Below are 68,884 nucleotides of genomic sequence, written 5' to 3' on the forward strand. Positions count from 1 at the left end.
CATTTCCTAGCCACAAGCCTGTTGTGACCTCCCCTGGGGACTAACAGACAGTGGGAGAAGCTGCTTTCCTCCACAGCAGTGCTCTGGGATGGTTCCACTGTCCCCCACCTCCAGAAATGAACTTCGCTGGGGGTCTTGCTAGAACCCGAGGAGTCCCACTTACATAAGGGGAAACAGCTTCATGGCTATCAGTCCACAAGCATTCAAGGCATTGAAAGTTTGCTGCAGGCCTATCTCAGAGGCTGTAGTCACAAGACCCCCACCAGGCCTGGGAGCCCCGAGGGCACTCTGGAATGGCCTAAGCCACACAGGCGCTTCTGCTCATCTCTGTAACCTTGGATGAGTTGTCGGGAGCCTGAAAATCCCCCTCTGGAGAGCCTGGGGCCCTCACTCCTGATCCTCCCCCTGGGCAGCCTCCCCCACTTCCACACACGTTCACCATCTCCTCCCCAAATTTCCTTTTTCGTTCCTGACCACAGTCTGGGGAGCCAGGACTGAGATTACCTGCTGGCCAGCCCTGGCCTTGGCTGGCGCGTGACATTTGCGTTGCGGGCAGCAGAACTGACCTGCCCAGCTGCGATCTTTCTCCCTTCCCCTGTGGCACTCAGCCCTGGGACCCCTTGAACCCCCTCTCCCAGGAGTCCGGTCTACTTTCTGTTCCTGGTTTAAATAGGGTGGAGTCATTAGGAACTCAGGTCAGAAAACCGGAGTACAGGGGCGCCTGGGTGACTCAGTGGGTTAAGCTGCTGCCTTCAGCTCAGGTCATGATCTCAGGGTCCTGGGATCGAGTCCCACATCGGGCTCTCTGCTCAGTGGAGAGCCTGCTTCCCTTCCTCTCTCTCTGCCTGCCTCTCTTGTGATTTCTCTCTGTCAAATAAATAAATAAAAAAAAAAAGAAAACCGGAGTACACCTCTTGATTCCAAGGGGCCTTAGGAAATTTACTGAAATCTCTCTGGGCCTCAGTTCCTTCCTCTGTAAAATGGAAATAACAGGACCAGCTCCATAGCCTTGTGGAGGCTGACAGGAGACGCCCAGATGCAAAGTCTGGCACTTTGGAGGCCTCAAGCATGGGTCGCCCACCATCAGAGAAGCTTGCAAGAGTTTCCTAATTGGTGCTCAAGTCTTACTTCTCCAATCCGTCTCCACTGAGAGGTCAGACGGATCTCTCCTCCTCGGGGAGGAACCTTCACTGGCTCTGATGCCCGCCATTCACTTTGGCCACAGTGTGCTCTCATGTACTCCTGGCTTGCGTGTAACACACACACACACATAGGCACACGCACGTGCACTCAGGCATTTGAAGTGTGTTTAGGAAGCCTCTGGACTCCGTGACCCTGTGACATGCGGCCCTTCTCCCGACTAGGGTCAAAGGACTCTAGGCTTTTCTGCTGAGGGAAACTGTCCAGCCCAGGACCCCTGTTGACCAGGGTGGAAACAAAACACCCTTTCCAAACAGAAGTCCTAGGAGGTGGTGCCTTGCCAGATGGCTGAACAGACAGATGTCAGGACTCCGAGCGAGGGCCCTGCCTCTGTTGGAGCACCAGTCAGAGTCCTGGGTGCCCCTGCTGGCTGCTGGGAGCACCCCTAACTTTGCCTTCCCTTCCCCCAAGACCACTGTTTCAAGCCCCTTCTCCCACGGTCAGTGTCCTTGTGCCTGACACTCACAGTCTGCCCAGGGATCTCATGGGCAGGAGGGAGGTCACGGACCCCTTGCCTCATCTGGGCGGTAAGCACACAGAACGTTTATCCTTCCTGCTCCTGGAAGTGGGGGGGCAGCTGTTGCCCGCCTGCTGAGTGCTGGAGAGGGGCTCCCCCTGCTTAGTCCCACTGTTTGTGGTAAACCAGAGTGTTCTGAGGGGACCGTCCTCAATAACGCACCTCTTCCATCTCCCACTTACCCTCTCCAAGCTGTGGCAACTCCTGCACATTCCCTTTACGCCCCACTAGCATCTCAGAACTGGAGCCAAGTCGGCAACAACTCCTCCCTTTGGGCCCAGCCCTCGGGAGGGAAAGGGGCGTGTGTTCCTTTAAGGGGCTGGCCCGGCGGGAACGCGGGGGTTTGTCCGCAGCCGCTTCCTCTCAGGCTCTTCGGGATCCCCTAAATTCGACCGCTTCCTTGGACCCGGACATCCCTGGGCTGGGAGCGCTCCAGCCGTCCAAGAGCCGCCTGGGGACAGTAAGTAGCTGGGGGGGGGGTGGGGGGGTGGCCGGGCTGCTGGGTTCCTCTGCGGGCCGTGTCCACCCCCCGACCCTCGCTTTGGGTCTCCTGCGGGCCCCCACGTCTCCGGGGGCAGGGTAGGGGAAGCGCGCAGGAGGAGTGCCCTGGGCACCGCCGGGCTGTGATCGCCCCTGGGGCGCGCCCCGGGTGCCAGTTCAGGGGGAGCAGCGTCGGGGCGCGGGCGGACCTTCGCGGAACCCCGGGGCGCGCCACGAGGAGACACATCCCCAGCGAAACCCGATGCCTCCGAGACCACCGCCCGGTCCAGCCCCTTTGCCACCGGATCTCTGCCCGTCTCGTGCGGTCTGGGTCCTGCAGCCTCCCGCACCGTGCGCGGCGCGCCGGGCTCTGTTCCGGCATGTGTCGGGTGCTCCGGGGTCCGCGGGAGGCCGGGGGTGGGGTGAGGGGTTGGGGACAACCCGCGGGGGCGGCAGGCGGTAGACCTGCGCCCCTTGGCCTCTGCCGCCCCCTTGGCTGTCCCAGGGATGCGCGTCGGTTTCAGGCCGCGGTTCGCGGGGTTTCTGCCTTAGGGCAGCGAGACCAGAGACGAAGAAGGAGGGCGGCCAGTAGCGCCCTGGGTGGGAGATGGGGTCGCTCGGGGAGGCATTTAGGGCCGGAGGGCAGCCAGGAAGGAAGCAGCGCGAGCGCTTGGACCCGGCTCTGTCACCAACTCGCTGGGTGGCCCCAGCAGCCTGTGTGACCCAGCGTGGACCGTGGTGCCCAGCGCTGACCCCCCGGGTGCCTCTGCTCTCTGCAGCAGGGGAGGTGATTGAGAGGCGCCCTGGCCTCTCCCCCGCGGCCCTGCGTGAGCCAGCCGGCTGGGAATGCTGGTAGGAAACACCTCCGGCTTTCAGTTTCCGGGGGCCGCAGGTTTCAAAGGCGCCTGTGAAGCCTTGTCTAAACAGGGGGCACCGAAGTCAGATTCTTCCCCGGGAACCGGGGCCTGTGGAAACCTGGAGGACAACACTGCCGCCTGCTGTTGGATGGGGGAACGCTACCCTCCGCCACACAAATGAGAGCCTGGGGGCCCCATCTTCCTTCTGAGTAGGGTTTCCCCTTATTCCGCTGTGGGGATGGGTCCCGAGGCACGTGGTGCTGGGAAAAGCAAAGGATGGGCGGCCAGGAGACCTGAAATTTCTCTAACCTCTGCCTGTTTACCAAAGATAAAGCCTTGGATACTTCACTCGCCTCCATGTTCTTGGCCTCAGTTTCCCCAACTGTAAAGAGAAGACAATGGTGACTGCTTTCTCTCCTAGGCAGTGAGAGGGGAGAAGGATCCATTGAAATAAGGGGAGACTGCACCTTTAACCTAGTAATAACTGCTCGATTTTGTGACAGCTTTGCAGACTTTCTCTCCTTTAGTTTTCTAACCAGAGATGTTTTCTGGTTAGAAGTGTTGAGTCCTCCATCTGACAGATGAGGAAAGTGAAGTTCAGGGACTTGCCCTCTGATACACTGTTAGTAATTCGGGGGAGCCAGAACCGAATCCTGGTGGCCGGTCTGGTCCTAGAACCCGAAATCTGCCGCTACGTTCTTCTGCCTATACGAACATCTGTTGTGTGTTGGGGCTGGACACAATTCATTGTATATAATCCTCACCATGTCCTAGAGTGAGGTTCTAGATGAGGACGTGGAAGCACAGAGAGGTTGAGTAACTTGCTCAAGGTCACTCAGCAGGGTGGTGTGTCTTTGCCCAGGTAAAGCTCCAGCTGATTTGGGGAGCCTCCCAGGACTCCCACAGTAGCCAGGGTAGGGGAGCCCAGACTGTCCATTGCTTCCCTGAGTGGTAGTGGTTGACTTTCGCCTAACATTCAGGATGGTCGTTTGTCTTCAACTGCTGAGATTTCCCATTAATCTGCTCTGGAGACCAGGAACCTTCTGTTCAGAGAAGTCAAATCAGCCAGCCAGCAGGTGGCAAGTCTAACAGGACGCCTCAGGCTTCGTGTGCGCTGCCCTGGTGTCAGAGAGGCTGGGAGAGGAGGGCCAGCTTCCACCTGGGTCAGAGCCCCTGGACACTGGGCTGATCTTCAGAACTCACTGTTTTTCTTGGGACCCCTCCCCGCATTCTAAGGTTGCATGACAGCTGGGTTAGCATCCAGCAAAGAGCGGTGTCGACCAGATTACACCTCTCCTGTGGGAATGGTTTGTTGGTTTATTTATTTGTTTATTTTTTAGGTAGGCTCCACGCCCAACGTAGGGCTCCAGCTCACGACCCGAGATCAAGAGTCACACGTTCCACTGACTGAGCCAGCTAGGCACCCCTGAGGTTGTGTTAGTAAACTAGAGAGTGGGTATCCAGACTGGAGAGGGGACCGAAGTAATGAAGGAGAACAAGGGCTCTTTTGGGGCACCTGGGTGTCTCATTCAGCTAAGCATCTGCTCTCAGCTCAGGTCATGATCCTGGGATCGAGCCTCACATCAGCCTCCCTGCTGAGCGTAGGGTCTGCTTGTCCTTCTCTACCCAACCCCCCCACACCATGCACTTTCTCTAATAAATAAAATCTTTAAAAAAAAACAAAAAGCAAAATTTAGGGCTGTCTTTAGCTGGAAAGAAGGAGCCAGAAGGAGGACACGCCCTGCAGCTAAGGCAGGAAGAGAGCCAGAATGGTTCTTCTAGAATGTCAGTCATGTTCGTGGCCATCCTCCACTGAAAACCCTCCAGTGCCTTCCCTTCAGCGGGCTGCGTCTGGTCCTGTGCCTCTGCCGGGGTGGGGACATCACTTCCTGCCTCCCTCCCTCTTGTTCCGCCGCACTGGACTTCAAGCCCTTCCAGCCAAAGGCCTTTGCATTTGCTGTTCCCTCCCCGGAATGCTTTTCCCTAGGATTCTCAGAGCTCACACCTTCAGTTGGTCCCCTTCTCAGGGAGGCCGTCCTGACCCATCCTGTCTCCGGCAGCACCCCTCCCCTGCTCAGCCCCCTCTGCCAACTTGCCACACTTCGACAACACGGATGCCCCATATCCTATTTGCTGCCTGCTTCCCTCCCTGGAATGGGAGCTCTGGCAACTTCTGGTTTGTATCCCGCGGGCCTGAAACTGTGCCTGGCATGGGGCAGATGCAGGATAAGTACTTGCTGAATGAATGAGGTCCTGTTCCAGCTCCTTCATCCATCTCCTGATGAAGACCCTCACCTTAGCTATGCAACTTTGCATTTCTTTTCTGAACGATTTTATTTACTAATTTTTGAAGGGGGGGGTGCGCCTGCACACGTGCGTGAGTTGGGGGAGGGGCAGAGGGAGAGAATCTCAAGCAGACTCCTCATTGAGTGCGCAGAGCCAGACTTGGGGCTCGATCCCATGACTCCGAGATGACGACCTGAGCCAAAACCGAGGGTCGATGGCCCAGCCGACTGAGCCGCCCAGGTGCCCTGCAACTTAGCATTTCTGAACCTCTGTTTCCTTGTCTGTATAAGGGGGATAAAAATTCTGACATTGTGAAACCCACAGGCAATGACATCGGTGCAAATGCACTGACGAGCGGAAGGCGGTCCTCCTCAAGGACAGATCCTTATGGGGGCTGGCTGGAGAGTTTCCAGTAGATGGCCCGTGCCATCTTGGCCACCGGACCTTCGGACAGTTGCTTCATGTCCTTGTGCCTCTGTTTACCTGTGGAGGAACTGGGGAGAGTAAAATTCTGGCTGACTGGGGTGGGGGGTGGTCCTTGGCAGGGTCAAGGGTGCTGCTGGCCATGGAAGCCCTTTAAAACTAAGGGAGTGTAGGGGGTGGGGTCTCAGAGGCTGGGAAGGGGTGCCTAGAAGCCCCTTGGAGGCCCCAGACCGTGCTACAGTCTTTCCTGCCTCTGTGCGCGTTTCTGAACGATTAAGGACCTCATCCCCGACTGGGGAGAACAATGGGGGACTGAGGTCAGAGTGTCATGGAGCGGCGTTGGTCCAGGGTGATTTTTCTCAACATGCTGACATACTGGACCACTAAAACAGCATTTCCCACAAGCAAAGAGCAAACCTAAGCAAGCTATGGATTCCTTAAGACAAATGCTGACGCTCCTGCAGAAAAGCACGCATACGAAGGTCACTTCCCAGGCTCTTTGCTGTTCCGTGTTCAAAACTCAGGAATCAAGTAGACTTGGATAATGCAGCATCCCTTCCTACCCCACTGTCCCGCCTCTCGAGATCCAAACTCACACCATCTCAACTCAAGGATACCGGGGGTGGGGAAGGGGTGCCTGTACGCAGCTTCGTGCAAATTTTTCTGATAAGTGTAGGAATCCCATGGCAAAGTTGCAAAGCCATTTCCCTTGAGTTAAAAAAAAAAAAAAAATGATTGAAGAAGATGGCATCCTGGCTCAGATTCTTAATTTTGGCAAATCTGGTTTCTACTGGAATCCAAGGTCCCTGAAAACCCACATCGCAGAGGAGGAAGCCCTTGCCCCGGAGGTGAAGCCTGCAAAGGCTGATTGACGGGGCGCTGGGTGCCAAGGTCAGTGGAGAGAATTCACGGTGCCGGTGTTCTTTATTAGGACTGTATTAGGTCTTGTTAATGTCTGGTTACAAAGCTGCATATGTTTTGAGGAATCTGCCCCAGCCTTATTTTCCCCCTCATCTTGTTATTATTTAATGCAAGAATCTGTTTTTTTTTTAGGCACATCTGTATCACTTTGTGGCGGAAATACCTGCATTAGCTCGTTCCAGGGAAGCCCTTTCTCACTGGAGGACGTCTGGGCCTGATGAGCCGCTGTGAGGAGGAGGCCAGGGATGTGGCAGGCGGGAACCCGACCGGCCCCTTCCCTGGCACAGGCCGCGAGTGTCCAGGGACACGGCGGGGCCTGTGACATCCAGCTCAGTATCAACGGCCTCTCGGTCCTGGTTCCAGACGTTAAGGAAGGGAAAGGAAACTCCCCCAGGAGGGCTGCTGTGTGTGCTCTGCCCACATCACCTCTCTGAATTTGACTTGGTCATTCTGGGGCTTTGGAGCTGGTTGTGGGTTCAGATCCCAGCTCTGCCGTGTCCTCACTGGGTGACCTTGGGCCGAGGAGTTCATCTCTCTGTGCCCTTGGTCTTCCCAGCCGTACAGTGAGATACGGGAAGGTTCCACCTCCGAGGCCTGTGGTCCGGAGTAAATAGATAGTAAGTGCTCATTAAACTCAGTTGTCCGTATTTTTAGGCCAACGAGAGCGGTCCAAGTGAGGCTCAGCTGGGTTCACAAAGAGACTCAAATTGGGGGGACTTCAATATGCTAGGACTTTGTTTCTCTCATGACACCGTGCACTGGGCGCTGTCCAGGGCTGCTGGACCTGGCTTTGCCGTTCAACCCATGATTTACGTTTCTGAAACTCAAGTGGGACCTCTGGCTGCCAGCAGGTGGAGGGGAAAAAATGCCAGGGAACAGGGAATGCCCTGTTGTAATCCAAGAGCTGTGTGTGCTATGTGTTACTTCGCTCACTGCCCTTAACCAGCACGGAATCCCACGGCCCCTCTTTGTTGCGGAGGGAGGCTGAAATCACAGCTTCGTGCTGGCCGGTCACGCGCTTCTCTAGAACTAGGTTACTGTAGAGAGAAGTCGAGCACGTGGGTGAAACATAGCTCATGCTGAGTTTTAGGAGGTTCATTTCACACATGAGGAAACCTGCCTAGAATCACGCAGCGTGTAAGGAGCGGAGATGGGGTGTGAACCCAGATCCTTCCACCCCCGGACTTCTGTACTAGGTTGCGGATTGTGCTGCCTGGTGGGGCTGCTTTATGAGTGTCACCTGCGGGCTTCTCTTTGCCAAGAAGCAAGAGCTCAGAAGGGCCTCGTCCTACAGCCGTGCTCTGCACTGAGGGGGCTCTGGGGCTCAGATCTCCCCCAAGGGGCCTAGAAGAGTAGCAGATTCTACGTGTCAGCTTTCCCCGAATCTGCTTTTTCTCCAGCCAGGGCTCCTCACTGTCCTGGAAGCAAGATGGTTCCCTGATCAATCCCACCACCCTTCCTTACAGATTTCATGCTTTCCTCGCCTTTTTCTTTTTAAAGATTTTACTTAGAGTATGAGCTGGGGGAGAGTGAGAAGGACAAGCAGACCGCCCCCACCCCCCCCACCCCCGCCTAGCCGGAGCCTGATGCCGGGCTCCATCCCAGGACCCCAAGACCATGAACCGAGCCAAAGACAGAACGCTTAAGTGACTAAGCCACCCAGGTGCCCCATTTTTTTTCTTTTCTTTCCCCCTCCCCTCCCTTCTCCCCCACCTCCCCGCTCCGGTCTCTTTTTGCTGTTCTCCCGCATTCTGGTCTCCGCACAACAGGCATTCACCGTGCCGCAGCCTTACAATCATAGCAAAGGGGCAGTTCTCATGTTCTGCTTTGTCCATTTAAAATTATACCCTGAGCCTGCTTCCACATCGCCGCATGGTAATCATGGTCGTACTTCCCGATGCCCGCTGCGCCCTGGCCTTGCCACCCCACTGTCCGCCTTCAGCACAGGCCCCGGGGGATGCTTCTGACCTTGTGGCCCCTTTGCTTATGGCCGTCCCTGGCACCATAGGGCTTTGGGGACCAAGGAGAGAGGGAAAAGCCTGGTCTGGAGACCGAAGGGCATCTAGATGCTGGGCCCGCTGACCCCTCTCACCCCCTCTGCCCTGGATCAGCTGGGGTTTTGGCTGGAAGCGGAATTCACCCCGGTGGTTCCAAGAAAGAAGCTTTAATGAGGAAGAACCGGTTGACTTCTAGAGAAGGGGGTGGGGGCAACCCACGAGGGAGTGGAACACACAGAGACAAGCAAGTTCCCTACCCCCCAGGCCTAGGAGGGGCTGCGGGAAGGGGAGGAAACATGTTCCACACCCCAGGAGAGCAAGTGCTGGGGAGAGGAGCCCACAGCAGGGTGGTCACAAGGCAGCTTCTCCTTCCTCCTGCCCCTCTGCTGTGGCTGCCTCCTGTTGGCGGAATCCTGCTGGAAGCCAGAGGCCAGGACTCCGGAGAAGCTTCACAGGGACCAGGGCAGGGCAGAGGAAAGCACAAATGGAGAACTTAGAGCACATTCCCAGCCCCCCACGGGGTCTCTTTGACCTCTGGGCCTTTGCATTTGCCGGGTCCCTGCTGGGCACACCCCAGCGTCCTTTCCACCTAGCTAACTCCTGTGTCTTCAGTCTCTTTTCCTGCTTTTCTCTACCCACTTCTGTATTCCCCACACAGCATCCAGACTCCTGCCCGTGACTCTACCCCGTCTTGGCACTGAGTTCCCACAAGGCTGCTGGTCTTTTAAATCAAGGGCTCAGCAAATGGCAGCGAGGGGGCGGGGAAAATGAGGGGTTGGTCAGTGAGGCACTATTAGCCTTAGGTGCAAAATACACCAGGGGAGGAGGGTCTGTGTGCACCAAAAAACCTTGGTCATCAAGGTCTAATATTTAATGCAATATTTAAAAAACAACCCAACAAACAAAGTACAGCCCAAGGCCTAGTTGTGTGTTTTATTTGTGTGTCCACGGAAACTGGGATGGCCCCCAGAAGTGCTCTAGCTTTTTTTTTTTTGACCTTGACTCAGGATAAGAAATAAATCTGTGGGGTCCCCGTCAGCCCCCAGCAGCGTCTCAGGATGGAGACAAAAGCTGGACAATGCAGGACTCCCCTCACTAGCCATGAATTCACCTGAGATTTTCAGTCTGGTCTACTCTCTTCAGGGCTCACAACTTTCGGATTCAATCGTGCCGTCTGAACACTATTGATCCTGTCCTATAGTCCTGTGTAATTTTCTCCCCGGACTCTGTGCTTCCTCCCCACTCCTCCCTAGGCTTTTCTGGCTGGCTTCTGGCCCATCTGGCCTGGGGGTGCCATCCCCCAAGGGCAGGGACCTGGGCTCACTCCCTCTGTCTTCTTGGCTCTGAGGACAGGGTGTGATGATCCGTAATTACCAGCTGAGTGAGTGAACGAGTGGGTGCTGTGACCCAGGGTCCCCGGACCCCGGCAGCAGGCTTCTCTGATCGGCTTGTTTCTCTTCTCTTCCCAGCCTGCCCCGGACACGCTGGCGCCATGGGCCCACTGCTCCTGGTCCTGCTGTACCCGCTGTCTTACGTCTCCGGGCTGCCTTTCTACAACGGCTTCTACTACTCCAACAATCCCAGCTCCTGGAACGTGGGGAACAGCCACGGCGAAGGTGGGTGGCCTCCTGGCTCTGGCTCTATGCCATGCCCGGGTGACGGGGACCTCTCCTGGCTCCTGCGGGTATAAGGAGGCTCCAGTCTGGGACAGGGGACAGGGCGTGGAGCCTGCTGCCCCTTCCCTCTCTGGGTCCTGCAGTGGACCAGGCGCATTTCTAAGACGAGGCCAGGGATGGTCCAGTTACTCTGTGTTTGCTAGTCCCTCGGGCTTGGAGCGCATCGGAGCCGAGTGCACGTAAAGACAATCATCTGTGCGCTTCTGGACGCTCCCGAAGTCCTGCCGGTTTTCCGAGATCCAACTTAAGTGTGACCTCCCCCGGTGTCCCCAGGGGAAAGGGGGGTTTGAGATTAGACAGATGTGAGTCTGAATCCTAATTTTGCCACTTTGTAGCTACACGGCTTTGGGCAGTGACTTTTTTTAGGTGGGGGAGGGGCCGAGGGGAAGAGAGAGAATTATCAGCAGGCTCCATGCTCAGCAGAGCCCGACGCGGGGCTTGATCTCATAACCCTGAGATCATGATCTGAGCCGAAATCAAGAGTCAGATGCTCGACAGACTGAGCCCCCCAGGTGCCTCTGGGCAGGTGACGTTTTAGTTAGCAGCTGTGTACCTACTGTGCGCCAGGCACGCTTCTCGGTGCCGTTCGTACGCTGCCTCATACAGTCCTCAAAAAACCCTGGCATAGCGGCAAGTTTGATGACCAGCACCGTGAGGGCACCCGCCACCCCACGCTGATGGGCAGCCCCGAAAGCAGATATGGTGGATTATTTCATTTCCTAGAGGAGGAAACCGAAGCTCACAGGGTTGAGCCAGCCTCCCAGGGCACACGGATCCTAAGAATCCGCCCTGAGGTTTGTCTGTGGCAGAACGGGGGACCCAGCCCCCCGTCGTGCCGTGAGCCTCCCTTGGGCTCTCGGGAAACATGCGCTCCTCGCCTCTCCCTGTGCCCTGTGGCCGCTGATGGACCCGCACTTGTGTCTGTGTCGCTCCAATCTAAGCCTCCGGGGTCACATCTCCCTCGGCCCCCTTCTAAGAAGACACGTGTCACTACAATCCGTAATCAGGCCTCCTCTCTTTCCCGTAGAAGGCAGCTCCCTCAGGTGCCAGGAATCAGGACTCGGCTCTCACGGGTGTCATTGTTCGGTCTCCCACTCTCCTCGTCCCCCAGAGATTGTGAGACAATCGCAACTTTACTGAGATTCAAGGAAACTTAAAAACTTAAACTTTCTACCCATCGTTTCACTGCTTTCCCTGCACCGTTGCTAACATGTCCGGTGGGTCCCTCCCGCCTTTGAGAGGATCGAGAAAATTCTCTTTCTCCTCCTGCTCTGCGTGTGGCTTGGGAATCTCCCTGCCACTACATAGAATACAGTGTTTTTCCAAGGTCAAGGAGCGTTGGCTCTGTGCTTATTCATACCCAGGAGGCTGCTGGTACATATGTATAGGATTAGAGGTACCTCGTGTCCATCAGAAGTCCCGACCTCTTCTCACCTGCACTTCTAGGCGTTTGAGGAGCATCAGGGAGAACAGTTGGACAGAAAGTGAAGGGCAGGCTGTGTTCTCCCGCCGCCACTGTGGTGGCTCTCTCAGAGAGAGCTGCGTCCTCTCCTGCCGCCTGAGAAGGGGGTGCTCTGGTGCCTGCTACGTCAGGTCGCTTTTTATGCACAACAAACTGAACAGTTTAAGGCAACAGTCATTTTTAGTGGTTTTTTGTTTTTTTTTGTTTTTTTTTTTTTGGCTGTTGTTTTGGCTCGTGATTCCAAGGGTCAGCATCCTGGGCTGGCGTCCACGTCCTTGGTCCCGGCTGTGCTCACTTCGCTGACGGTGAATGCAGTCGGTAGGACAGGTCGGCTGGGAGCTGGTTGGCCTAGGATGGCCCCAGCTGTGAGGGCTTTTCTCTGCTCCCCGTGGGCTCTCCCTCTCCAGCAGGTGCACCCAGGTTCGTTGTCATGGGGGTTGGCAAGATTCCGGGAAAGAGTGGACCCAGGCTGAGAGCAGGCATAGGGGAATAGTCACTTGGGTCACGGTCACGTGGTCAGAGCAAGCGGCTCGGCCAGCAGGGATTTAAGGGGGAGGGGAAATAACGTCCCCTCCTGATAGGAGACGCAAAGACGCAGCGCCGAGCGCGTGGAGCGGGGAGGAGTGGAGCACTACGGCCATTCCCGCGAGGTGTAACTCCCGAGGCTGGGGCGGCCCTCGCAGGGGCACGGGTGGGCTGGAGCAGGCCCCATTGGCACCCCGCCTCTCTCCCAGGCATCTTCAATGGGGTGAAGCTGGTGGTGGAGACGCCGGAGGAGACCCTGTTCTCCCACCCCGGGGCCAACGTGACCCTGCCCTGCCGCTACCACTACGAGCCAGCCCCGCTGTCGCCGAGGCCCGTGCGCGTCAAGTGGTGGAAGCTGTCGGAGAACGGGGCCCCCGAGCTGGATGTGCTGGTGGCCATCAGGCTGAGGCACCGCGCCTTCGGGGACTACCGAGGCCGGGTGCGCCTGCGGGAGGATGGGGAGCGCGAGGCGTCGCTGCAGATCCGGGACGTGCGGCTGGAGGACTCCGGGCGCTACCGCTGTGAGGTCATCGACGGGCTGGAGGACGAGAGCGGCCTGGTGGAGCTGGAGCTGCGGGGTGAGGCCCCCGTGGGCGGGCAGGGGGGATCGTGGGGGCCCGGGCCACGGGGAGAGAGCCCCGAGAAGCCGTCTAGAACTCTGTGCCTTAGACAGCCATACAGTCCTCAAAACCACCCCACGGGGAAGCCACTGCTCTCATTGCCCCCATTTTACAGATGAGGAAACAGAGGCACAGGGAGGCCAGATCACTTCCCTAAGATCACACTGACCACAAATGGGAGCGTAGGAGTTTGACCCCCAGGCACCCGGGCTCCAGAACCCACCACTCCCTCTGGCTCATACCTTACTCAGAGGGCAACGGGAGCTGAGGCTCCAGCGGGGTGGGGGGGTGGGGGAGTTAAGCGGCACAAACCAAGGAGGCTGCCCGGCGTGAGTGGCAGGAGTGGTGGGCCCTGAGGCCACGCAGCTGAGCCCTCGTCCTGTCCCCTAGGAGGGCCCTCCCTACTCAGGCCCAGAAGCAGACCCCACACAGCCAGGTTTTCTGACTTGACAAGAGAAGCGTATACGTTTATGCGAAATCTCTGGATTTTTCTGTAAAATCTTCTAATGAAAAAAAAGCAAGAGTCACAATTCCGTTTTGTGCAAACCTTCTAGAGCTCGCACACCAGACCTTGTGTGTGGGCGCCCGGGGGCAATCTCTAGGGACAGTTACCCTCTCTGTCCTAGGACGGGCTGCGTGTCCCCATACCTCTCCTACCTGTGAGGGAGGCAGCTGGGAGGCACAGAGGACCATGTTCTGGCTCCACACCCGGCCCGCCCCAGCTGTGGCGCCCTGGGTAGCCGCCCCATCCCCTCGGAGCTCTGTCCCCTCCAGTGTGAAACGAGGGCCTCCTCCACCTCCTTGAGAGGAGATGAGGATAAAAGGCAAGTCAGGGAGCTTTCCCATCAGCATCCCGGTCTAGGCCAGACGGCGGCTAGCGGGGTCAGATTCTGCACCCCTGATGTAGGGTATGAAAGGGAGGGCAGGTCCGTGTGGTCAGGGGAGAGTCCCCTGCCAGCTCCCAGCCTGCTCACTGTGTCCTCACGTGATGGAAGGGGTGTGCGACCGCTGTGGGGTCTCTTATAGAGGGACACCGATCTCATTCACAAGAGCTCTACCCTCATGACCTCAGTGCCTCCTAGGCCCCGCCTCCAGAGACCATCCCATTAGACCTTGGGATTTCAACAGAAAGTAGGGGGACCCACCGAGGCCACGGCACTGGGGCTCTTGCCGCAGCCCTGCAAATTTGGGAGTATGTCCATTCTATAGGTGGGGACATTAATTGGCTGAGTCCTTTGTGACCTTCATGAGCGAGTCTGTGATTCCCGAGTACCGCCGTGTAGCGGCCCAGTCCTAGGAGGGCGGCGGGAAGCTTCGGACCCGGACGCGCAGTGGGGATACAGGAACAGGAGTCTCCAGCCCGCCGGGCCCCTGCGTACCCCTTCAGGTCCCTCTTTCCTCCCTCCCAGGTGTGGTCTTTCCCTACCAGCACCCCCGAGGGCGCTACCAGCTCAACTTCCACGAGGCCCAGCGGGCGTGCGAGGAGCAGGACGCGGTGGTGGCCTCCTTCGAGCAGTTGTTCCGGGCCTGGGAGGAGGGCCTGGACTGGTGCAATGCGGGCTGGCTGCAGGACGCCTCGGTGCAGTACCCCATCATGCGAGCCCGGCAGCCCTGCGGCGGCCTGGGCCTGGCCCCCGGCGTGCGCAGTTACGGCCCGCGTCACCACCGCCGGCACCGCTATGACGCGTTCTGCTTCGCTCCTGCCCTCAGGGGTGAGTGTGTGGGCCCGGGGTGGGGGTGGGAGGGCAGCCTCTGGGGTGCCTTGGGACCCTTCTGCCCGCACCTTACCTGGAGGTCTGGAGCGCCTGCAGGGCTGGAAGCCACGTCTGGCTGAGTTCGAGGGCTTTGCTGCTGCTTCACACCCATCACCGGTTTACTCGGTCATCGGACCTTTTTTGAGGGCCTCCTGCGTGCTGGGGCCACACTAGGGTCTGGGCATCCCAGACAAACAGAGCACGGTCTGTCCTCACGAAGGGGATCATTTCATGGCAAGATCGACAAATAAAACCGGAAATTGGTTTGTTGTCACATCCCAAGCATTCAGAGAAGTGTCCGGCACATAGGTACCCAGTAAGTGATTTTTTTAAAAGATTTGATTTTTAAGTCATCTCTACACCCAACACGGGGCTCGAACCCTCAACCCCAAGATCAAGAGTCGCACGCTCCACCCACCGAGCCAGGCAGGTGCCCCGGGGACTCAGTAAATGAATGGGTGAGCGAGAGACTCCGATTGGAGCAACTAGGTGTGGTGCCCGCTCAGGGTGCAGTTGGGAAGGGCGAGGTAGCTACGGACATGATGGGAGGGACCCTGGCGCTCTGGCAGGTGGGATGGAACCCTCAGGGAGGGGAGTCCGAATTGGGAAGGTACCTCCCCAAAGGACACACGGCCAGTGCCCGCAGCCTCGTGGTTCCCTGGGTTCATCATTGCCAGGTCTGAGGAGGTCTGACGGGCGGGCGTTTCTGCGGGCCCCACTGTCCTCTCGGGCTGCGCCCCCCACACTGCCCAGTGCTCACGCTCCACTTTCCCACAGGGCAGGTGTACTACCTGGAGCTCCCTGAGAAGCTGACCCTGGCAGAGGCAAAGGAGGCGTGCCGGGAAGACGGCGCCCGCATTGCCAAGGTGGGCCAGCTCTTTGCCGCCTGGAAGTTCCGCGGCCTGGACCGCTGTGATGCTGGCTGGCTGGCGGATGGCAGTGCCCGCTACCCCGTGGTTCACCCGCGTCCCAACTGCGGGCCCCTGGAGCCCGGTGTCCGAAGCTTCGGCTTCCCGGACCCGCAGCGCCGGGAGTACGGCGTGTATTGCTACCGTCGGCGCTAGTCCCTGGGTCGGGGGGTGCCCCGCTCTGCCCCCTCCCGTCTCATGCTGTATTTATTGAGTGGGTGATTTTCTCTCACAGGTTGGGGCAATTTTTGTATTGTTTTTATACTTCTCAAGTTAAATTTTTTTAATTACTTTTTTTTTTTTTTGCAAATCTAACATTGCAAATCCTCCCTTTGTTCGGGAGGATACCCCAAGGCTCCCCGCTTCCAGGGATCCCTGTGCCCCTCTCCTCCAGGCCGGTGGAGGTTCGTGGGCTCGCAACGGCTCTCCAGCGTCACCGAGCGCTGCCCAGAGCATACGATGACACGCGGTGGCTGCAGCGCCCCCCCACCTCAGCCTGGGGGAGGACGAGGGTGTCCAGGGGGCCCTGGAGCTGGGCATTGTGGTCTCCTGCCTCTTCCTCCCCCTCTGCAGAGCTGCCAGCCCAAGTCAACATGGCTGAGGAGTTAGCCCTGGAAGTGGGTCCCCAGGCTTCTGCGTGAAGTCCCAGGAAAGGGAGAAATTTCTCTCTCCAAAAAGTCTGTATTTTGTTCCCCTCTCCCCCTGCTCAGGGAGTGGTCCTCAGGGGCATGTGCTCTCTTTGGACAGTAAATGGTGCTGTGACCCCCTTCCCTGTGTCTGGCTCTCTGCCTCATTCAGTCCTGGCGCCCTGCTCCTTTTCCGGGGAGAGTGGGGGGCAGCACTATTTCAGGGAGCTCTGTAGGCTGCACCATCTGGCCCTGGGGTTCTGGTTTGCGTGCCCCGGGCGCTGGCCCAGCTGCTGGAGCTCCGGCCTGCTTTTCCACCGTCTCCACTCCTGGGCTGCGTGTCAGTGGGGGCCCAGAAGAGAAGGACGTGCCTCTCAGGACACAGAGGAGGCTGTGCTCCCCGCCACCCCCCCCCCCCAAGAGGATCTTGGAGACCAGCCCTCTCTGTGTCTCACCCTCTTCCCCCGGCCCCCAACCCAGCTTCAGGAAAGCAAGCCTGCCTCTGCCCAGGCACCCATCTGCCACTCTCATTTGGTTGTGGAGTCTGTTCTGCACGTGGGCCCGTGCTTCTCAAAGTGTGGCCAGGCAGCACCCCTGGGGAATTATTAGAACTGCCAGTTTCTGGGCCCCACCCCAGACTGGCCGCAGGAGAAACTGTGTGTTATCGCAGACGCTCTTGATTCTGATCCAGGTTTGAAAACCACAGATGTTGTTCTACCCCCAACTGATCAGTTAGTCAATTACTTACCCAATTACCGAGCCCCTTCTATGTGACCATCATTTACTTCTGTCCACTCGTTTCCAGACTCATGGGTAATCTGGACACGTGTATGTTCACCAACAAATACTCAACCACACGTACACACACACCCGAAAAGATACCAACAAACTCACAGCAGCATGCACTAACCAGCGCCCAGACTCCTTCCCAAACACCGACGCAGGGGCCCACTGAGCAACTGAACCGAGCGGGGAGCCCCCACCTGGCCTCCTAAGGAGCAGGCTCATGAGGGGACCGTCCCCTGCCTCCACTCAAGGTCTCCTGAGGGAACCCATAAGCCATCGTAATTGCTTTTGTTGATATCCTGTAGCGTCCTTGAGGGCAGGACGCCCAGACCTTTTGGCTAGTGCCCTGCGAACTAGCAAAGCACAGATACGTGTAGGCAAGATGCCCAGTTCCCAGGCTGTCTGTGGCTGCTTCTGTTCCCTCTTCTCAATCCTGATGGGCCTCTGCTCTTGACTCGCTCTACCAAGCATCTCCTAGGGGAGCAGTGTGCGATCAAAGAACCAAACTATGCAAAGTAACCAGATGTCGCATTTGAGTGGGCCTGTGACAATAAATGCGTGCGCGCGCGCACATACACCCACACCCACACCCACGGTCCATCAAAGGCACAGGTACCCTCACAATACTAGAGTGCAACAGGTCTGACTGTTCCAGGCTTCGTGAACAGACAACATTCACCCAATTTGGGATCCTTTGCTGGAAACACGTCCCAACTGCCCCCATTCCTAAGGGCCCCTTCGGTCGACCTCAGACCCTGGTTGCCTTCTCTTGAAATTTAAAAAAAGGGAAAAGAAAAGAAAGAGATCTCTTCCAATGTCTTTATTATTATAATTATCATAATCTTCAGTTCTCAAAAATATAAATAGGTGCAGGGAACTCTGGTGCCTGCACCGTCCCGGGGGTGTGGGGGGAGGGGAGGGGGCGGGGCGGCACTCCCGCTGGGAAGGACGTGCCCTCCCCACCCTGCCCTGCCGAGAGAGATGGACACCTGCTCCGGTAGGGGACCAGGGTGAGAGGATGCTGGAAGAGGGACCCTGGGAGGGAACCCGACCCCCACGCAGCGTTAGATCCCTCCGCGGCTCTCTCCTGCTCCCTCACCCTCAGCGGAGGCCGCCCCCTCTCCCAGGCTTCTTCCCCCACACAGGGTGCAGCCCTGCTTCCTCCGGTACATTCAGCTGCGCTCCGGTCCCAGCTCCTCGTGCCCCCTCCTCCCTCCTCCCTAGCTCTCCCGGGAGGTGAAAGAACCAACGATTGCACTGCTCTTGGATGAAGTCAGGAAACAAAAAATAATCTTCTTTATTTAACTTAACCCCTCCCCTTCTCCCCCTGTCCCTGCACTGGTCCCTGGAAAGGCACAACGGGAGATTGAAGAAACGTCTCTACACTCAGTCCACGGGTTACAATACGTTTGCTTGGCTTTGGCATTGGGGGGGAAAATCAGATGCAGTTTTGGCAATTGGGGGGGGCAGGGGGGCGGCTGCATACACAATGTGGGATTTGTTTTTCTCCTTCTTTAATGGAATTCCTTATATGACAGAAAGCGACAAGAAGGGGACACCATCCGTGTGGGACGTCAGCCTGGCGAGGCTCCTGGGCTCAGCATCCTGGGCGCGTCCTGGAGGCTCCCCTCAGTGGGCTGTGCTGGGGCGGCTCCTCCGTGGGGCGCGTGGGCTCCGCTTCTGTCGTCTGCGCTTGTATGTGGAGGCTGGGGTGGAAGGGAGACCAGAAACCTTGACCGCCTGCTCAACGGGGAGCTGGGGCAGCCCAGCCTCTCCCCATGGGTCCCTCCTCTTCCCCTTCCCCGCAGGAACCACGGGCTCAAGAAGGCAACCTGAGGCTTCGCCCGCTTTCTGGTTTTGATTTTTTCTTGGCACCAACTTGGGCTAAAGGCTTTTGAGCTGGTGTTGAAAAGGAAAGCAGGCCACCTGCTTTTTCCTTTGAGAGCGATCCCTCCCCGAGGGCAGAGGGAGTGAGCGTGAGGGAGTGAGCCCCCGGACAGTGCGGACAGCTGGTGCTCAGGCCCCCCCCCCCCCCCCCCGCAGAGGGCAGGAGGACCTGGTGGCGGGATCTAACACTGTGTCCAGACAGGGTGGGGGGGCGGTGCTCACGGTCTGTGCAGGTGACCCGAGGCTCCTCCCAGTGCCCGCTGGGCTGGCAGCGGATGGTGGGCACGTGGCGCTGGACAAAGCCCTCGGTGCACTGGTACCGCAGCAGCGAATTGATCTCATACCGGTCCTTCTTCTGCCCGAAGGTCCTGGCGTGTTCCACCACCGGGGGGTCTCCGCAGGCCACTGAGGGGCAAACACCTTTGAGAAAGGGCTCTCAGAGAGTCTCCCGTGATGGCCCATGCCCGTGATGAGCCGGTGCGGCCCCCTCTGGCTGTGAGGAGACAGCCCAGAGCCCAAGGAAGGGACACCTGGCCCTGAGCCCTGGCTGCTGGCAAAGGGCCGTTTTCATGCCGTGCTAAGCATCTGGGAACCACTGGTTCTAACATCTGGGCCCCTTTGTGATTTAGGGCAGCAGGGCAGGAATACAAGGAGGGTCTCGAGGGGACTAGGAAAGGACAACAGGGAGGGAGCCAGGCAGATGACCTGTGACTTCTCTATGAAAACAGTGGGACAGAAAGGAGGCCTGGGCAGGGCACAGGAACCAGAGAGCCATGTTCCACCAGCACCTCCGTGTCCACAGACTCTGAACAGAGGATTGGGACCTGACCACTGACAGCTCTGGGGACCCTGAAGAGTGCCGGGCTGCCCGCCCAGGGCAGTCCTTATGTGTGACTTTCTGTGCAGGTGCCCAGGGGGCTGTGTGTGTGGGAGCCGGTCTGTCCTCCAGCCTGGGACCCTCACCCTCCCTACGAATGGGCTTGCTCTTGCCACTGGCCCCGGGACGCTGGCACAGGGAGAGCCCTCCACCCAGCCCAGACCAGTGCCAGCCTGCCTGCTGGGTGGGTGAGGGCACAGCAGCACCCAGGAGGCCAGGACATGTGCCCCAGATCCCACAGGAGGGCCCCAGGGCCTGACCTCAGCCAGCCTGGGCCGCTCCAGGGTGGCCGCTCACCTGTGCCCTTTTTACACGTGAAGGGCAGGTGGTAATTGCAGGGCACGTCGTTCCACTCTCCCTTCTCATGCCAGATCATCACCACGCAGTCCTCTCCGCTGACGAAGAAGTTGTCTGGCTGGTTGGGGCGCCAGTTCTCAAATTGCTGGGGGGCGGGTGGGGGTTTGGCAGGGGTGAGGCTGAGGCCAGAGCTCCGCCTGACTCCCGCCTTCTTCTCTGTCCCTGATGAGCCCACACCACTCCTCCTCCATCGGACAAGCAGGGGTGGGCCTCACCGGCTGCCCTGCTTGGGCAGTGAAGACATGGCTCCCAAGTCCAGACTGTCTCCCTAGGCTTCTCCCTCAGGCCTGGCGCTCGGGCGGAGTCCGCTTCTCCCACCCTCCAACTCTGTTCCCATCCACCTCTTCCAGGAAGCCTTCCCTGACTTCCTCTGCTGAGCTGCAGCATTACTACACGTACTGTCCCTTGGCATATATGTCGCTTTCTGCGGGCCTGCTTCCTTGAGTCAACCAAATCCTCTGTGGGCAAGGAAGCCCTCAAAAGCCTCCGTGTCCCCCTTCTGTTGGTGTGCCTGAATTCTGTCACTGTCTGCATCATCCCTCCTTCATGCTAGCGTTCCCCGACCCGCCCTGGCAGAGAGGACTGAGATGCAGTCCCGGCCCCCAGGGCTCCCAGCCCAGCAGCGGCTCAGTGCGTGCCTCTATTCCCCTCCTCGGGGCCGCCAACTGTCCCTGGTGTCCCCGGCAGAACTCACCAAGGAGTGTCCATCTGACCAACGGAAGTCCCCTTCGATGGTCCTGTCATTCAGGCCGATCCACTGGTAGTCTTGGGCGTTGTCTAGAGAGAGGCGTGAGGGTTGGGCATGGCGCTGGACATCCTGAGGGTGTCTGAGGACTTGTGCGCACAGAGCCGGGGGGATGGGGGAGTGGCAGGAGGCAGGTGGGCTCCTAGGACCAGGCCACCTGCTTCTACGGCCCTGACAAGGGTCTCAGCATACGCACGTGCGGAGTGTGCTTCAGACCAGCCCCCGAGCTGGCACGGACTGGCGATACCCACTCCCTAAGGTTAGTCTGCGACTTCGGGGTGCAGCCCCGGCGGCAGAAACCCCCTTCCTTCCCTCCCCGCCCCCACCCCTGCAGGCCCCGAGACCCCCTCTCCCGACCCCGCACTCACTGTTGACAAACTCCTGCTCCTCGGGGGTGACAATGCTGCTCAGGTGTGACTGCTGGGCCCGACACCGGCTCTCGGCATCCACCCAGCTCTCGCGGTCCGGGAAGTAGCGGTAACAGTGACCCTGGAACTTGGTCCAGCCCTCCTCACACAGCTCCTGGTCTGCAACACAGGTCAGGGGCTTGAAGGGAGAGGCCCTGAGGCCGCCCGGGGATGTCTGGTGCGGCCAAGTCTGGTCGTATGCCAGCTGCCTCCATTCACCCCGCCTTCCAGGTCCGTCCCTGAGGGCAGGGCCCCTCGAGTTGAGGCTCGAGTTGGGGGCCAGGAAGGCCCGGTCCCGGAGCCCCAGAGCCTCTGGGTATGTTCCCACTTTCTTTCCCTAATGTGGGCCCCTCAAGCTTTTCTCCTGTCGGATCCCTGCTCTGCAGGGTGGAAAGTGGGAGGTGTCGAGGTTAAAGTGGGGAGGGAGGGAGTTGTGGGGAACGTGTGCAGGGACCAGCAGCAGCATTGCTGGGGCATGCAATGGCACTTTGGGTGGCAGAGAGGAGCAGAAATAAGTCCGGTCTGGGTCTAGAGAAGACTCAAGGCTCTCCATCTGTCGATCTGAGCTGGCCCTGGCTGGGCACAGGATACCGGCCTCTTGGAGGACGAGGAAGCCAACTGGGGGTCCATGACCCAGGGGCCTTGCCTGTTAATTTCTTGGTGACAGGTGAGAAGAGGGGGAGCTTCTCTCTTCACAAACCTACATGGGTAATGGGTTCTGAGTTCAGGAGGAGGACTGGTTTGGAGCTCTTGGGGCAGGCTGGAGGGACAGACAGAGTCATATGACTGCATCTTCCCATCTCTGCCTTCAGTAACATCACGTCAGGAGCTGTAAATTCCTCAGAGATCGGCAGATGCTACCCCTCTGGGCTGCCCCTTCCTCCTCAGGAGCTAGCTATTAACCATCAGCTGGTACCCCATGGGACAGAGGGAATTCCCAGACCCTCTCTTCCTCCTTCGCCTGGGGTCTCCCAGGGGAAGGGATGCTCCTTGGGCCTACGGGCCTGAGGGCAGGACTGGGAACGCCTCAGGCTGTATGGAGCCTCCCTTACTGGGTGCGACCCACAGTCTGGCTGACCCGGGAAGAGAGGACCAGAACCTGAGGTGGGGGAGGCTTAGGTGAAGGGGTGGATGCTAGGCAGAGAGATGCTCGGGGAGCCCAAGACAGAACGCGTGGAGGCCAGCAGCCCTTGGAGAAGAGGCTGAGCAGCAGGAGGGCTGAGGAGGAGGCCGCTGGTCCCCTGCAGCCCATGCCTCCTCCAAGAAGCAAGACAAAGGTCTGGAAAGAAGGTGGCAAGGTGTCTGAGGGAGCTAGGCACCTGAGCAGGTGAGAGATGGCATTCCAGGGCTGTTGGGGCAACGCGCCGGGCTGAGCAGACAAACCTGGGCAGGGGTGGGGCGGGGGTGGGGTGGGTCGGTAACAGCTCTAGGAGGGCCCAGGGCATGCAGGATGGAGGCTCTGGGGAAGCAGGAACAGAATTCCAGCAAGGCAGGAAGGTGCAGTGGGCCCGGAGCCAAGCCGCGAAGCACCCGGCAGACTGAAATGGGAGAAGAGATGGAGCCTTGCTTTGCTCAGTTGGGCGAAGCCGGCACCATCTCTGTGGCCCGCCAGAGCACGCAGCCCGGTGGGAGCCCTGCCTCCATGCTGGGCAGAGCACCTCCTTCCCTAGTCTGGCGTCCAAGAGCCGATGTGCCAGACACTCCTCCCCTGTGGCAAATATTCTGGCATCCTGGGAAGAGAATCCTATAACCCTCCATTCGTCCCCGCAGCCAAGACCCCATGCCTAATTTCTTGGTGTCTCGGGGTGGAGGTGGAGGGTGGGAGGCTGCAGGGAAGGAAGGGGGTCCAGGCCTTTTCTTCCAGAAACCTTAAGTTCCTCCACCAGTCTGTAATCTTGGCAGTGCCTGGAAGGAAGATGCAATCCCAAACTACCTCCCCAGACTGCTTAGGACCAAAGGGACACTTCCCAGGAGTTTCTTTTGCTTTCTGGCGGTTCCTGGGATATCCAACTTGAGCGATCACAGAAAATGGTCTGGAACCCCTGCATGCTTCTAGGTCTGTGTGAGTTATGCTCTTAGTAATCACAAACCCCATCTCCCGCTCTCTGAGTTGGGGTGACTCTGAGGACTAGGAGGATGGCAGGGGGAGACTAGAAGCACCAGAGTGAGGGAGTGGCGGGGGGCGGCGAGGGGGACGAGGCTCAGAGAAGTTCCTGGCACACGGCTTCCTTGGCCGAGCCTGGCCCATGTGCAGAAGTGAAGGAGCTGGCAAGGCCCGAGAGGGGAAACTCCCCGTCCCTTGTAGCGAGGCTCTGTTCTCTCTGGCCAGCCTTTTGACTTGCACAAGGGCAGGGAGAAGGAAGCACGGGCCAGGAGTGGCACCAACGCGGCCGCTGTCACTGGTGAAGGGAAGAAATTGACATGCCACAGCCCTGCCCCTGCATGTCATGCTGGCGACACAGAGCTCTCAGGCAGACAAAACAGAACGCTTGCCAGAGAAGAAAGAGGTAGCGTGGCCAATGTGGCCTGGTGGCTCCCCAGGCCATGGAGGGGCCACAAAAGTCCCACGGGCCATAGAGCAGGCCCACACATGCTCATGACCCATCGCTTCCTTCCAGACGAGTGCACGGGATCAGCTCTGTCCTCTTTGGTCTGAGGCAAGCACCGACCCCAAGGTGCTATCAGTGGTCTGGAAGCCCTGGAGAAGGTCAGTGTTTTAACAATCCCTGAGGACCCCACCTTCCAGAGCACAGACCGGCATGTCTCTCCCATGGTCAGATCAGCCAATGCCCCAGAGGAGGGTTTCCACAAGAAGAGCGGGAGTGAGTGAGGCAGACTTCTCAGTGGGGGCCCCCGAAATGGCTGTCCGGGTGGAGCGTGCGGGTCCCAGCCAGGGCCGAGAGCCTGTGGTTAGAAGGAAGGGTGATGGAGGAGGAGGGGTGCAGCAGTTAGTAACATTAGCTGAAGCCGAGACGGCCGTACCGATCTCACACAGGTCCCCTCGGTAGCTGGGAAGGCATAAGCATGTGAAAGAGTCGATGGCGTCCACGCAGGTGGCTCCATTCAGACAAGGACTTGAGAGGCATTCATCAATGTCTGCAAGAAACCAAGGGCCACCATTAGGACTCCGGCCGGCAGCTCCAGCTTGGCAAGCATTGCAGGTACCCTATGGGTGGCCAGCCCTGCTGCTCTCCAGAGCCCTGGGAGGGGTGGCTGGACTTCCTAAGAGCTGTTGCTGCTGCTGCTGCTGCCGCCATATTGGAACGCTGAGCCAAAGATCCAACCAGGGTTTTCTTGGATGTGTATGATTCCTGACTGGCAAGCCTGGAGCCCTGGAGCCAGGTTTCCCTGCGAGTGGAGAGATCTGGGGCTTCTGAAGGCGAACGCCCACTGGAAGACGGAGCACGCAGCTCCTCCGAGGTGCCTTCTCCTGTGAGTATTTCGAGAGGCTTTGTGTCTGAGCTGGCTTGCAACGTGATGCTGGTGAGCAAGGACACCAGAAACCAAGTGTCCGGAGCTTGTTAGAGCTTTTCTTTTCGGATCTTCCTCTGTAGTTATGAACTGAGGCAGGAGGGCAAGGCACAAACAAGCCAGAGGTGGTCTGGAGAGTACAGAACCATGAGAAAATGGCGGCAGGGGCTATCTGCTTGAGACTCGTTCCAGCTTTGGGCGTCGCAGACACCTCCGTCTTCAGTAAATCAGATTCCATTTTATAAAGGTGAAGCTGGCTGGCATCATTCTCCTGGGCAAAGGAAAAGAAACCAGCCCAGCATTTTCCCATGTTCCTTTCAGCTTAGGGCCCTAGAACGTGAACATCTCCAGTGAGTCCCAGTTTTCAGACAGGTTCCTTTCTAGCCAGCGGGAGACTAAGATTTGAAGCTGGTAAGCCACTTACTAAGTGGCCAGCCACCACCCTGGGGTATAGGCAGGTCTCCATCAACCTCTTCTTCCCAGGCAGACTCTTCCTCCCTTCTGTTCTTCTGGCCCAAAACGTCCTTTCTGATGCAACTTCTTTGTGGGGCTGGAATTGGTAAGCCTCTGGCCTCCATTTTTCATCCATCAGCCAAGGTGAGAAGCGAATCCCCTAATCTGGTCTTTCGGCCTCTTTCTGAGAAGCCAGGAACCTGGGGATCTCTTACTGTCTTCTTATTTCTACTACAAAGGCTCCTGCTGGTTTTCTCTGGGTACCTTCCTCTGGGAACATGATAGAAGGTATTGTGAAGCTCTTCTCCCCAGATCAGTAAGAATGAATGGGTGCCACTGGCCATTGGGGCATCATGATATTTAAGGCTAAGCCTTGGTGTACACAGCTGTGTTCACACAACCTTCAGGACCCAACATGTCCATGGGTGGTGTCCACAGGATCGGCATCCTAAACACCTTCCAGGATTAGTTCCTGCCTCTCAGGACAGCAGATTAGACCTTAAAGTCCATCCCCTCTTAAGAAGGCAAAAGCACGTTCCTGTGGATCCTTTTTGCTAGCTGGTTGTGCAGTAGACATCTTCTGGACCAGTTAGGTTTGGGCAGTGGGTGGCCTGAAATTCTCGGGTCCTCAGACATCTTTCTGTTCCCACGGACTTTGTAGCTTCATCTCAGGGAGTGTGCGCCACGGATTAGACACCAACAGTTCCAAGGTCAGAACTGTTCCAAGCAAAACCAAAATGCATGGAGGAACTGACAGGAGTCCCAGCATGCACTTGGAGTCCCAGCATGCACTTGGAGTCCCAGCAGCAGCAGTAGCAGCAATAGGTCAGGCCGGTGGGCCGGGCGGAAGCTGGGGGCTACTCAACGGGAGCCCCTGTTCTCGTGTCCATTAGCGTCATTATGGGATGTGGGAAGCACCGGGCGAGGGGGGCTTAAGCAAATGGAGGCGCTAAAGCAGTTGTAGAGAGCAGGGGACAGGAGTGGCCCGTGGGCGGAAGAGCTGGATGGCAACCCACCGTGGGGGAGGGGCGGGGAGACGGAGGCCCCAGGGAGGTCGGGCCAGGTGGCCTCCCTTTTCCCAGAAGCTTATTTCACATAACTTGCCCCCTGGTGGCCCAGAGACCAGGGCTGGGGACCGTGTTGTTTTCCTCCTGGCTTTGGCACCCGATCTGAGAAGGTTGCAGGGGAGAGACGGTCCCCGAAACTCAGGGAACCTGTCCTGAGTTCAGAAGCTGTTTTGTGCAGGGCCCAGGGTTCACAGATGAGAAGGGAAGGAGGGTCAGAATGCCTGTGGGTGCCCGCAGGGCAGTGGAGAGAGGCCTTCTGCTGCCGGAAGGGGGCCGGGTGTTCTGTGTGGGGCTTTCTCGTAAGCTGCTCATGTCTGCCAGGCCTCATCTCCTCTCCCTCCAGCCTTGCAGTGCCCATACCTCTTTCTGTGAAGGGTAAATGGGATGTTGCTCGTCTTCGGGAACCACGAGAGAAGGTGAGCTGGGCTGAGCACAAAGAGGGTAGGGACCCGGACAGGCTGCCAGCAGGTGGGGGGACAGGAAGGGCTTTGGGCAACGGGCAGACTGCATGAAGGAAGAGAGGGGAGAGAAGGAACCGATCTCTCTCACGAATCTTCTCTGAGCCAGACAGTATGGCTCCCACACACTTTACCCTTCCAACAGCCCCAGGGCTCAGAGGTCGTGTGTCCCAGAGTACAGGTAAGGAAACAAAGGACGTAGCCTGCCCATGCCGGTAAGCTGGGCAGACAGACCAGAAGAGACGGAGGCAAGAATCAGACACTCAGGCTGCAAGTTGAGCCTCTGTTCTCTGTGAAGGGAGAGGGTCACTGAAGTCTTGGATCTCAGTATCTCACTATCATTTCTGCTGCACCAGGCCAAGAGCTCCCCTGTTGTTTAACCAGGGACGCTGGGGAGGGTCAGAACTCTGAGTCCTCTTTCCACTACTATAACCAAAAGGGATGATTTTTTCCTGCACCAGGCCCTAACTTCGGGGAGACAAGAACTGAGAGCCCCCGGTAAAGGTGAGGGGAATAAGATACTTCCAAATAATCACTTTGGCATCTGAATTGAGGAGGAGCTCAGGCCTCCACCCTGAACAGGTCTTGACTTGCTTTTGCTTATGTCAGAGATAAGGACCTCCAAACAAGAGAGTTTATTTGGCTCATAGGAAAAGGCTGAATGAAGACAGCAGGTACTTTTTACTCAGAAGATACCCAACTAAAGGGGTTGCCAATCATAAAGAATATATGAGTGGTATTCAAGTTGTTCAGTGCACAACCAGTGCAGCTGTATGTGGTGACTCTGGACATAACTTTCTTGGACAAACATGGAAGAAAATCCCCTCAAGAAGCACAGAGATGGGGGCACCTGGTGGCTCAGTGGGTTAAACCTCTGCATTCAGCTCAGGTCATGTTCTCAGGGTCCTGGGATTGAGCCCCACATCGGGCTCTCTGCTCAGCGGGGAGCCTGCTTCCTCCTCTCTCTCTCTGCCTGTCTCTCTGCCTACTTGAGATCTCTGTCAAATAAATAAATAAAATCTTCAAAAAAAAAGAAGCACAGAGATGGGCGCCTGGGTGGTTCAGTTGTTGAGCTTCTGCCTTCGGCTCAGGTCATGATCCCAGCATCCTGGGATCGAGGCCCATATCGAGCTCCCTGCTTGGCGGGGAGCCTGCTTCTCCCTCTCCAGCTCCCCTGTGCTTGTGTTCCCTCTTTCGCTATCTCTATCATAAATAAATTAAAAAAAAAAAAAAAGAAGCACAGAGACAATTTCTTAACTCAGTGGATGTCCCACACCTGCCAAGACCTAGGATCAATCAGATGGCCAGAACTGAGTAAGTACACTTGCTTTCTGGTGTATCACAACTGACAGAAGGTTTATAAGAACATGTTTGTCAGTTCCAATTTGCTTTTAAATAAACATAATTAAGTTAACCAATATGCTATAATTGTACTGTCATGTCTTTTATATTTTTAATATAAAATTATTTGTTTGATCCTGAATGTAAGTTTAATAGCATGCATCTTAAATTCAGTCATAGTTGACCTTTGAACTAACATGGGTTTGTGTGTTGTCTGCTTATACGCAGATTTTTTACAATACAGTGCTGTAAACATGTTTTCTCTTTCTTATGATTTTTTTTTTTTAATTAAGTAAGCTCTATGCCCAACACGGGGCTTGAACTCATGACCCTGAGATCAAAAGTCACACGTTCTACCTACTGAGCTAGCCAAGAGCCCCCCTTTTATGATTTTTCTGAATAACATTTTCTTGTCTTCAACTTACTTTATTATAAGAATACAGTAAATAGTACGTATAACATACAAACTAAGTATTAATTGACTTTCTGCTATTACTAAGGCTTCCAGTCAACAGGAGACTATTAGTAGTTAAGTATTTGGAGAGTCACAATTTATATGCAGATTTTCAATTTTGTGGGGGACTGGCACCCCTAACCCCCGGTGCTGTTCAAGGGTCGACTAGTCCCTGTTCAAATCTGCCCATTGACTTTTTGGTTATGTCGTGTCATGAAGGTGTGATTTGTATTTGCACTTGTAACCCTGTATTTTCACTTGCTTTGACAACATTCCCCTTCCTCCTGAGGCTAAGATTTGACTGAAATTCCAACCTCCCTGCTCCAGGGGAAGAGACATGTCAGATCATAGATCACAGCCTCAAGCCTACAGAATGAAGAATGGCAGTGAGACGGAAAAGAGGCTGACTGAATTCTGAGTTCATGCCCTCCTAACCCAGGAATTTAAGAGAAATCCACCCAGCACCAGTGATTGCTGGAAAATTGGATGCGGAGATCTGATTAGAACAGAATGTCTCAACCTTAGCAAAACAGAAACACTGCGGTAGTTAACAAAAATTTTTAAAAGATCTTTTAAACTACCAATGCCAGAAGCCCTCTTCAGACCAGTTCTGCTGGGGCCAGAAATCTCAACAAACGTCAGCAACAGAGGTGGGGGTGGGGGAGGCTGCTGCTTTTTAAGTGGCTCAGAATGGGGGGGGGGGTAGCCCTACTTCAATTGCTAGGAAATCTGAGTATTCATTCAACACGTTCACTTCGATGTCAAGAGTGCAGATGACTCATTTATCAAGAACTTGCTTATGGAATGCTGACTTAGCAAGATGATGGCAATTATCACGTATTTTCTCTTAAGGGCTACATAACCAGCCTCCAGCCTCATTTACTAGGTGGAAGGCTACCCTGAGTATTCAAATACTGCCACAGGAATAATGCGACATTTTGCTGCTTCTGGGGCCTGGAGAACACCCACCCGCACTGTCTTTCAATAGCCTGTGCTTGCAGGTTCTAGCCCAAGACCACGGTGGGTCACCTGCAGAGGCGGGACGCTATCTGCAGGCCTTCTGGAAGCATCCTTACCATCTGTTCTTTAGAGATGATAAAGTTTTTCCTAACCAGTGGCGTGAGAGATGGGGAAGGGGGAAGCAATCTTTATAGATGCCTCCTGGGGGGCCCAGATGCTGCACACAAGTGTTCTTTATCCTCAGCCCTGGCTGTACCCTGGAGTCACCTGGGCAGTCTTAAAAACCCCAATGCCAAGGCACAGGACCGTTTCAATCAGAGTCAGGGGGAGTGGGACCCCAGGGATCAGGAGGTTCTCAAAGCTGAGAGCCACTACTTTGAGCTTATGACAAATGAGGTCCCGAGGGCTGGCCAAACCCCACTTCTAAACCTCTCTCCATTCTAGCGGCTCTGAAGTTCATCTCCCAGCTGAAGCCTAGCAGCAGATTCTTGTGTTCGAGAGAGGGCTTCTTACTTAGCGGAGCGTGTTAAACAAGTGAGTGAAGACCCCAGTTCTGGATTTGACTCCCTCGGACGAGCTGTCGCTTCAGATGGGGAGAACTGCCAAGCTACCCACAGAGCCGCTGGGAAGGAATCGTGGGGGCAGAAAGCCTTGTGGGGGTACACACGGTCAGAGAAAGGACTTGCTAAAAGGGAGAGAGGTGTCAGGAGATACAAACACCAGGGCAAGGGGTTTCCGGTCCTGGCAGCTGTCCCGGAAGTCCTGCTGGGCCCTGAGTCTGTTCCCCTCTGACTCAGGCCGTGTCCATGAACACGTCACCCCGGTCAGGCGCCCCTGCAGCTCTCCACCAGCCATACCCAGAGGGAGGACGGGCTCTGCCCTCCCATCAGGGCAGATGATGGAGGGATGTGGCTGGAGTCCCAGGGGTCACCGTGGCCCCGTGACACACTATCCCCCAGGTGGTAAGGCTGACTGCCCGAGGAGGGCTCTTACTCATGGTCCCACCATGCGGCCAGAGATCGACCCCAGTGGAGGAAAGAGTGAATCCGTAGTCACCCTAGGACCTGCGTGTAAAGGCCAAGTATACAGCATACTTACGTGATGGGAGCAATATATTACGGGGTATTAATTTGCGTATACATAAATATATGCAAACACAAAATCTTTCTTTGTATATGATGTTAATGACTATTAGGAGATAGCTGCCCGGCCCTGGCTGTCTCGTGGGATCTGCTTTCCCCCAGGATTCACGGCTCTGATTCCGCCTGTGTCAGAGGAATGAAGCCCTTCTAGGAAAGACTCTGGGGCAGAGGCCGGGGTAAGGGCACAGTGGCAGTGCAGACACCGACCCCGAGAATACGGGCTTGGAGGTACCGGGCATCTGTTCCCTTAAGGGTGCTGATGGGACAAGAGGAAATATCCTCATGGCCACAGGCCTCGATGTGTTCAGGGAACACAGGCAGATCCTCATTGTCTCCTTCTGGGGCGCCACCTCCAATCAGAGGACCCCCCCACCCCCGGGCTCCTCACCCGTCCCGCAGGCTGCTTGACCCATGAAGAATGACAGAGGCCCCAGGGCAGTGGGGGTCGAGGGGCCGGGCGCGGCTAGGTCAAGTTCCCCAGCAGCTGGGGGTGGTAGGCAGTGCCCGTCATTTCCTTCAGGTCAAGAAGGGGACCCAAACCCCACCCAGGTCTGAGCACGGAGCGGCGTGCAGGGGCTTTCCTGCAGAGGACGGCTCTGACAATGCAAGGCAGCCCCCTCGGAGTTTCCCTCCCGGGGCCCAGGAGGCATGACCGGCTCGACCCCACTGACGTCCTAGCTCCACACTTCCTGAAAGTCACGGATTTCGGCTTCAAAATTCAAGCATATTTGGCATTTGACTCATAAAACCATCACTGGCTTAACAAAAAAAGGAACTATTTCCCGGTTTAATTACTTGAACTTTTTTTCCCGAAAGTGCCACATAGACTAGATTCTCTAGAGAGATGTGCCATGTCTACCCTGCGGAGCCACTATGCCCCTCTCCTTCCTGGTCCGGGAAGCCTGAGCCTCGGCGGGCCTTGGTCACCTCCTCCTGCCTGCGGCCCCTTCTGGGGAACAAAGGGGTCCCCCTTCTTCCCCTACCTGTCCCCCCATGGCCGACGAGGGGCTTAGCTATGTTGCAATGCTTGCCAATGTGGCTGCTGGCGGGGGCATGGGCAGGAGATGGGTCCCTCCATCTCCTGGCAGTTCCCATAGGGCCCCTCGGCACGGGACCTGATGGGACCGCAGCTCCCGGGGAGACACTGAGCAGTGAGATCGCAGCTGCCTGCCGGAGGCGCAGCCTCGCCTGAGACTCTGAGGTTGGGGCACAAAGTCCCTGAAGCCCACGAGGCTGGCTCTGGGTCAGCATGTTTCTGGAGACTCTGGGGACCTGGCCCCAGCATCTCGGGTGGGGGGGCTCTCTGACTGGGAGAGGTCTCTCGGCCCAGAGGGAGGGACAAGGGAGCCCCAGGCAAAGAGCAAAGGAAAATATCAGCTTCCTGTGCCTGGTGCCTGGGTTGGGTCCAAGTGAGGACGTGGTACAGAGAAGGCACCTGTGCCGGGGTTGGGGGGGGGGGACCAGGGTCAGGACAGCCAGCATGACGCTTCGGGTCTTTCCATCATGCAGGTCTTAACTCTACGTGAAGTTAATATCTGGGCGTAGATGGCATCAAATTCATTCTCTCCTCTCACACGAACTCCGTGGGAAAGGGGCGTGAGTAGAATTTCTAGCACTATCTGGAGCGTCCCCCTTCCCTCTCCCTGTGCCAAGCGCAATTGGACTAACGTGTACTTGCTCTTGGGATGTAACTCCACTGCAACCCGAGCAAGCGCAAGCCTCCAAGTGTGCGCCGGGTGCGAAGTTAGATGCTAAGTGCTGGTTCGGCATATATTTATATCCCGTTTGCCGGTCCCTGGTACTCCTCCCAGCTTCCGGATGAGGCTCAGAGAGGTTAAGAGACTTGCCTGAGGCTACACAGTTGGCCTGTAGAGGAGCGTGAGTTGACGCTGCCTCTCACTACACTACAGCCTGAACTCCCCGAACACAATGGAAGGAGAAAAAAACATTCCGACCATACCTGGAGCGGTTGGTGCTGATTCATCTGTCCCTCGTGGAGAAGTGGGGACGGAAACATCCGTGGGGAAGGAGGCTGTTTCGGCTGTTTGGGTCTCTTCTCCTGAGTGCAAGGGGCTTGAGGACTCGATTTCTAGAGGCGCCTCTGCAGGGCGCTGCGTCTGCTGGATCCACTCGGACTCTGGGACGCTGGTGCTCACGACAACATCCAGCCCCGACGTGGGACTGGACAGGTCTCCGCTGACTTCAGTCCTGTCTCCAGATGTCATCGGAGTGGCCGAAGGCCAGCCTGATGCCTCTGAGCCCACAGCATAGGTGCTGGTCGGCTCCTCTTGAACTTCGGGGGTGGCCGAGCCCTCCCTGGGGCCTTCAGGAAAGGCAGGAGCTCCGCTGCTCACTCCCAGGCCTGAGGCCCCCTCCACATCCGCTTCAGGGAAGGCGGAGATGGCTTCACCTACCTCAGGGGCCCCGGAAGCTCGTCCGCTGGCCTCAGGGGCGGCAGACGCCCCCATCCCAGCCTCAGGAAAGACAGACGTCTCGCTGCTGGATTCCGGGACTGATGACCCTTCTAGCGCAGCCCCGGGGAACGCTGGTGTGGCTCCAGTAACTTCTCCAGACGCAGAGGCTTCTCCACTGGACTCAAACAGCTGGGGGGTATGTGTCACAGGGGGTCTTTGGGCAAGTTCCTGGGAAAGAGTTGGTTCGGTGACACCCTCCACGAACTCTGAAGTGATTAAAGTAACTTCTGGAAGCCCCGAGGCCTCCCCACTGGTGCTTGTGGCTGCAGAGGAATCTCCACTTACATCCACGGTGCCAGAAAGGTCCCCGCTAAAATACGGAGTACTCGACGGCTCTCCACTGGGCTCCAGCAGCCCGGACTGCAGCCCGCTTAGGTCCAAAACCCCCGAGTGGTCTCCAGACACGTCTGGGGCTCCAGAATGGGCCCCGCTGAGTTCCAAAATGCCCGAAGGCCCTTCTCCTGCTTCCTGGGCTGTCGGAGCCTGGGTGATGGATTCCACCAAAGTTCTGTCTACAAGAGACACAGTGGGGAGCCCGGATGGGAGACCACTGCTGTCATAGGCTCCCGAGGGCGGGCTGCTCCCACTCTCTGCTCCAGAGGATTCTCCACTGACTTCAGCTACTCCACTTGGAAGGCCACTGAATTCTGGAGGCTGGGATGTCAACCCGCTGGAGTCAATTGCTCCAGAAGATTGGCCACTGACATCCATGATCCCAGATATGCCCGAGACATCTGCCTCCCCTGAAGGGAGTCCACTGACTTCCACAGACCCTAAACCTTCTTCTTCTTTAAACATAGTTGGGGTCACTTCGACCAAACTGGTGTCCACAAATGTAATTCCAGAAGACTCGCCACTGCCACTTGTGGTCCCAGAAACCAGGCCAGAGACTTCAGAAGTTGTCCCACTGAACTCTGGCAACCCTGAGGGCTGCCCACTGATATCAGGGATCCCAGATTCTTCTCCACTGAGGTCGGTTATGCCAAATGGTGGGCCACTGCCAGAAAGAACTCCAGAGGCTTCACCACTGACATCTGGTTGTCCAGAGGGCAGGCCACTAAGCTCGGTCACTCCAGATGTTCCCCCAGAAAACCCTGATGGCTGTCCACTGATCTCAAAAAGCCCAGATGTTCCCCCACTGATGTCAGGAAACCCTGATGGCTGTCCACTGACACCAAAGAATCCAGATGTTTCCCCACTGATATCAGGAGACCCAGATGCTTGGCCACTGAGTTCAGCTCCTGAAGGGAGGCCACTAACTGCCCCACTAACGTCCAGCTCACTGAAGGGCAGGCCTGACGTTTCTCCAGCACCACTGATGCCAATAGTTCCCCTCCCTTCCAGCTCACTTGCACTGGTAGCTGTGACCACTTCCACCAAGGTAGTATCCACTAGGGAGACAGTTGGGAATCCAGAGGCAAGTCCACTAAAGTCAGTTAGACCAGATGATGGGCCACTTCCAAGGTCCATCCCTGAATACTCACCACTAAACCCAGAAGGAAGGCCACTTGCTTCTGGAGCTTGCCCACTTCCCACAGTTCCAGAAGGTATTCTGTCAAAGTCCAAAGCTCCAGAAGCTGAACCAAGTGAGTCTTCTTTTCCAGAGGGCAACCCGCTGAGATCCTCAGCGCCAGAAACAGAGGTCTCTAGACCCTCCCCTCCTGAAGGCAATCCACCGAGGTCCTCTACTCCAGAAGCAGAGGTCTCTAGACCTCTTCCAGAAGGAAGTCCACTGAGGTCCCCTATTCCAGAGGCAGAGGCTTCTGGGCCTTCTCCAGAAGACAGCCCGCTGAGGTCCCCTACACCAGAGGCAGAAGTCTCTAGACCTTCTCTTCCAGAAGGAAGTCCACTGAGGTCCCCTACTCCAGAAGCAGAGGCTTCTGGAACTTCTCCAGAAGGTAGCCCACTGAGATCCCCTACTCCGGAGGCAGAAGCTTCTCCAGAAGGCAACCTGCTGAAGTCCCCTATACCAGAGGTGGAGGTCTCTATTCCTTCTTCTCCAGAAGGAAGTCCACTGAGGTCCCCTACTCCAGAGGCAGAGACTTCTGGACCTTCTCCAGAAGGTAATCCACTGAGGTCCTCTACTCCAGAGGCCGAGACTTCTGGACCTTCTCCAGAAGGTAATCCACTGAGGTCCTCTACTCCAGAGGCCGAGACTTCTGGACCTTCTCCAGAAGGTAATCCACTGAGGTCCTCTACTCCAGAGGCCGAGACTTCTGGACCTTCTCCAGAAGGTAATCCACTGAGGTCCTCTACTCCAGAGGCCGAGACTTCTGGACCTTCTCCAGAAGGTAATCCACTGAGGTCCTCTACTCCAGAGGCCGAGACTTCTGGACCTTCTCCAGAAGGTAATCCACTGAGGTCCTCTACTCCAGATGCCGAGACTTCTGGACCTTCTCCAGAAGGTAGCCGGCTGATGTCCTCTACTCCAGAGGCAGAGACTTCTGGACCTTCTCCAGAAGGAAGTCCACTGAGGTCCTCTACTCCAGAGGCTGAGACTTCTGGACCTTCTCCAGAAGGAAGTCCACTGAGGTCCTCTACTCCAGAGGCTGAGACTTCTGGACCTTCTCCAGAAGGAAGTCTACCGAGGTCCTCTACTCCAGAGACTGAGACTTCTGGACCTTCTGCAGAAGGTAATCCACTGAGGTCCTCTACTCCAGAGGCAGAGACTTCTGGACCTTCTCCAGAAGGTAGCTGGCTGATGTCCTCTACTCCAGAGGCAGAGACTTCTGGACCTTCTCCAGAAGGTAACCCACTGATGTCCTCTATTTCAGAGGCAGAGACTTCTGGACCTTCTCCAGAAGGTAACCCACTGATGTCCTCTATTCCAGAGGCTGAGACTTCTGGACCTTCTCCAGAAGGCATCCGGCTGATGTCCCCTACTCCAGAGGCAGAAGCTTCTGGACCTTCTCCAGAAGGTAGCCCGCTGAGTTCCCCTATTCCAGAGGCAGAGGTCTCTATGCCCTCACCTCCAACTTTAGGAATGCTGGACCATGGAATTTTATCTTCATCCCCTGAAGCCAGTCCACTTCCCACAGGCAGGCCTGAGCCCACAGCAGAGGTGAGCCCACTGGTGTCAAGATCTTCAGAGGGCAGTCCGCTTGCACTTTCTCCTGAGGGTTGCGCACTGGAGTCCAGACGTCCTGAAACTTCTCCACTGCCTGTGAAGTCACCACTGACTTCAGGTGCCCCGGATACTTCCCCAGAGCCTAGCAGTTCAGTCCCACTGGGCACTGGGGGTGAAAGTGTGGACAGCTCCTCCCAGGGGAACGAAGGTTCCTCTGAGGGGGATGGCTCTTCTGAGGGGGATGGCTCCTCTGACGGGGACGGCTCCTCTGACGGGGATGGCTCCTCTGAGGGGGATGGCTCCTCTGAAGGGGATGGCTCCACTGAGGCTGAGGGCACTTCCGTTCCAGAAGGGCCTTCTGTGCTCTCCTCTGTTGCTATGCTGGTGGGAGGCCATGTTGGAGGGATCCCTGGAGGAAAGGAAGAAGATGAGGTGTGGATTTAGTAACTCTGCTCTATTGGAGCCTCACCCATTCCTTCCACAGTAAAACTTTTCTTCAGAGGTGTGCTCAGACGTCTTCTAATGGAACCTTGCACAGTGTGCGGGGCAGGAAGGAGGGTGGGGCCCAGGAAACTGTGCTCTTTGAGACTCCAGGGGGCGCCATCCCCACAGCCCATGCAAGTAGGCGTCTGGCTCCCAGGGAAAGTAATGGGGCCTCCACACCATCACCTCATTTAGCTAAACCCAAGATTTGCAAAGTGTGGTTCCTAGACTGGCAGCCTTAGCATTACCAGCAATACAAGCATTCTCTGGGAGCCTGACAGAAAAGCAGACTCTCAGAGCTCCCCCACCCCCCAGTCCCTCTGGGGACTCTAGGGTGAGGGTAGCATGTCATCTTTTTTTCCCCCAACTTTTATTTTTTTAAATATTTATTTATTTTAGGAAAAGGGATAGAGCGTGAGCGGGGGGGGAGGGGCAGAGAGGGAGACAAGCAGACTCCCCACTGAGTGGGGAGTCCAATACAGGGCTCCATCCCAGGACCCTGAGTGGAAACCACGAGTCAGACACTTAACCAACTAAGCCGCCCAGGCATGTCGTCTTTCAATAAGCTCCTTCCCCACTGCCCCCTGACCCTGGAACCCTCACGTTGCTGATGCCCCCTCAAGTTTGAGAATCACTCCTCCAATCCCATCCCTCTGAGGCAGGGGAGGCCAGGGAGTACTGTTTGCAAAAATACATCAGCTTTTTCAATTCTGAGACTGCTACTGCAGAGGATTGGGAAACCAAAGTGCAAAAAGTCTCATCATTCTAAATAATCATGGTTGCATTATTTTCCTTCCCTTTTCTTTTCCTTTCCTTTCATCTTTTGCATTTAAAAATAACCCAGCTGGCTGGGGCACCTGGATGGCTCAGTCAGTTGAGCGTCTGACTCTTGGTTTTGGCTCAGGTCATGATCTCAGGGTCATGAGATGGAGCCCCAGGTCGGGTTCTGTGCTCAGCATGGAATGTGCTTAAGATTCTCTCTCTCCCTCAGTGCCTCCCCTCACTTGCCTGCACACACACGCTTTCTCTCTCTCAAATAAATACATAAATTAAAAAACAAACAAACAAACAAAAAAAGACCCAACAAAATGCCTAGCTGGGATTGGAGCTTGCACGTTCTTTTGGGCTTATTTCTTAGGCAGAGAACCTGAGCCAAGCAGATGCTAGTGCCACTGGGCAGGCTCACAGCCTACTCTAGCTTACAGGAGAATTCTGGAGGTGGGTATGGTGTTCAGGATAGTAGTGGAGGCTTGCAAGAGGGCGTTAGGTGGAGACAGATATATAAGAAAATGCATACATATACCAGAAACATTCTGGAGTAACCACTTACAGTCATGATAAAACGTTTCTCTTTTAAATACATTTAGATTTCTTTTTAAAGGCAAGTCAATTTAAAGAAAAAGACAGTTAACAACAGTACAGATGGTTCCTGATATGGCCACGGTGGTAGGGAACTGAAGTATGGAAAATGTTTCTAGGGGACCATTGGGAGTCCCTTCCCTTGAAAACTCCCACTAGTTGGTGCCAGGATCCTATGCCAAGCTACACACTCTGGCCAAACAGGACTTGGTTATTCCGGTCCCGGTGAAGGGTGAGGAAAAGAAAGGCATAGGCAGGTGTGGCTGCTGGGTGAGGTCACTGGGCCAGAATCCCACCTGCTCCACTGACACACCCTCACCTTCCAACACCGAGGGAGGACAGGCTTTTGCATTTCCAGCGCTCAGAGGGGTGTCTGGCCTGGCTGAACGGCTTGGGAACAGCGCACTGAATGAGTGACTATACGGACCAGTGCAAAGCTCTGATATACTCATTTCTTCAAATGAACATGTCCCTGGACGAACTGACTCTACTAAGCACACACACATTACTGGGCTTTGTTTAATTCAGTCTTACCCAAACTGGGCCATAAACGAATACTCCAAGGGGGCTGGGGTGGGGGGGAAGCCATTGGTCAGATTCATTTGGGACACTTTGAATACATCACCCCCTCTGCCTTACAGCACATATTAGCATATCAAAGGTACTGAGAAGGTCTGCAGTGGGGGGGGGGGGGGGCGGGGGAACCTGTTAATCTTTCTGTAGGCCAGCATGTCCCTGAACTTATGGCTGTAAAACACTTTTTCTAACATGGTTAGGGGACCAAAGCTTTCATCCCATCAAATTCCATCCAATTTGATCAGGACAGATGGGGCTCAGGAAGTGCTGGCTGGGGATACCTGGCCCAAAAGAGGGACATAGAAGGAGGATCAAGGCAAGGTGACAGGTCAGAGTCACACTTCCAAAGACCCCTATAGGTCCTTCCTCACTATTGGAGATCTTCCTACAAGAGAGTTTTTAAAAGGTTAGAGGATAAAGATGTGAATGCAGGAAGACAAAGAGCCTTCTGATCAGCTCAGTGATAGGCATCGCAGTACAGGTAGGAGAAATAAAAAGCAGGGAACAGCGAGTTTGGGGGGGGGAGGTGGGAGGGGAGGTGTGTGTGTGTGTGAAAAAGTCTGCCCCTTCTTTCCCTTGGCGGTTGTCCCAGAGGCCAGCTGAGATGACTGATGTTGCCCACGGCTGGATATGCTGCCAGCCAGCGTCAGGGCTGGGGAAACAGCACAGGCCCCCGGGAAAGAACCACCGCGGCTGGGCCACAGCCTAGTGAGACAGGCCCATGCAACTTCAGGATATACCCCAGAGCCCTCCCCTCACAGACCTGGCGGTGGGGAAGTGCCCGCTGGGCTGTAGGCTGGTTCCCATTCCGTCTGGTTTTCCGGCTCAATGGTGAAGTCTGGGATGGCAGTCGTCTCCTCCCCCGCAGGGACAGCAGCCACACCAGGCCCCACTTGGGTAGCGATCCAGTCCTCCACGACAGAGGGAGTGGGTGTGCCACCCTCTTCTTCTCCTGGAGAGGGCGCTGCTGAGACACCTAAAGAGAGGCAGGTGGTGAGCCATCCTGCCAGTGACCCAACCCAGGGGAACTAGGGGATTTTTGAGGGGGGGCCAGCCTGGTGCAAAAACCTTGCTGGACCTCAACCTTCGCCCGCAGCCCACCTCAGGCCCAGTAAGATGGCTCCTGTCTTCCTCAGTAAGAGCTGACTGCATCACTTACACAATACTGATACGCACACACCATCACACACACATTATTTCAGGGAGGTCTAGGGCATCCCTTCTGCAGAATGTATTGTACGTGTAAGGCACTGTTTAAAGGTGTTATGTATATAAAATCATTTTATCCCCCAACAGCCTTATGAGATAGATACTGTGATTTCATGTCCAGATGGGAAAACTAAGGCCCTGAGTTAAATGACTTGCCAGGGCCGCCGGCTTATAAGTGGCAGATCCCATCTTCAAAGGCAAGTATCTGGTGCCAGACTCTGCTCCCAGGCACGATGCTGCCTTTCTTGGGGACAGAAATTAAGTTCCAAGTATGTCTGGGTCAGAAATAGGAGGCTGCTATTTAAAATCCATGAAGTCGTCCTGGTACTGGAGGCGGAAGGTGGGATTTATAGATGGTTGGGGGGGAAGGGGACACGTAACTGTTTTGGCTTAAGGAAAACTGGCGATGGGCTCGGTTGGGAAGGAGGTCAAACCTCTTCAAAGTTACAGAAAAGACCGAGTTCACAGAGGGTCGGGGCCGGTGGGGGTACAGGTCTAAGAACGAACTTGGGAGGCTAACTGGTTTGGCTTCTGTTGCCCAGAGCAGGGAGGGGTACCAGCACAAGAGCCCCAACACATCCTCCAGGAAGGGTCTGGCTTTCTTGTGGCTGCGCAGTGGGGCTGAGCGTCCTTTGAACTAGGTTTTCAAAGATGGCTCTGGAAGTCTGAGAAGCTGGGGAAAGCTCAGGTTTTATTTTTTTGTTACCTTTGTTTTAAATAATGATCTACTCATAGGAAGTTACAAAGACACTCAGTTTTGATGCATCGGATATAAAACGTGGCCCAAGAGGTGACTACAATCTCCACCGCGGTAGATCCAAAACTAGGTGGGGCCGGGGGATCTCATCCAGGTGGAGCCCTGCAGGGCTTGGCCACGCCCTAGCCACACCCCCTGGGCTGCTGGATGACATCACTCCCAGAACTCCCACAGGTGATGGACTGACTGATGCGGCAGTGGGTCCTCAGCGTGGGCCAATTGGAACCATGAATTTCTGGTGCTTAGTGAAGAGTAAAAGAGTACTTTGACTCAACTTATCACAAACTTATTTACAAGCAGGAGAAAACTGGGCGAGGGTATATAAATTAAAACAGCATATCTATAAGTATGTGTCTGTTATCTATAGAAAAGGTAACATTTACTGAGAACTTACTATGTCCCAAGCACAATGCCAAGTGTTCTGTATGCCCTCTTCCAGTTTATCTGCACAGCTCTTTGAAGGAGGAATTATTATATCACTATTTTATAGGCTAAGCAGAGGGACAGAGAGATCAAGTGACTTGCCCCAGGTTACACAGCCACTAAGCAGCAGAGCTGTAATTAAAATTCAGGTCTGTCTAACTTTAGAGCCCCAGTTCTCACTCACCTCTCTCTGCTGCTCTCTGGGGACCTTTAGAAGGATGCACTTGCCTTGGGGTCAACACCTAAGGTCATGCTAGCTCCAGAGCTTCCCTGACCCAGAGGGGCTTTCTCCTCCTTGCTCGGAGGGACAGGGATGGTGGACAGGGGCCAGAAGGGGTGAACCCCGAGGAGTCATGCGCCAGGCAGAAAGGAGGCTGCAGGAGAGGCAGGAAAGCATACCTCGGAAGCAGAAGGCGTGGTGCCGGGACTGCGGGTCGGGGAGGCCTGTCTGGTTGGGGTAGAGGTAGACAGTTCTCACGCCTGGCTTGTCTCCGCCGCAGGAGGGCCTCGGGGTGACGATGGGGTAACGGAGGCTGCCGTCCGACAGCCAGCCGGCATAGCACTTGTCCAGGCCTTGGCTCCAGGCGGCGTAGAGCTGGCCCGTGGAGGCCAGGGTGGCATTGTGAGACTCACAGAATGCCAGCGCTTCCTGGAAGGTGAACTGCTCCAGGCGTGTGACGAAGAACACCTCCCCTGGGGGCAGAAGCAGGTGGCAGGTGTGACCCTCATGCCCACAGCCAGAGCAGCCTCTGCTTACTGGGGGGTGGGGGAGTGGGGGGGGGCAGGGCAACTGAACTGAGACCAGTCGGTCCCTCTGCATGGAAACATCTTCTGTCTTGTCTAGCTTGTCCAGTCACTCTTGGGCACCCTCCCTCTGACCCCCGTGCTCCCCTCCACCACAGGACTCAAGCACGGAGCACCTGAGGACTGGCAGCCCCCCACCCCTGGGGTGGGTCTTGGAGCCACTCTTGGGGTTTGGGTCCCCACACCCAGAATGGTACCCACGTACCTGTCTGATTTGAGGGAAGGAAGTTCATGTTTACTGAATACCTACTTGTACCAGGCCCTTCTCACACATATCTCGTTTAATACTCACCAAGGCTGATATTAGCACAATCAGCTCCTATTTTATAGATGAGGGAACTAAGGCCCAGAGAGGTGAAGTAACTTGCCCCAGGTCCCCAGAACAAGTGAGTGGGTATGCTGAACTCTTTCCAGGACATCAGCATTTCCAAAATTGGGTTCATTGGAATAGTAATTTGGTGATGATCATTGTAATTAAAAGAAATGAATCAAAACAAAAGAAAAGGTCTTTTTGCTTGCGCTGGTTGGTTTAAGCAGAGTTTAAAAGATTTTCTACTGCAGGACTTCCCAGAACCTTTGATTTGTTCCTGGGCATTGGAACTCTCCACAAGACAGATGGCATTCCTAACATTTATTTGTAATAATCAAAGACTCATTGATCAGCAGAACTCACTGCTTTTTAATCAGTGCTTGCCTGCAGTGCTGGGGGAACCCGCATGAACCATGCAGGAGGGAAGAGAATGAGCTTGATCTGAGAGAGGCTGGAAAAGGAACAGAAGCGGGTGGTTCTTTATGTCTCCCCATTAGCCCCCTGCCTGGGGCCCAAAATTCGAGAACACGGGCCGTACCTTCGAGCCTGTCCACGTAGCAGTAGACATCATAGGTCTCTGATGCTGGCCGCACACCATAGGTCCTGACTCCTGGGCTGCTGTCTTTGTCACCCACACACGGGGTCCGTGGGCTCACAATGGGGTATCTGCAAAGGAGCACAGGAGGGGTGCATGGAGGCCTGTTCTAGAGGCTGGGGGATGCAGGGCCCAGGGAGAGGCTGGCCGGTCTCTTGGGGACTTGGGCACATCTTCAGTCATCTGGTGGGATCGAAACCCGGATGGAGCTCCTCTTGCATCAAGCTCCCTGTGTGGCTGGGGGAAGGGTCTGGGGGCCCCTGGGGGATTCCTGCCTTCAGAAGAGAGCCTGTTCCATGGAAGGGCACTGAGTCAAGCTGGAGGGGCCTGGGGTGGGGGGCCTTGAGGAGAGATTCTCCGTCTCCTGGGGGTAAATGACCAAGGACTTAATGTCACCTTGTGCCCTTCCCCACCTGCTCAGAATACGCCTTGGTTCTGGGGGAGAAATTAGGGGAGGAGCCATGGAGTCATTAATTAATTAATTACTACACAGTGGAGCAGGTGCCCATTCTGCTGGGTGCTGGACAGGTGCTGCTCCCCAAGCCCAACCACTCATGGTTGGCTTTGGCCTGGGGGGCGGGGCTGGTCCTTCACCTGACGGTCTGGTCCTGCAGCCAGCCGGCGTCACACTGCTCGTAGCCTGCTTCGTAGGCGGCCTGGAGCTGCTCTGGAGAGGCGATGATAGCCCCAGTGCGCAGGCAGGCCTGCTGAGCCTCCTCAAAGGTCAGTGAGTAGCGGGCGGGGCCCGGGCGGTAGTGGAACACAACCCCTGCTTGGGAGGGGAGAAGGAGAGACAAGGTAGGCTCAGGGCAGGCACTGGACACCACAGTGACAGTGCCCGGGGGCCTGGTTCTTTGGCTTTGAGGGCAGAGAGGGAGCCCCGGCTCCTTCAGGAATGATTCCCCTTCATCCTCTCCTTCCTTTCCTACCTCTGATTCTATTCTCAACCAAGTTGAGTCCCTCTGCTTGTTCAAGCCACTCCTGAAATCCATCTCCTTGAGAGGGCCTTGGAGGACTCTTCTGCCCTGGGGGTCCCCAACCCTCCTCTTTGTCCCTTTACTCTTTAAAACAAACGCATTTTTTTCTCATTATGAAAAGAATAAGCACTCATTACAGAACACTTGGAAATACAGAGAAGGCTAAGGAATATATTGGACAACCCCTGGCATTTCTTGCACCCGGCCAGGCCCCAGGAGGCAGGTGCCTGCCTGAAGATGCCAGCCAGTGTTTTTGTGAGTGTGTACTGGGAGCGTTCTAGGAGTGGCCTCGTGGCTTTTGCCAAGTTCTCAAAGGGGCAGAGCCCTGTCCTTGAGCCACCCACTTACTCCGCCTCTCCCGCTGTGTTCAGCTGTGTACATTGGTCTCTGTTTCTGACCCTTCGCAAGATGACTGACCAGCCTATGTCACACCTTCAAATCCTTGCTCTGTCCTGTGGCCGATGCTCATCTGTCCCTTGGCACCTTCCCACACAGAGCCAATGGGACTCTTTCCAGTCCTGGCCTATCCCTGGGACCCAGCCATTTGGGGGTTACCCTAAAACTCTGAAATGATTTCTCCTTCCCAACAGATTGTATTCATTGGGGCATGTCAGGCTGAAATCCCACTTCGTGGCATCCTGGGTGTGATGGTGGGTGTGGTGTCCATCTGCTTTTCCCCCAGAAGGGGACACCACCAAGGCCCTTACAAAAGCCACCCCAGAATCCTTCCTGTTCTTGGATTGGAGTTTGGGGAGCAGCTGAGCTCTATAACATCCCAAGCCTCTAGACCTTTATTAAGCCCCTGGGACCCACCTTTCCTAGAAGAGGGGCTGGCAAGCATTTTCTGGAAAGGGTCAGACAGGACATAGTTTAGTCTTCGTGGGCTCACTAGTTTCTGTCACAACTACTCAACTCTTTGGTGACAGCCCGAAAAGGGCCACAGAGAGCACACGGACGAGTCGCTGTGGCTTTGTTCCAGTCCAGCTCTATTTGCGGACGTTGAATCTTGAATTTTATGTCATTTTCATTATATGACACAAAAGGTTATTCTCACTCTGACTTTGCCCCACAACTATTTAAAACCGTAAAGCCATCCTTGGTGTGCGGAGCATATAGAAACAGGTGGCAAGCTGGTGTGATCGTCGGAGCTTGGTTTGCTGACCCCTGTCCCCGAAGGTCAACTCTGTGAGGAGCCCCAGGGTCACCTCATACACCGGTTTTCAAGCAACTCTGCTCTGTGGCGGTGTCTGATGGGGCGAGGGGGGGCCCTGGACAAAAGGGCCCCAGTTCTTGGCTCCACTCTCCCCTAGATCCATGTGGCATCCTTATCTGCTTGACACATACTCCCATTTCCACCTACGGTTTCATTTGAAGGAAATGCTTTGTGGCAAAGAGCATGGGGGTCACTCTCTGGCCCACCTCCTTGTTTCACAAGCGAGGAGAACCGAGTCTGAGGGGAGGAAGGCTTGGCCCAGGTCTCAGGCAAAGTTGAAGGTACAGATCCTTAAGTACTCCAAGTTCTTTCCACCTGCCCCCCAGCCCCCATGCAGCCCCCTGAGGGGCGGGCACTTACCCCCAGGCAATCGTGGCCGCCCAGATACCTCAGCTGCACCTGGGGCTACGGTCACCTGCACGACATGGTCCTCACTGGTGAAGGCGGTGAAGGCTGGGCCGGGCGTAGCGGGAACACCCCAGGGCCCAGTGATCTCTCCAGTCCTGTTCTCAGCCTCAGAGAAGGCAGTGGCCCCTCCAACAGGGGCAAGTGTGAAGGGCTCCTCGGGCTCCGGGGTGAACGTGAAGGGCTCCTCGGGCTCCGGGACCGTGGGAGAGACACCAAAGACGGGTCTCACGGTGAGGATCACGTTGCCTCGGGCTTCACCCTCCGTGACGTTTCCGGGCAGCGGCAACTCCACGTCAGGCCAGGTCACGGTCTGGATGGTGATGTCCTCCTCGCCGCCCACCCCGAAGAAGTTTTCTGGGATGTCCACAAAGTCTTCACCTGGGGTGGGGAGAGAGACAGGCTTTAGTGGCTCAACCTAGGGCTGGTTTGAGGGAGATGAGCGGCAGATCTGCCTCCTTCCCTACCAGGGAAGGAAAGCTTTCCGTCTCCGTGTGGCCGAAGAGTTCCAAGGGATCATGCCACGAGACACTGACCGAGCGGCTCACCGCTTATCTGACCAGTCCGGCTAAACCCCCTTCCCGGTCAACGTCCGCTGCCTTCTCACCTATCTCCTGGGTACCCGGTGCTGCAAATGGCCAGCAGGACAAGGTAAATCAGTTAAGCAGCGGAACTGCGAAAGCTTGCCAAAGATGTGGGAGTCCATGACATGGGTGAAAGGGACCTAAGACCACTGCCTGCCTCAGTCACGAGCCAAAGAGGGACTGGCAGGGACAAGCCAGTCAATCACTTTAAGAAAGAGGAGACTCACAAGCGTGCTACCCCTTCCAAAAGGCTGGTTAGGATACTGAAAGGTTAAGAGAGGCTTTGGGGGGAATCTTGGTTACTCTGGCAAAAAAGCCTCTCTTCGTGTAAAGTCAGGCCATGAAAGCCAGACAGGAAGGAGCTAGGCCACTGTGTTGTCCCAATTTTGTCATAACAGGGACACGGCTCCATACTATCCATGTTTTTTTTTCCCTCTAAGAATTAGCATGTAATTGTTATCCCTAAGCCAGACTGTGTAACATGAGATAAAAATCTTAGTTTTAAAAGGTTTAGTCTAAATTTTCAAAGTAAATTGCGGGTCAACACTACCCCCACCCGCTCACTCTTTCCAATGACTCTGTGGTCCTTCTGCACACTGGATTCCAGAGGGTGGATAACGGTGCCCGCCTCTGGGGGGGCGGCACGGTTTCGTGCCCGCCACCCACCCCTCAGACAGATGGGAACACTGAGGCTTTCCCCGGCTGCACAGTCGCCCGTGGCGGAGCTAGGACTCCAACCTGAGCCAACACAGACTCTAAGCTCGCTCTTTTAATCCTCTTCTGAGCAGACGAGCCTAGGCTGGATCCTGCCGCCTACGGTGCCTCTCCCTTAGGTGTTCTAGGAGCTACTGACAACAGGGGGGTTGAGACATGGGGTTTGGGCACCTGTGGCCCCTTGAAGGGGTGGAAAACAACCCCCATTCCCAGCTCCCCTCTTCTGGGCCCCCATTCCTATGGCACAAAGCCCCCCCCCTCCGGGCATCCCACTGAGCCCCACCTGTGTAGCAGATGGCGTCGTAGCGGGACGAGGGGTCCGGGTAGCCCGTCTGGTTGGCGTGCAGGTAGACGGTCCGCACGCCCAGGAGGTTGCCCCCGCAGTTGGGCCGGGCCTTGGAGATGGGGTAGCGCACGCTGCGGTCGGCCAGCCAGCCGGCACTGCACACATCCATGCCGCCCTGCCAGGCCAGGTAGAGTTGGCCCGTGGTGGCCAGACGTGCGCCCAGCCGCCGGCACTCGTCGGCCGCCTCCTGGAAGGTGAACTTGTCCGGAGATGTCGCATAGAAGACCTCACCTGTGAGGGACGGGGTAGGCAGGGTGAGGACCTCTGTCCCCTCTCCTGGCCTGCATCCCCAGGGAATCCACGTGACTCCTAGGCTCCAAACTGCTGCTCTAAAGCATCCTTGCTCATGCTCTGCTGTGCAATGTACCCCCTCCCAGGGCATCTTTCCTAGGAGTGAAGCATTGTCCGTGCAAGCAATCCTTTAAAAAAAATTCAAGTTGTGATGGGAAGAACAGGTATTAGACTTTGAATCTCCCAGCGGTGGTTCCCAAATGGGGGTCTCTAGGCCCCAAAGCATCCATAAGGGCCTCATGAGCTCTTTTTACTATTTTCACAAACCTAAGCATGTTGTGTGGGGGGTAGGGGTTGGGAGTGGGCGTCTGTTTCCTGGGAAGGCGCTGGTTGTCCCCACTCAGTGGCAGCTCTGATCGGCCGTGCCTTTGGTGAGCCAAGAATGGGAACACAAATATTTGCTCCTTAATAGGCCCTGGGCCCAGGGGCGAGAGAAAGGGAGCCCAGGGCTGAGAAAGCAGGGGACGGTCCCAGCCTCAGAATGAGCCAGGTTGTCGGGTCTTATCTCCAGCCTGGGGGAAGCTGCAAACTTGGGTGGGCTGCGGGCAGCGGCGGCAGAGCCTGGAGTGTCAAAAGGGGTGATGTGTGCAGGTAGGAGAAGAGGTAGTCTTCCGCATGCCTGGGTCACTCAGGAAGCTCTGCTCGTGATCAAAATTAGCGCCCTTTACAAAGCAGAGAAAGACCCCCGGTTCCTTCCTGCCACCACTGAGGCTCTCCAGCACTAGCCCACCAGGAGAGCCTGGATGACGCTGGGGGCTGGCAGCAGGGAAGCTAGAGAGGTTGGAAGGGCAGCTGAGGGACCCACCCTGGGGTGTCCTTTGCAAGGGTGACAAGGCTGGGTTGGGCTTTACTGGTGCAGTGACCCTTGGGACAGTGATGGGCTGGTCAGAGCAGCAGGGGTCCTGGCTGGGAGGGGCGGGCCCAGCCCAGCCCAGCAGAGAGACAGAGACAAACGTTCTTGGGCCCAGTAGTGGGACCAGATAGTTGGTAGGTACCCACGGCCTGCTGAGGCTCTTTCCAAAGTGGGGGAGTGAGGGGATCTGGGGACCCGTTCCTTCCCCCCACAGTCCCCCCACCCTCTCTGGGCAAGGCAGAGAGGGGTCTGGTGTGTGCTGCCCTGGTTTCGTGCTCTGCCTCAGAGGAGGCCCACATGGTTCCTAGTGTCACTGGGGAGAAGGGGACAGACAGGTGTCTTGGGAAGGGGACAGGGCCTCACCCTCCATCTCCTCAGCGAAGCAGTAGACATCATAGGTCTCATTGGTGTCGCGGATGCCATAGGTTCTCACGCCTGGAAACTCATCCTTGTCCCCATAGCAGCCTTCCCTTGGAGTGTGGATGGGGTACCTGCCAGGAACCCAGAGTGGATGTTGTGTGACACTCAGGGGACAGAAGGGGTACGTGGCCTGGGCCCTGGTATCCTCCTCCCATGTGGGAGGAAACGGGGACTCACTGGTGTGTTTGCCAGCCTCTGCCCTGGATATGAGGACTGTTCGTCTTTATGGCTTTGTTCCCCAAGCTTTGATGAGATACACGTTTTCACGGTTAGTGGTGATTATAGGCAGCGCCCTTTGCCAAACACATATTGGAACCGAACATCCAGGGCCTGCAAACCTTTTCTGTGCAAAGGCCAGAGAGTAAATATTTTAGGTCTGTGGCCTGCAGAGTCTCACCTTGACCCCTCAACTCTGGCACGGTAGTGTGAAGCAGTCACAGAGTTCCCATACGACTTTATGTACAGAGACAAAGGTGGTTGGATTTGAGCCACCGGCCACTATTTGCCGACCCCTACTTTGCGTCGTTTGAGTCTCACATCCATCTAATGAGGCAAGAATTAGAAACAGTCCATTTTAACCTGGAAGAAACTGGGCCTCGAGACGATAAACAGCTTGCCCCAGGTCACACAGCTTGTAAGCGTCAGAGCTGTGGTTTGAGCCCAGCTCTTTCTGAGGCCACAGTGCGGACTCTTGGACTATGCTAGGCTGCTGTCTTGTCTTGTCTTCCTGCTGATAGCCTTTGTGTCCTAAGATCGGAAAGATCTATCCCAAGATTGCGAAGATAGTTTCCTTTGTTTTCTTCTGGAGGCTTTGCGGTTCTGGCTCTTCCTTTGGAGCTCTGATCCACCCTGAATGAAAGTCTCATCCTGCCTCAACAGGCTCTCATGGCTTGAGACCCCTCGAGGGCAGAGCTCTGTCTGTGCGGCTGGGCTACGCATCCCTCAGCAGCTGGCCACACGGAAAAAAGCACCTGAATGCTTAATTTATGTCTTGCCTTGTTAAAAACAACAACAAAAAAAGGCAAGTGTTTTACAAAAAAAAACACAAAACGCCAAAGCCTCAAGAAACTGCGGAGATCATGGCAAAGGGGAACAGGGGTAGGAAGGGTAATGATGGGTAATTTGCTCATTTAGGGTGAAGTTGCTAACAGCTCCTGACCCTGCCACAGGGCAGACTGAAAAGGATCCAGACAGATCAGGACTCTTCCATCATCAGAGCCAGACATGGTCACCAGACATTCCAGAATGTGTCATGACCACCCCAGGGGCTCCTATCTGAGATGGTCTGGGACAAGGGGCGCACTTGCTTTATGGCTCACGCTGCATTTTCAAATGAATACAATAAGCCCCTTTTTAAAAAACTAAGGCACAGGGGCGCCTGGGTGGCTCAGTGGGTTAAGCCTCTGCTTTCGGCTCAGGTCATGATCCCAGGGTCCTGGCATGAGCCCCGAATCAGGCTCTCTGCTGAGCAGGGAGTCTGCTTCCTCCACCCCTGCCTGCCTCTCTGCCTACTTGTGATCTCTCTGTCAAATAAATAAATAAAAAAAAAAATCAAAACTAAGGCACAGAAAGGCTTTCTGTGCAAGTTCTATATTATTTTAAGATTCCTTGCAGCCACTACAAGTATTTGCCCCAGAGCACTGGAGCTTTCTGAAAAAGCACGTGGTGAATTTTTTGCACGCAGCCTACCTGACCCATGATTGTATCTTTCCTCATAACTCAACTGGACGGTCCCAAATCAAACGTTTGCTTCCAAACAACGACATAAGCGTGGTTAGAGCAGGCCAAGGGCATTCCTCCAGCCCCAGCCCAGGCTGGCCGCAGCGTCACACCGGCCCCAGGCCCAGGCTGCCCGGCTCCGCCCGTGGCCCCGGCAGCATACCTGACAGTCTGGTCGGCCAGCCAGCCGGCGTCACACTGGTGGAAGCCGTCCTCGTAGGCGGCCTGCAGCTGCTCGGGGGTGGCGATGATGGCACTGTTCTGCAGGCAGGCCCGCTGCGCCCTGTCGAAGTCCAGCGTGTAGCGTGTGGAGATGGCTCTGTAATGGAACACAATGCCTGCAAGACACGCGCAGGTGGGAGAGCAAGTCAGGCACAGCCTCCTGTCATCAAAGTCCTTGAAGATTTATGGCGATGGTCAAGGGGCCTGGTCTGGGCATCTAGCTGATGCACTGATCTCCCCACATTCACATGTGGTTCTTCTGCCTTTGCTAAAATACCTCTAGTGACGGGGACCTCACTACCTTACAGAGTACCTGTTTTGAATATCTGAAAATTCTGATAATCAGAAAGTTCTTGAATTGAACTAAAATCTGCCTTCTTTTACTTTTTTTTGTGGCACTCCCAGGCCCCATATTTTCTTCAGGGAAAGAGACACTTAGAGCTCCAAGTATCCTCGGCCCAGGGGCTTCCTAGTGGGAACCCTATCCTCAAACTAACCAAAGTAACCCTATCCTCAAACTAACCAAACTAACCTTGGGCCAAGGAGAGAAAGGGAACCAGGGAGGCTTCATCCCTTTCTCTGGCTTCTGGAGCTGAGAATGGGTCTGGGGTGGGAGGTGGGGAAGGGAAAAGACATCTGGATGAAGAGTCAGGAGACCACTCTGGCTTGCTTCCAGGGAAACTTCAGGCAGATCACCTAACCTCAGTTTGCTTATGTGTAAAATGGGGATGATCATGGAATCATGGGATTGTAGCAAAGCACAAACTTTCATTTACATGTGATGATGGCCAAGATGTTTTTAAGTCCCTCAAAGTCCAGAGAAAATGACAGTCCCATCTCTGTGTTACAGAGACACAACCGAAGCCAAGTGACTTGACTCAGGTGGGTGGAAGCTGGCAGGGTAGGAGCTGGGATTTGAAAACCAGCCTGCCTGCATCCACTCCCGTGAGCATACCATTCTGGTTCTTTCCCCAGGTGAAGCAGTGTCCCTGTGGGACGTTCTCACCTTTCACCACGACCTCTACGGTAGCCTCGCTGTCCTCAATGCCGTGCATAACCTCGCAGCGGTAGATCCCAGAGTCATTGGAGCGAAGGTTCTGGATTTCCAAGGTGGCGTCGCTGGGGATGGCCGGGTAGTTGGGCAGCGAGACCTTGTCTTGGTAGGCACTGTTGACCCGCACCTGCCCTTCCGTGGCTACCAACAGGACCACCTCCTTCTCCTTGGAAATGCGGCTCCACTTAATTCTCGGGGCGAGGGGGGCAGTGGAGGGGGCGGTGGTCACGGGATGCATGGGGTCGATGAAGTAGCAGGGGATGGTGAGGGAGCTCCCCAGGAGGACCCGCAGAGGGGACGGTTCGGGGATGCTGACACTCAGCGAGTTGTCAGGGTCTGTGGGGCAGGGACAGAGCTGTTAGTGACTGGAGAGGACCACCCAGCCTCCTGGTCAGTTCTTCTGGAAATGACAAAATCCCGTGAGCACGTCTGTATTTATGGTGTGTGTGGGAACGCTCCTGTACCATCTGGAATTCTGGGAAGCTTTGCAACACCTTTTCCAGAGCAGCCTTCCTCAAAAACCCCGGTCTCCTCACCTCAAGACAGGAACTATGGGACTGGAAAAGGGCTACAGGGAGGGCAAAGAAAACTTCAGAGCTGAGATTCCCCCTCTCTGTTTCTCAAGCTGGGATACCCCAGGGGATACGAAGCCATAAGAGAAACAGGACCCTCATCTTCCTGAAATGACAGCTTAAATATTTGGGGGAAAATAATTTTCAGGCAAGAAAAATTGTGATGAGAAAGAAAAAAAAATCCACATGATGTTTAAAGCTCAGATGCAAAATGGCATAGACACTTGAGGTCTGCTTTGGACTCCATCCTGTCTTTGCAGAAGGACAAGGCATTTTCTCCTGCTGTTGGGGACTCAGGGATGGGGGGCGCCTGCTGGAGAAGCGTTGGAGAAGAGTAGACATCCATGTACGCCGCAAAAAGTCAGACAGGGGTGGGGGTTGGAAGTGGCGTATGATCAGCTCCTCAAAAAATCACGGAGAGTATTGGTAGGGAAGATGTCACGTTTACCAAATGCACTTAGAAGTAAAAGATCTTCCTAGAATGGGAAAGAAACAGCTTTTGCAAAAATAGCACCTTTCACGGCAGGTCGTACACTTATGGGACCCCCTTTTTTTTTTCCAGGAGTGCCTACAGGTTGAAAATAAAAATGTCTCAGATATTTGTGGGTGGTAAATACGTAACAGGGCAAGAAAGGGAGGGCAGGAAAGTTTGGGGGGCCCAACCCTAAGCTTTGAGGTTCTGGGCAGCCGCTATTAGGTCCTTCCACAAAAATCTCCCTCTGAATGCTCAGTCCTCACCCCACAACACAGCATGGTTTTAGAGCTGGCTGTTCTCCGGTTCTCTGGGGAGACCTAAAAGTGACTGCAGGGCCCAATGCTGCAGTTTTTAAAGCTCTCACGTGACCCTAGGAACTGGTTTGCCTGTGTGGGCAAACCACCCAGGGGCTGGATATTTGTGGGTCCCCGAGTGAGAGTACAGATGGAGACCCATATATCCTACGTATAAATATTTAAAAGTTATAAATCAAGTCCACAGATTGTTAAATAAAATATGCTCTATCTTCTTATTTGACAATGATACGTTTCAAAATGAAAAGCCAGATTCAAATTTTGAATTCTTGGATTCCCTAGCGTTTTGCACTGGGCTCTGGTGGCCAAGGAGGAGGCCGCCTTCTTTGCCAGTTCTCTGCATGGTGAGGGGTCTGCGCTTATCCCAGCCCTCACACTCCAGCTCTGTCCACACCGCACACAAACAGCCACCCCTTGACCTCTCCCTCAGGCCTGGGACGGCTCTCACCAAGAGCATGGTCCTCCCTCTTGGAGGATGGTTCCTGGAAGTGGCTTGGGTCCACTTGGGTAGGGAATTTGGGGCATGCTGGGTATCCAGAGTGTGGTCTAAAGGGAGAGAGCTAGATCTGGATGGACATGTCCCTACAGACCCCTCATGCTTTAAGGAGCACTGGGGCTGGAGGAGGGCCAGAGGGAAGCCCTAAAGTGCATGGCCCAGAGCAGGGGCCTCTCTTGCCTAGATCTAAGGGAGATACAGCTCACTTTGGGGCAAACCCGTCCTGCAGTCGGTGGACAGTCTGTTCACTTGGTTGAGGGCTCCATAATCAGAAACCCACCTCGTGCCTGCCATATGCGAAAGACCCCGCGGGGTCTTCCCAAGGACGGCTTGCCAAGAAAAACAAAGACCTGCGTGTTGGGGACTTCTTTCTGCTTCTCAAGGAATTTTCTCTTCTTTGATGTTCCAGCGGATCCTCCCTTGGCAGCTTTTCCTCTTTTGGCTTATCTATAATCCCGCCCCAAACCCAAGCTCAGCGTGTGGCGGTTTAGGGTAAGATCCACACAGAAGAGATGGGAAGATGGATACCCACCAGGAGCTCTCCCCCGCGCCTGCCCATCCGCGAGGACAGCCGGGAGCAGACCTGCGCCAGGGCTCCTGGATGCATGCGCGTGCGTGCGTGCGTGCGTTCAGGCGCACGGGCACGCTCCCCGCGCAGCTAGGCTCGCCTTCGGGAAGGTGCAGTCAGGGCGGGGAAAAGGCCAGGAAGGAGGAGCTTATATCCCTGGGAGCAGCAGCACTCAGTTCCGGACCTAGTACCCAGAATCCAGTCTTCTGCAGCTGCTGGATGCGCGATGCACGCGCGGGGGGTGTCCTTACCTGAAGCTTCTAGGGAGCTGACGGCTGTGATGACTCTCAGAGTCACAAACACCAGGAGTAAAGTGGTCATGGTTCACCTGGAAGAAGGGAGGCGAAGGGGTTAGTTGGAGGTTCAGATATGGTGAGATTGCGGGTCACGTGGCACAGGACACAAGGTGACAGTTCCACGGGCGGAGATCTGACATCCCAGCAAGATAAGGCGGCTACGTGTATTTCGAGGGGTGTCTCCTCCAAGAATCCTCTCTTCGTAAAGCCTCCACAGATGTCTCCGTTTGATGACACGTGCGAGGCTGGAAACCTCCTCCTGTCTCTTCTAGGGCACTTCCCACCTTCTGACCTGTAAAGGCTGTGTCTGAAGGATCCCTGTGATGGTTGATGTCATGTCGATTTGACTGGACTCTGGGCTGCTCAGATATTTGTTCAAACATCATTTTGGGTGCATCTGTGAGGGTGTTTTTGGATGAGGTGAACATTTAAGTTGGTAGACTAAGTAAAGCAGGTTGCCCTGATAATGTGGGTGGGCCTCGTCTAATCAGTTGAAGGCTCCCAGGAAAGAGCCCATTCCTCCTGCTTGATGACCTTCAAACTGCCTTCAGATTTGCACTGAGACATTGGCTCTCCCTGAGTCTCGAGTCTTCAGACTCAGGCTGGAACTATACCCTGGCTTTATTGGGCCTCCGGCTTACCTGGTACCTCCAGAATCATGTGAGCCAATTCCTTACATCAATTCCTTTCTCTAGAAAGGACACACACATCCAATTGACTCTGTCTCTTTGGCGAAGTCTGTTATAATCCCCCAGGCCCAGAGAAATGAAATCAGTTAGCCAACCTCCTTGATGGAATACAGGCCTGCCCCCAACTTCTAATTTGGGAATCTTGTGTGTTTTTAGGATAAAGAAAGCCCGAGCTTTGGAACACAATTCACAGGGGCCTGGTTCAAGCCAGGGGAAGGACTCCCAACCAGGGAGCCCTTGAGGAGGCTTTGGGATGGACAGATTAATCATGGAGGAGAGCAGTGAGAGCCCAGGACCTCCAGATCCCTCCTACTGGCTCAAACAATGACTTCCTGGGAATCAGAAAAGTCTTCCTTATTGTTATCTGCAGTAAAACTGTCATGCCAAGGATACAAATACACGACAACCGCAACATAAAGGCCTCTCCTGCACAGCTGGGCCCTTGACTCCAAGTGGGTCAGTGCAGGTAGACCCCAAAAAGACCCCGTTAAACTTACAAGAGATCAACCAGAACAGTGGTCGTCACCTTGGCTGTATATGGAAATCACGTGGGCTTTAGCCTGGTCTTGAGGCATTTTAAAAGCTCCCCAGAAGGTTCTAATGTGTGGCCAAGACGGAGCACCACCAGCTAGAGAGTGTGTTAGTCCCGTGGCAGACCCAGTGCCTGGCACCCCATGACAGGTGCCTGATCGATGTTTCCTGAGTTGCTCTGTTGGTGGGACCTGCACTGGCACCCGTCCTCCCCTCCTCTCCAGTCTGGGAGCATTTCATCTTGGTTTAAGAAGTCTCTGCATCACAGATGCTCCTTGTGGGGTGGGGGGAGGGAGGTGGAAGGGATAGAGGACTGGAACTAAAGACAAGCATGGAGCTTTGGGGAGGCTGGGATGGCACCCCTGGGTTCCCCCACTGTGTTACAGTCTGATGGCCCAGCAGGTGTCGCTGTTGGCTCAGTCACCATCAGCGGGGGGAGGGGAGTGGGGCAGCTCCTGGGCTCCCTTCCCTGGAATGCATGGGGGAGGGGCAGGCAGGGCCCAGGACTCTGGGTTGACCCAGGCTGTTGTTTTGAGTGACCTTTCTTTCCATCACTGTCATTCATGCCACATACATTTATCACCTGAGAGATGGAAGGACTCTCTGTGTAGGCCCTCACTCAGGGGACAGAGATGAATGCGTGAGGCACGTTTCCCTCTCACCATAGGACATCTGGAAAATCCCAGAGACCTAACAAGCCGTCCCTTGCTTCTCCTCAGAGATGTTTCTCCTTCGATGCTGCCTTCATTCTCTGGGGTTCCAGGTCCGTGTGGGGCCACTCACGTGTGACCCTCCTTTCAGGCCCACCAGTTGTGGGGAATTGTCCCCCAGAGGCTAGAAGGGTAAGGTGTCCCCTCCTGTCTGGGGAGGGAGCTAGACTTGTGAGCTCCTCTCTTCCCAGAGCCTCCGGGTTTACGGTGTCCACACACAGGGCCCGCCTGTTCTTCCCTCAGAACACCCTCCACTGGGAAGTTCTGTGTATGTTCTTGGAGGCGCGTTTCTTCCCAAACTCCGTGAACAAGCCCGCCCTTGTCCCAGAGGCAGTGCCTCTCTGTGGGGCTGGGGCCCGCTCTGTTTTTCTCCCTGGCCTCCACCAGGAGTGGAAAGGGCAGGGGTTTGGGGTAGGGGTGGACTGGACAGAGAAACTAATTTTATTTCTTCTTCTTTTTTTAAGACAAACTTTGGGATAGAAACCTTGCAATAAACATGCTCTTGCGTTTGTGTTTTCTCAGCTGTAAAGAAAATAGGGAGAAATACCATTCTGTCCGGCTTCCAAGTGTCTCCAGGACTCACTGAGTCTTTTATGGAAGGAGATGGGCTCTGCCAGCCTGTCAACAGGGAGGCCTTTCTCCACGGGAAGCACAGCGAGGTGGTGGCGAGGGGACGGGGCTGGGGCAGAGGAAGGGGACCGGGGTGTCTGGATTGAAGCAAAACGAGGAGTTTGGGGGAGCATGAGGGGAGGATGGGCGCTGAAGGGGGATCTGTGTGTGGCTGGGTTGGTCACCAAGGAACTGGCTTTCTCAGTTCTCAGGAGAGAAGAACTAGGAGACCTGATGGGAAAGTAAGCTTAGTAGCGTTTTTGAACTGTGCTGAAGGGGTGTGTGTGTGTGTGTGCATGTATGCACGTGCACACACTCACGTGTGCGTGCCCCATAGCTGGAGAAAGGGAAAACCTCCACCTTCTCATCAGCTAGACTCTGCCTCATGGTTGCCAACCCAGCCAGGGCCTAAGTCTTTACTCTACCAAATTAAGAGACCAGACAGGCAGCTCACCCCCTTGCCTTGAATCCCTCTTCCAGGACATCCAGTGGAGAGAGACCCCCAGACCTGAGACCCCCCACTCTAGACCGGAGACCCCCAGGCCCGGTCCTGGCTTGGCTACCTACTACTTTAATACCCAACCCCACGGCTGTTTCAAGACCAAGTGAGATAATGTGCCGCTCTGGCTCTCCTATCTGGGGTGGAAACTGTGTCCCTGGCTTGGAGATGTGGCACTCGGTAGGCAGCCATCAACACCACTCTCCGCCTGATGTCCCTTGGTGGCAGGACTGGGTGAGCTGACCGGAAGAGGGGTCAGTGGCTGGGGTTTATAGCCATGACCTCCCTGCTGGGGATCCTGTCCACATGGCCAAGAGAGATGGTCTTTCGTCTCTAACTGAATAGGAGGAGCCTGTTCCTTCACAAGGTGGCCCATGCCGTGACCAAAATTGGGGTCCAATGACCTGCCCCCATTATAATTTCCACCCCTGAACTCTCCCTCAGGGACCACACTCAACATGTCCACCCCTCTTTCAAGGGACTCATGCCAGATCTCCAGGGGTCCCCTCTGCTCTCCCGTCGTCTGTTCTCCCACAGACCTGCCCGTTCCTTCAACTCTTCCTCCTATGACTCCCTTCCTGGAGCCATAGAAAGCCAGAGCTGGAAGAGACATCAGTGAATGGCAAGTTCAACTCCTTCAGTTTACAGGTGAAGAAACTAAGACCCAGAGAGGTTAAGTGACTTGCTCAAGGCCACACAGTAAGTTGGAGGTGGAGCCAGGACCAGAACCCAGTTCTAGGGACCCGGTCCTCATCGTCCCCTATTGTCAGCTGTACGCGTCTGTCTTGTGCCTCAAAGTCTCCACAGCCCTCCGCAGAATGCCCAGCACAGAGAGAGGTCATTCAGGAAATATCTGCTGAATGAATGAATGAACAAAGGGAGGCCCGAGTACTCCAGGCCTCTGTCGGAGGAGAAGGGACGCTGGAGGCTCACATTGGTTGAGCCCACAGCTGTGGGATAGACCACTTCCATTTTGAAATCGATAAATCTCAGCTGCATTGCTGGTGATGTACTTGGCCGTGTTCCTTCATGTCAGCATGCTGGTATAGCCTGTGACTTTGGGAAGGTCACAACCCATGTGCAGCCCAGAGGTGAGACAAGTAGGGACTTCCCTTCCTGGGGTCCCAAGGAGAACCAGCGGGGCGCCAGGGCTAGGCTGCACTGGCTGGGCAGAGATAACTTCCCATATCTCTTTCCAACTCTGCGTTCAACGATGGCACACTGGGAGATTGAAATTGGTCATGGGACTCTCTCTAGCACGGAAAATGAGGGAACACCACAAATGACGGCTTTTGGCTTTCCCTGCCCCTTTGGGAGCGGGCTTACCAGCACACTACTACTGGAGACATCTAACCCTAAACAACCAGGCTGGTTCGCCTCCCCGGACTAGGACTGCTGCTACAGCCAAGTTAGTACCTAGGTTTTCTCCTATGTATGTTAGCTCTGCCTTACCATACACACTGTGACCTCCTTAAGGCTGAAAGTCAAGGCTTATGTTAAAAAAAGAATTCCCTCCACATTAATTCATTAACTCATTAACTCATTAACTCATCAACGATTCCTACTTACTGGTGAACAAGCGGATACTGGAATTTGGTAGACTGGCTGACCAGTAGGATTTGTCAGTAACTAAGTGGCTCTGTGTCGGTGACTTCAGTCCTGGGGGAGAGATTTAAAAGGACCGAAGCCACCCATTCCCCCAGCCCCTGGCCCCCAGCAGATCACTTATCTGTGGGTTGATCTCACAACAGTGCCTCTTTTCTTGTTGTTCACAGACAAGATCCGTCCTACCTCTGTGCGTCATGGTGTTGGTATATGCACCCAAGATTGGGATTTCAAGCCCAGCGTAGAGAAAGGGACAGCGATCCCACACCAAGGACACATCTAGCCAGAGTGACCCCCTAGTGCAGCTGCTAATTGTTGGTGGGATGGTATGGACAGGGAGAGCCAGGCAGCTGATGCCAGTCCTAGCTCTGTTCTAACTGGGAACTCATGGAAGGCCTCAGTTTTCCCATCTGTAAGCTGGAATCACAGCACAGGCTTCGCCCCTTGTGAAGGTATTATGTTGTGAATGCGAAGATTCTTTTTGTATTTTCTCCTCTCTCCCTCTTCCTCCTATTCCTTATTCTCTGTGTCTTTTTCCATATCTTTGATTTCCTTATTCCTGTTTTGTTATTTGTTCTGTTGTCACCAAAGCATCTGGAACTCTTGACAATCACTAATGCAGGGTCCACTCTGGGGGTGGGTGTGAGTTCCCAAGTGAGAGAGTCCTGACCCACTCCGGGACCTTCCATCGGTAGGGAGGAGCCCTGCAGGTGTCCCGAGTCCTGGCTCCGCCGGTGCCCCCAGAAACCCAGGGAGAACTGGCTCCTGTAGCCCAGCATGGCGGCTCGTCCCCCAAATCTGTCAGGGCAGGTGCCTGAGGGAAGGCGATGGCCGCTCCACAAGTCCACTTCTGCTCAGCAGGGCCATGGCAGTCCTTGCTAACTTCCTTCCAGGGATTTCCAGGATGGGTTTTGAAAACCTCTAAGCAAGCCACACCTGACTGAATGGCTCCTGTCTCAGCAGTACCTACAAAATCATGAATACACTTGCTCAGGAGTGTCTGGATTCCCATTAGCCAGCTCAGCAGAAAGGCCAGTAGAGCCCTCCCCTGAGCTGGGTCTTCTGGACCTTTCTAATGTTCCACCCTCACCTTTGGCCGCTGGAAGCACTGGCCAGCTCCTTGCTGCTTCTCATGCTCCTGATGGCAGGGAGGGGGAAGCTGAGGGAAGAAAGCCCTTTCTGAACTTCAGCTTCAGAAATTAGCCCAAGGAACTGTTTCTGCCAATGCCAGTCTGTGGCCAACCTTATCGCCCCAGCCAGGGTCTAGGTTTTACTGGTTCCACAGTTTAAAAAAAGAAAAGAAAAAAAAAAAAAAAGCAAGCCTGGGTTTGCTGAAGGCCTGCATGGTAGGAAGGGGAAGGCTCTGCCTGTGGAGGTGGGTGGTGAGCAGAACAGACAACTGGAAGGAGCAGACCCTGGTCAGGGCGTGGAGGACATACAATACTGTAGAAGACAACCACTTCTTTCCTCTCTGGCCTTTCTGCCTTGATCTCCTTGACCCACTGATAAACGTCCTTGCTAGAGACATTTAGCTGATAACTGTTTGACTCAGATCCGTTGTGATGAAAGATAGGCTGTTCTTCCTCTGCTCCCTGGGGTCCACTGTGAACGCAGGCTCTGGGCAATTCCCTAAAGTGGCCTCTACTCAAGTTTTCTGGGAAAAATGCAGTATGGGAGAAGATGAAAACCTTAAAAATACAACCTGAATTCATACCTTTGACCCACAACTTGTTATTTGGGTGAAGCTGGGCAAATCTCTGGCCAGAAAATCCCTGGGTGAGGCTTCTGGAAATGGCTTCTTTCCAGTTAAGAGGGGAGGCAGGGAACCATGTTCTAAACTTCTTCTTGTTCCTTCCAAATCACAAAACAGAAGTTTCTATGTCCCCCAGGTAGTCTGATCCTGTTGGGGGAGCTGGCAGGAGGAGTCGGGAGAAAGGGAGCTTGTATCCCACTGAAAGCTTCAGTCAGAAGGGAGAGCTGAAGCAAAGGAAAGCTTGGCCTGGGTACTTCACGGGAGCACAGGGTGAATGTTCTTGGAGTGAAAGCCAGCCCTCCTCTCCCATGGCCTATAGGGCCCTACGTGATCTGCCCCCCCGTTCCTGCTCACACCACATCTCCTACTTCCATTTCTAGCCATATTCTAGCTGGCCCTTGAGCACAAAAACTTGTTTCCTTCTTTTTTTTTAAGATTTTTTTTTTTTTAAACATAGGGAGATCACAAGTAGGCAGAGAGGAAGGCAGAGAGAGAGAGGGGGAAGCAGGCTTCCTGCCAAGCAGAGAGCCCGATGCGGGGCTCGATCCCAGGACCCTGAGACCATGACCCGAGCTGAAGGCAGAGGCTCAACCCACTGAGCCACCCACATACCCCAACTTGTTTCCTTCTAAGAGATTTTTGTATCTCATCTTCTTTCCTTCTGGTACACACTTGTGTATCTCTCCCTAGCTGGTCACCTTTCAACATTCCAGGCTCAGACCAAATGTCCCTTCCCTGACCACCCTTTTCCTTCACTCCTACCTGGTGCCTCCCTGATATTGTCTATTTATATTATTATTATTATTGGAAATTATCATCCTTTCCTGTGTGTTGATGATCTGCTCCCCCTCCCAGAATATACGCCCCGTGAGGGCAGAGACTTTCTTCTCTTTTGCTCACTGGTCTGTTTCCGGTGCCTAGAACAGTGCCTGGCACACAGCAGGTAAATAAAAAATGTTCATCGACTACATGAATGGACGGCTCTTAATGAATGGGCAATGTCCCTTCTGGATTAAGTTTGGGAATGCAAGGAGTGGTGAGCCTAAGGCTGAGCATAGCTATTGGATGTCACCTGATTTCAAGGTATTCCTGCCTCCTCAGCCTTGGAGATCATGAGAAGCCCTCACAGAAAGGGTAACTGGGAGCAGGGGCTGTCAGGGAGCTGGGAGCATTCCTGTAGTCCATGGAAATATTCATACATCACCCATGGAAACAGTTATTCATGTTCCTCTCCTGCTGGGAGAGGACCAGGAGTAGGGCAGAAGGGCCGTGTATGGAGGGGGGAAGGACTCCAAAGATCCAAGGACAAAACAGAACTTGGAGCCATGCTGGCATCTGATGAAGGCTGGGGGGGGGGGGGGGCTGAGTCCAGGAGCTGAGAAGAAAGGTTGGCCATCGGTCTTGCTTCCTCAAGGTTGGGTGCCTGCAGCCATCATGGCCCCAAAGGGAGGGGGGCGGCGCTGGAGGGAAAAATTCAGCTCAACACCACCAACCTTTCCCCGTTAGCCCACCTCTCCCCACTCGCCATTGCAAATTCCCAGTAAAACCAGTTTAAAGTGGAGGCATGCATGGTACGATGAATGGTTCCCGTACACTCACTCAGGGACTTTTAGCTTTGTCCCGTTCTCTCTGTGGAAAAAAACCCTAGGACTTGGGACCCAACCCTTCCTGCTCTCAGACTTCTCTTCCAGCTGGGCACTTAGAGGTTTTCTCTGCATTAATTTCAGACGATGTGTAAATATCGAACCTGGGATTTTGGAAGGGAGTGTCCTTCAGCCCAAACTTTCCATCAGGCACAAGCTCCTTTTCTGGGGCAGGGATCCTGGGCCAAGCGCTGAGTTCCCTCCACTCGGTGCTCACCGCCAACCTGGCAGAACGGAGAACGCCTTCCTGCCGGGGTTTGGGAAGGGGCTAGGGGGTCCAGTGTGACACCTCGGTGGCCTCCGCAGCTGAGAATGGAGCCCAGGTCTACAAAATGATCTTTGGTAGAGGTGTCTGGAAGCCGAGAGTCCGGGTGTAAAGGCCCGCTTGTCAGAAAGGGCTATCAGGTGTTTGGGGTGACAGCCGAGTCCCTGGGCAGGCAGAAGGCCAGATGCCTGGCTTGTGGCTGATGGGAAACAGGGGGCCACTGTCTTCCTGGGGCAGACGCTCGGAGTCTGTAAGTTTAGTCCCGGAGTCTAGTCAAGAGTAAGTAAGAAAATGGATCACTGGAGGAAAAAACCCTCATTCACTTTTTTCTTTTTCTTTAAAATGTTTAAAGTAATGTCTGCACCCAACACGGCGCTCGGACTCACAGTCCTGAGATCAAGAGTCACACCTTCACCTCGTGGCCATCCTTCACTCACACTCCTTTCCCTTCTTAGAGCATGAGCTCTGAAAAGCAGAGGAGTCTTTTTCAGCTCTCATGAGGAAGGAATAATTATTTGCCTTTCCTCTGGAAAAGTTCCAGCCATTTTGGGCTTTCCTCCCTCCCTCCTTTCCTCTGTCAAACTCTGTAGTGGGTGCTGAGGAGGATGGAGGGATGGACCCATGCGTATCGGCCCCCAGGGCTCACTGTGTGGGATGGGAGATAAGATGTATGAATAAATCCTACAACCCAAGAGGAAAGGCCTCTCTCGTTGGGAGAATTCTGGGAGCTGAGAAGATGCAGAAATTGCTCCATTTGGGAGGCCTGGGAGTGCTCTGAGGAAAAGGTAACATTTGAGCTGAGCCTTGATAGACAGACAGGGACCCAATGGGAGAGGGAAAGGGCCTTGGAGGAGGGAAGGATCACATGAGCAAAGGCATGAAGAAAGGAGTACACCCAACTGGTGTAGGATTAAATGAAGTTACAAACAAGGCGGGGCCTTCCGAAGATCCCCTGTAATTAGGCTAGTGAGTTTGGCTTCATTCTGTAGGTGATGGGGAGGCTCTTGGGATGGGGGTGTGTGTTCAGGAATGTCCTGATCTGAGGTGTGTTTCAGAAGGAAACCGAAGCTTCTGTTCTAGCTGTCGCTGGCCCCCACCTCTGGGAAGTCTCGCCAGGACCCCACTGTGACCAAGCTCACCCTCCTCCATGAAAGCAGGATCACACATGGCCTGCAGCATTCGTCTGTCTCCGCAAGAAGATGGTGCCCACAGGAGTGGGCACTGGGCTCATCCTTCCTTGGGTCTCCTGCGTGCCTGAGCACCAACAACTACATCCTCTAAAAATGACCCTGTATTGAAAGCTGACCCCAAGCCAGCATGGTGCCCAACAGCAGTCTGAACAAAGGTGTTGTCTCATTCAATGCTCACAATCATCGCGAGAGGGGGTCCTGGAGACAGAGGGGGTTAGATCAAGTCAATGACTTCCCTCAAATCCCACAGCCAGGGAGTGGCAGGGTCAGGATTCAAACCCAGGTCCCCCTGACTCCTAACCCGTTCTCTGCTTCCCACATATATGCTAGCAATGGGGTTTGGTGCAGAGGGTGGAGCCTGTCAGGAGTCCATTCTCATTGTTCAAAGGCCTTTGACCATGTACAGATGCAGCCTTAAAGCATGGCTTCTGTTCACAGACATTTGCCGAGTTCCTCCTATGAAAGGAGTCTTCCCGTGGATGGGGTTAAGCTTTAGAGTTGGACTCAGAGCACCCAGCCACCTTGGGGCTGTAGAACAAGGCTGAAAACCCTGAAGAGCTTGCTTTCTGAGCCCCTCACAGACCCCCTCTGACTCTCAGCTTGTTCCAGAAGAGTTGGCCAAGAGCCATGAGCCCGGGCATAACCTTATGCTGCTCCCCCCGTTTCCTCCCGTTCCAGCTGTCTCCAGCATGTCCCCAGTGCTCGGCCAGCCTTCTCTGGCTGTGCCACTCTGCCCTGCACAGCTGTCAGGATTACGGGGCCTAATAGCCTTCCAACAGATGCCAGCACAGCCGCCTTCCAGAAAGCACCTTCGAAGGACTCCCGCTGTTCTCTGCCTCCCGGCTCTCCCCTGCCAGTGTTTCTCCAAGGACGTGGTCCTCACAAGAAACCCACTGTTCCTTTTGCGTGGTTGTTGTTTTAAATTCTTTTAAAAAGAATTGTGGTAAAATACGTCTAACACAAAAGTTACCATTTTTTTTTTTTTAGTAGCTCCCAACACGGAGCACCATGGGGGGCTTGAACTCATGACCCAGAGAGGGAGGCCTGAGCTGAGATCAAGAGTCAGATGCTTTACCGACTGAGCCACCCAGGCGCTCCACAAAGATTACCACCTTCACTATTTTTAAGTTCATATTTCTTACCGTTCTGTAACATGAGGTGTGTTCACATGTCACATGACCCCGCCGCCATCATCACCGTCTGCCAAGCTGAAACTTTGTGCCCCTTGGAAGACAACTCCCATTTCCCCCTCCCCCAGCTCCTGGCAACCGCCATTCCACTATCTGTCTCTATGAATTTGACTATTGTCTTTTCCTTTGAGGAGGAAAATCAATATCCCTATCTGTGCCAGTATGTAGAGATCTTTATGCACTATTTGGACAGGTCCCTTTTTTTTTTTCTGGAGTGCTCTCTATGGTCAAGGAGGCGTTCCCGCACTCAGGACCCTGCCGGGTACCACACTGCCTTTGGCATCCAGGAATGTCTGCATCCTCCTGGGGCTGGGCTCTAAAGCCACACAAAGCAGAAACCAGGTATGATCAACATTTCCCTTGAAAATTCCTAAGAAGGCGCCATGTGGGGGCCCCTTCCCCTCCCCCTAAATGAATCAAACACAATGGTCCTTTTTCCAATTTTGGGTTATTTATCTGAGCAGCAGAAGCATTCGTGGGCCTGTTAGAAGGGCCATGTTTTTGGAGCTATACTTACATTAAAACTAGAAACAGGCTTGGCTCTTCAAGATGCTCGCACCATGAGAGGAACAAGGGACCCGAGGCTGATTCTGGGAGCAGCAAATTTGTGTCTCTTGTCTTGGGCTTGCTGGGGCACAGATACATTGGGTAGGAGAGCACCTGCAGACTTTCTTGCCGAAGGGTGCTCTCTCTTGGTAACTACTCCTGCATCATAGCTTAGCCTCAGACCCCAGACCTATCTGAGCTTGATAGGAGCAGCTGGGCCCACCTTCCTGGATGGGAAAATTCACCCACAGCTGTGCAGACAGCAGCGTGCTAGGATGAGGCCCCAGGGCTCTCTGCTTCCTCCTTTCTCCTACCTGGACTGCGGGCTCTCCCTGAGGGCAGGGCAGACTTCCCTCCTCCTTGTGTTTTCCCTGCTGTGTCCCATAGAGAGCCTGGCACGTGGGATATTCTAATTACAGAAAACTGCGTCCTGACTTAGAAACACGTTCACACAAAAAGCAAACAGGAAAATGTTACGTTCAATGCAACGCCATTCCATTTTTGGGTATATCTATTCACGGGGGGAAAAGACCCGAAGGATGTACATAAATTTAACTCTGGTTATCTCTGGGTGTTAGGTTTACAGTAGATTTTAATTTTTCCATGTCTAATGTTTATAGTCACTCAACTTTCTGTGATGGTAAAGTCTGTTTCAAAGGAAAAGTGTTTCCAAAAATAAAATGAAATTTTATATCCTTTAAAAAAAAAAAAAAGCCTTCATTCAGGTTCAGGACAATGAACTTCCCAGTGACCAAGGTGCCAGCCAGAGGGGGGAGGGTGTGGTGGGGGAGGGGGAGGGCCTGGGGCTGGGGTAGAGGAGAGGAGAAAGTTCTCTGTGTACTATAAAATTCTTGGGAATGGGCTGACAGTCAGAATTTTCTTCTGTCGCAGTTAAGGGTTCAACAGACTCTGGGCCCAAGGTCTTCCCAGCTCATGACTCTTTCCCAAAGGTGCTCCTGGAGACTGTGAGCCAAGGAACCCCCATGAGGTTCATAGGTATGGAATGCCAGAATGAGCAGATCTGTATGCTCACACCCATGGATGGGCCCCAGACTGAGAGACAAGTCCCTTTGCTTCTCTTTCTTAGGTTACATGTCTGGGTCCAATCTGAGAAATTCACCTTCTCTTTGGGCATGAACTAGCCAAGAAACCATGAACTTCGGAATCAGACGGTCATGAGTTTGAGCACGGGCCCTATCACTTACCAGCCATGCCTCCATTTCACCAGCTACAGAATGGGGATATTAGACCTACTTCAAGCTTCTTGCTGCTTTGGGTCATGAGAAAATGTTTATATCCTTTCTACTCAACATGCCCAGTTTCTGGTTAGCATTAAAGCACTAACCCATCAGAGAACACGTCATTTATCTAACTTGATAAACTCCCTGTACGTCTCAGAGACGAAACATGGGTCCAAAATAGGGTAACCAGTCAATGAAGGGTGTCATTGGTTGAACTGAGTTCCCCACCCCCCAAAAAAGATATGCTGAAGCCCTAACCCCCAGGACCTGTGAATGTGACCTTATCTGGAAACAGGGTCTTTGCAGATGTGATCAAGTCAAGGTGAGGTCATTGGGATGGACCCTTATTCCAGTATGACTGGTGTCTTCATAAGAAGTGTGAACAGGTGTGAAGACCCAGGCATGCACGGAGAACATTAGTCAGAGGCAGAGATCAGAGTGAGAGAGCTCCTGGCCCAGGAACACCACGAACTGAAGGCCATTACCAGTAGGCAGGAAGAGGCAAGGATGGGTTCTCTCCTACAGGTTTCAGAGGGAGCATGGCCCTGAAGAGACCTTGATTTTGGATTTCTAGACTCCAGAACCATGAGGTGATACATTTCTGTCATTAAGCTCCCCCACCTTTGTGTGCTTTGTTATGGCAGCCCTCAGGGAAACAAATACAATAGGCAACTTTCTATTCTACTATAACTACAACTAAAAACACTTCTAAAAAAGGAGACTGCCCTACCTTACTTGGTCGTCAACCTCAGGATGATTGAGATCTCTTTAGAAAATTATTTCTCATGTCTAGTCTAAATCTCCTTTTTTTTTTTTTTTTTTTTTTTAGTGGAGATGTGTCCTGCTTTGGGATTTTTTTTTAAAAGATTTTATTTATTTGATAGAGAGAGGCACAGCGATAGAGGGGACACAAGCAGTGGGAGAGGGAGAAGCAAGCTTCCCAACGAGCAGGGACCCTGATGTGGGGCTTGATCCCAGGACGCTGGGATCATGACCTAAGCCGAAGGCAGATGCTTAACGGACTGAGCCACCCAGGCGCCCCCACTGTTTTGTTTTTTTGGATTTTATTTTTAAGTAATCTCTACACCCAATGTGGGGCTCAAACTCACAACCCTGAGATTAAGGGCCGCAGACTCTATCGACTGAGCTAGCCAGGTGCCCTGGGATTGTTCTTGATGGATTTTTCTAGATCTTTCTCATCTGCCCTTTGAACCCAATCTTGTGACTTCCTTGGTTTGGCTCCTTGACCCTCATGCCCTTCCATCATGGCCCTTCCATCTCCCCTTCCACTCTCACTGATTGATGACGGTGGCTCTCTGTTTTTCCAGGGAGCCAGGAGAAGGAAGAAACAGCCTAGATCCTGGTCTGGAAACTGTCTTTTAATAACAAAAAGAAGTGAACTTTTCTTTGAGGTTTCTGGTCTGTCTGGACTCAGAGCATCTTTTTTCCTAGGGTCCAGGTAGGACCAAGAAATGCTGACATTTCAACAGAGACACAACTCGGGCAGTTCAGCTGCCTTCGCTAGCTCAGAACCATCAAAGTTTCTCTTGGGACAGTTAGACTTCCTGGCTCCCCAGTCCCAGAAGGGGAGGACAGGGCAGGACGTGGGGGGGGGGGGGAGTGTGTGGACGGAGCTCTGAGTCCTGCACCAGCTCCCCCTCCCCAGGCCGCCTCCTGAAAGCACAGCCAAGTTGGTAGCAATTAGAACATCTGAAAAGGAATTTCTTGCTTGGCCATCCTTTGTAGGTGTGGTGCAGTCCCGAGGGGTGGCTTAGGGAATGGGGGCTGATGGGTAAAGCCGCAATCAGCTGTGCCTTGTACCGCCACAGGGGGCAGTCTACACGTGGAAGGGAACGGAATGGCACCCCCTGGGATTACACAGTGGGGGGCCTTGGTACAACAGGTCTTGCTGAGCCACCTGCTGTCAGACCTGCCAGGGGACCTGCCCTGTTCCACAGCTAGCTTCCAGGTGGCACAAAGCATAAGGTTCTTCTTGGGTTCCCCACTTCCCTCTGGGTTCCAAGCTTGCAGGGCTGCCTTAAGAGCCTCAGGGCTCAGGAAAATAGTGAGGAAAGGCAGGCTGGGCAAGCAGAGGTAGTCACATGACCACCCAACCCATCTCTGCAAAAGGTCAGGTTCTCAGATCCCAGGAATGCCCAGCGATATTCATGATTAACAGC

At 54.8% G+C, this 68,884-nt stretch overlaps 2 protein-coding genes across 4 annotated transcripts; one reads left to right on the forward strand and one right to left on the reverse strand.

Moving 5' to 3' along the window:
• The first annotated feature begins 2,057 nt into the window (after positions 1 to 2,057).
• HAPLN3 (hyaluronan and proteoglycan link protein 3) lies at positions 2,058 to 16,373 on the forward strand. Of its 3 annotated transcripts, XM_046009169.1 has the most exons (7): positions 2,058 to 2,177; positions 6,566 to 6,654; positions 6,817 to 6,911; positions 10,151 to 10,297; positions 12,554 to 12,922; positions 14,374 to 14,676; positions 15,496 to 16,373. In XM_046009169.1, the coding sequence occupies exons 3-7, from the start codon at positions 6,902 to 6,904 to the stop codon at positions 15,780 to 15,782; spliced, it is 1,116 nt and encodes a 371-aa protein (XP_045865125.1). In that variant the 5' UTR covers positions 2,058 to 2,177; positions 6,566 to 6,654; positions 6,817 to 6,901; the 3' UTR covers positions 15,783 to 16,373. The 3 variants fall into 3 exon arrangements, with proteins under 3 accessions (XP_045865125.1, XP_045865126.1, XP_045865124.1); XM_046009168.1 differs by lacking the exon at positions 6,566 to 6,654 and having other exon boundaries at positions 2,064 to 2,177; XM_046009170.1 differs by lacking the exons at positions 6,566 to 6,654; positions 6,817 to 6,911 and having other exon boundaries at positions 2,062 to 2,177.
• Positions 16,374 to 18,356: 1,983 nt separating this feature from the next.
• ACAN (aggrecan) lies at positions 18,357 to 54,258 on the reverse strand. Its single transcript, XM_046007180.1, has 19 exons — positions 54,189 to 54,258; positions 51,465 to 51,848; positions 50,400 to 50,574; positions 48,461 to 48,588; positions 46,891 to 47,184; positions 45,265 to 45,690; positions 43,309 to 43,483; positions 42,658 to 42,785; positions 41,405 to 41,698; positions 39,380 to 39,592; positions 34,261 to 36,607; positions 32,605 to 34,209; positions 31,705 to 31,787; positions 24,294 to 24,455; positions 21,273 to 21,431; positions 20,854 to 20,936; positions 20,100 to 20,244; positions 19,148 to 19,330; positions 18,357 to 18,744 (listed from the first exon to the last, which is right to left on the reverse strand). The coding sequence occupies exons 1-19, from the start codon at positions 54,256 to 54,258 to the stop codon at positions 18,668 to 18,670; spliced, it is 7,131 nt and encodes a 2,376-aa protein (XP_045863136.1). The 3' UTR covers positions 18,357 to 18,667.
• Between the last annotated feature and the right edge of the window lie 14,626 nt (positions 54,259 to 68,884).

Source organism: Meles meles, chromosome 6, assembly GCF_922984935.1.
Source record: "Meles meles chromosome 6, mMelMel3.1 paternal haplotype, whole genome shotgun sequence".
NCBI lineage: Eukaryota > Metazoa > Chordata > Mammalia > Carnivora > Mustelidae > Meles > Meles meles.

Bases quoted from the DNA above. Each gene is read 5' to 3' on its own strand.
- HAPLN3 (XM_046009169.1), top strand. The intron at 12,923-14,373 runs GTGAGGCCCCCG...CCTCCCTCCCAG, and splicing joins GGTGGAGCTGGAGCTGCGGG to GTGTGGTCTTTCCCTACCAG. The intron at 14,677-15,495 runs GTGAGTGTGTGG...ACTTTCCCACAG, and splicing joins CTTCGCTCCTGCCCTCAGGG to GGCAGGTGTACTACCTGGAG.
- ACAN (XM_046007180.1), bottom strand. From the start codon at position 54,258: ATGACCACTTTACTCCTGGTGTTTGTGACTCTGAGAGTCATCACAGCC. The intron at 39,593-41,404 runs GTATGCTTTCCT...GCCTCTCTTTAG, and splicing joins CCACGCCTTCTGCTTCCGAG to GTGTCTCAGCAGCGCCCTCT. The intron at 20,245-20,853 runs GTGAGTTCTGCC...CCCGCCCCCCAG, and splicing joins GGTCAGATGGACACTCCTTG to CAATTTGAGAACTGGCGCCC.